This window comes from Aegilops tauschii, chromosome 1 (assembly GCF_002575655.3).
Source record: "Aegilops tauschii subsp. strangulata cultivar AL8/78 chromosome 1, Aet v6.0, whole genome shotgun sequence".
NCBI lineage: Eukaryota > Viridiplantae > Streptophyta > Magnoliopsida > Poales > Poaceae > Aegilops > Aegilops tauschii.
Genome location: NC_053035.3, coordinates 127,920,226 through 127,992,314, shown reverse-complemented (window position 1 = coordinate 127,992,314; position 72,089 = coordinate 127,920,226). Strand labels below are relative to the sequence as shown.

Sequence of the window (72,089 nt, the reverse complement as noted above, 5' to 3'; positions counted from 1 at the left end):
TTAGTAAAAAGGAGGTGATTTTGCCGCACCGATGGCGGGGGAGGTTTCTTATTTTTAGAGCACATTGGCCTGGTGGTTTGCTAACATGCGGTCCCAAGTGTCAATGCTTTACCAAGCTGATCCGTGTCCCACATGAGGCAAAACAATGGCAGAAGCAACACGTGGTTAACTTGAAGAAGATGAGGGAGAAGCGGATTCAGCAACGAGTGAAATGATGATTGCTTCCTCCCTCCAACTTCTTTTTTTAGCATTATTACTTCGTCCCTCCAACTTAACTGTGGGAAAGGTGCAGCTTTGTGATTTGACGCCTCATTGCTCATTACTATGCCGGCGCCATGACTGGGGTGCTTCACCCCTGCTGCTCTGCACTGTATTTCGGTATGGCACGTGGACCCGGTAGCATGATGTCCCACATGTCGGCGAATGGGACTAGAAGATTTATGAAAGCGAGCGCTCCACTCTTACGACGGAGGAGTACACAACATGGCGGCCCCGTGAACTGTCACTTGTACTGTATAGGAGTACTATAGTTTTGCTGTTTCGCACGATCCATCAATACGAACCCGATTAAATAAGAAAGGGCGGGATTTTTCCCGCCCGGTAGATGATACTGGCCATACATTTCAAAGGCAATTTTAATGTATGCAAACTGAATAATTAAGTAACAATATGATATCTAGTAAAACTAAAAACACATATGATTTATTGTGTTAGAGTGTAGTAGTAGTGATGTATTGCATAGCTGTTAGATGTAACATGCGAGAACGTGTAGATATGTAGTTTTGGAGGGCCTACAGTGAGAAAAGGGTAATACGGTCACCGAACTTCAGAATACGCTCATTACGGTCACTATATACGTTTTGCGGTGATTATACGGTCACTTGCTCACCGTTCAGCATCGGATTGCACTCTGTTGACCGACCAAATAGTCTGCGTGGCACCATGTTGACTAGTTAAATTGAGCAAGTACCTTGTGGGTCCCACATGTCAGTTCACATAGGAAAAAGGTCAGATAAACACAAATTTACGCAGGCGCGACAAGACTCCAACCCGTGAGCGGGAATCACCTGGTTGTGTATGTGTCTGTCAGGGCCTAATGTGTGCGCATGCACGTGTAGGTTGAGCACTTGAGCATGAGAGTGTGTGTTGGTTGTGTGGTGTGTGCATGCATGCGTGCGTGTGTGCATGTGAGTGTTGCGTGCGTGCGTGGCTGCGTTTGTACATGTGAGTGTTGCGTGCGTGCGTGGTTGCATGTGTTCGTGTGAGTGTTGCATGCATGCAGTTCGTGTGCATGTGTGCGTGTGTGTATAATCACCACACCAGCTCCTGTGAGTTAAAACAGACGGCTCAACATACCAATACAAGGCCACCTTGTTCGTTGTGCCCGCGGTCATGACTTCGAACCACCGTCCAATATTTTTTGTCGTTTGTTTTAATTCTTACTAGCACGATGCCGTGCGTTGCACGTAACATCAAGATGCATTTGTATGACTAGTTTATCTTGTGAGAGAAAATGATGAACGAGGGAAGGCCTTATTTGCAAATGTGGAGAGGTGTGTGGGTACCTTTTTGCAAAATTGCCATAGTTTCCTTCCTATCGGTCAGATATAAATCAGACGGCCTATATTGCAGGATGGCAGGCACACCATCATCATCAACTCTGTTTTTTATATGAGTGTAGAAGAGTAGATACAAGCCGACAGGTGGGCCCGATGGTAGTGAGATAATGTGATGCAACACTAGAGGTGCCACATGGAGCGTTTAACTGGTCAACTAGTCGTGTCTTGAGCAAATACAGAGTTGTACGGTGAGCCCGTGACTGTATAATAACCACAAAACGTAAATGGTGACCGTAATGAGTGGATTCTGAAGTCCAATGTACGTACCGTGCTTTCGCTCCAAATACAATGATCGTCACTGTATATATCACGAGAGAAAGATGAAACATGCGTGAATGTGCTGGGGGCTTACTTTTAGAGGACCTAGAGATAGTTTGTGTGCGTACGTGAAAGGGGCGTAGAGGGGGTGTATGCGATGGGGAGAGAGATGCTCTTCGTTTCTCTTTATTATGACTCACTTTATATGTAGTATAAAAATATAAAAATTCACAGTGCGGAATAAATATCATTGTGGGCACCATGCAATGCAAATTAACGTTCATACTCCTCCATATAACTTTGTAATGTTGTATATATGTAGAAATTATAAAACAATTTTTTGGCCACACTTTATTCAAAAGGAATGTTGTATGCGAAATAAACGTGAAGAGAAGGCTTTTTAGATCAATGGGGTATGTGATGTAACACATGTGAATGTGTAGTTGATGTATTTGGCAGGGCCTAGAGAGGTATGTGTGTGTATTATGTATTCGAGAGAGGCATGGATAGAGGGGCCGACGGGGGGAGGGGGCGTGGGAGAGATAGCATGAGAAATGAGAGAGGTCTAGAGAGAGAGACTAATATGATGTCATGGCGAGAGATTCCCTTGAGTGTGTATATGCAAGGGGGGATAGAGGCACGAGGATATTTTTTTGTGTGTGGTGTCTATGTTGGTATGTGTGGGTGTGAGAAGATAATGAGACCTGGGGGCAGAGGGTGTGTCACCACGTGATGTCCGATGGGTCAAGGTGAGGCCCTTGGTTCGGTTCCGTCCTGCGCCACATTGGTCGGCCCGTGACGCATTTAGGGAGACCCATGGATGACTTGTCGTACAAGACAATGATAGCAGAACTGTGAAGGACTCTGTGTCCACTGACAAAGTCGGCTAGGATTTGTAACCCTGGGTTCTCGGACTAAGGTAACCCCTTATCTCTGATATTACTATTCATCCAACCTAACTTTAAGGGGCATCCTACAGAATGCTCTACTAGAATCATACTCGTCGATTAGGAGGACAGGTGTGAGAAAATGCGTGAGAGACAGACCTAAAGATAATGTGCGTACAGGAGACACGTAGGCAGGTCTATGTATATAGAAAGGGTCGATCGGGATTGTGTGTGTGTATGCTTGTGAGAGGAAGAGTGCTTGTGATAAAGGTTAGTGAAAATAGTCGTAAATGGTTACGAGAGGGAGGGAGGGTTATATCGAGAGCATGTCTGTGAGAAAGACACCTCGGGAGAGAGTGTGTGAGCATGTGTGAGAGACCACCGATGGAGAGTGAAACTACACGTAAAAGACTGATGTACACATTGATTAAAGATATAAATTGTATCCAAATATTAGGATGGGATGATGATATTGGCAATTCGCGTAAGGAACGGTCATTGATCCATCAGACATCTAGATTCTATTGAATTTGAGCATGTCTATGTTATTATTCGACATAATTGATCCACATAGTTAGTATTTTGAACTGCTGACAATGCATCGCTTTAGCAATCGAATATAAACGTGAGTATAGTTCATGTTGTGTGTGTAAAGCACATTATACATACGAAAGTTACACAATGAACATTATAAATAGCTAGCTATGAACTAGCATACAATTGAATTCAACTTAAGGTGGTTTAAAAAATCGAATCCAACAGGAAGTCCATTCAATTATTTGAATTTGATATCATGGCATTTGTAAATCATACCTAAATTATGGGGGCACCAATCTTTGCTCTGATTTTGTAACTAATAGCATATATAGTCGTGTACAAAATAGATTCAAATTTAGCTCCTCCATTCCAAAATAATCATAGTTATAGGATTTTCAAGTGTCAAAATTTCAAAAAGAAGCGGATAATTTAATGAGGTTTTCAAACATACAGGGTCAAATTTAGCGTTGTCTATTTAGGTCAATCCTCAAAGTTCAAGAGTACTCTAAACGTGAATGCTTCTGTTTCAAAATTACAAACGAAGGGCCAAAAGAGCCCCTACTCGCCCGAAAACGCGTGAGACCAATGTTTGGTAGTAGAAGGAAATTACTTTTCTAACTCCGACCCGTGAAACATACTGCCCGACGTCCAAAGGTCTAAACTGGGGTAGGTTTGTAGCTTCATCTAGACGCCACGCAACCGCCTCCGAAAAACATTCATACACAATGGCCGCCTAAGCACACATGCGCGCGGCCGAAATCGCTCCCGCCCACTATTTGGGACACCTGGGATTACCATCCTACCCCCGACCCGCAGTAGGTCTGAAATTTAAGAGGGGGTAAAGTTTGTACTTTCCCCAAATTTCAAACAAGCGTGTCCCATCTGTTCAATGAAGCCAAAAACAAGTGCATCCCAGTCCGAGATCTCCCTTAGCTCCCCCGCACCCCCCCCCCCCCCGTCCGATTCCCCATTCGTACTCCGTGGGCGCCAAAACTACCTCTCCACCAGCCGCGAAACCCCGGTGTCCTCCGTCCACCACCCCATCCCACCCATCAACCGCCGCCCTCCTCCATCACGCCGGAGCCGATACCCCGACGTCGTCGTCCACCCCAACCTCAACCGCAACACCCTCCACGGCTAGTAGTTGAAGCCGAGGCCGAGCCGTCCATACCCGAGCCAGTTCAACCACGCCGTCCTGCGCCTCACCGCTGCCGCTCCAACTTCGCCACCGTCCACCGCACCGGAGCCGTTCCTGCTACGCCATCCTTCACCGCCTCGGATCTGCTTCCCTCCGCCGACATACGACCATGACAACACAGTCAACAATTTGGCCATGGGTTCGTCCAAGCCTGCACCCTCCTCCGAAACATCGGTTCCCCTGGCAAAAAGAAGAAGATCGCCGCGACATGTGGAGGAGATCACGCCGGCAACCGAAAATGGTACTCCTCTTCCCTTATTTGTGCAAATCTTACGTGTCTGCTTGCACGGTATTCATCCCACAGAAGACACTAGTTGACCGCTTCTTCTTGATACTAGATGTTCCTAGTAACTCGTGATGCACAAGGTTTCTCCTCATATACTATTTCACCTTAGCTAGAGGTACGTCGCCCCCCTGGATTTCAATTCCTGGTCAGTTCATTTCCAATTAATGGTATCATTCCCCGGCGTAACAGGCGCTAGTCCGCCTATTACGCCGGGGAAGCAGCGCCTTGGTGTTTATCTTAGGGGCGTGTGGGGCCTAGAGCTGCTGGCGCCCGATCTGGAGGTCGGTCGGGATTAAAGGGATGGCTTGGGGGCGCTGCCAAGCACGGCGATGGTGTGAGGCCGAGGGGAGGGCGGGGCGGCGGAGGCAGGGGTCTGGGCCGGTGGTCGCTGGCGGTTCGAGAAAGATCGTCAACAGTGACTGGCGGGAGGTAGACGAAGGCCATCTGCCCATTCCTTATAGATCGGACGGTTCATAAAAAAATCGACTGACCTATTTATTTTCAGTCGACTATTATCTGATAGGACCACATGTGGTGGTGTGCTGGAGGAGTACCTGCATTTCCTGTGCTCATATATTACAAAATCATACGGAGTAGAATCTAATTTTGTTTGCCATGCAATGTCGTAGAGCTATCATATGTCTCCTGTCATTTATTTTTCAGCCACCTGCTATCTGCTACTTTTACAGTGCACTAGTTCTGCACACACTTCACCCATACTCTCACTATTGTGTTTTTATGCAAGGGTATTTCAGACCCTGCCTTGACAGAAGCAGAAAAGAGAAGAGAGAAGTCGCTCCAGCGTGGTACGTGGCTAGGCCAGACACGTTTCAAGACTTTAAAGGGTGTAGTGTCAGCAGATGGAGACGGGGAACGTAGATCTAGAGTGGATGATCTCTCTCGTCGTGAACCACCATCCCAGGTGCTTGCTTTAACTTCACGGCGTCATATGTGGTTGCATGTTGCATATGGTGTCTAGTTTGTATTCGAAAGGCCGAAGTCGGTCTTTATCAAGATAAGGAAAGATATTTTTTACATGAACCACCATCCCGGGAGCACCAGAAGACAAATAGCTAGTCAGGGCACTGGTCGAGCCAGTGACAAGCTCAGCACAAACATGCATCACCTGGAAGCCAACTAAAAAGCCACGATGGTGGCGAAGCAGACCACCTCCCACTAGTCTCAGGTCCTAGATGATCATGCTCACCACTCCAGCCAGATGTCTAGCTTGTATTGCTTCCAATTTGGTTAAATTGCATCTGCTTAGCTTACACACTATACCTTTGAATATGACATGCCTTCCTGTTTTTGGTACATACTAGTACATCTGTCTATTAACCATGTTCTTACATCAAACTAATGTTCTTGTGTATCCCTCATCAATCACTTATGATGAGGCAGTCAGGCCAGTTGACTACTGTGATAAAAGATCCTCATTTAAAGAATGCAACATCAGCCTCCCCACATGATTCTCAAGAAACAGCAAGGCTAGATGAAGATAGTGAACATAGCTCTATAGTTGATTAACACATTTCCCCTACACTAGCATCGCAGGTGCTTGCTGAACTTGGCAGCGTGATATGTGTTTGCATGTTGCATATGGTGTCTAGATTGTAATTCTTCCAATCTGGTTAAATTGCATGTGCTATTCTGCTTAGTTTATACATTATACCTGTTAATGTGACATGCCTTCCTGTTTTTAGTACATAGTACATCTGTCTATTAAGCATGTCCTTACATAAAACTATTGTTTTTTGTATCCCGCATAAATCAATATGATGAGACACCTTTAGTATATGCAGTGTGATATTAGTTGCATCTTTCATATGATTTATAGCATGCGTTGCTTCTAATTTGTTGAAATGCCATTTATGATGGGACGCTTTTTACTTGGCAAAGTCATATTGGTTGCATCTTTCATGTGGTGTCTAGCTTGCATTGCTTCTTATTTGTTGAAATGGTTTATGCTTAGTTTACACAAACAATTGTGAATATGCCATGCCGTCCTGTTTTTCATATTATTCCATCCTGGAATCATGTGTTTGCCTTACATCAAAGTAGTGATTGTCACTATCATGCACGAATGAGTTCTGAAGAGTGAATTTTATTGCTTTTTCTTGTCGGTTTTACTTGACAATTCAAAATCAATAAAGCGGAAGGAAGTTAGCAAGGCAGCGGATGAAGGTGCTCCTTCCAAACGGAGGGCCTCTACAGATTCTACTCCTCCATCCCCCCAAGATGATTCCCAAGACAACACATGCATAGACACTCAACGTAGCTATGTTGGTGATGAGCATGTCTCCCCTAGTGCACCATCATAGGTGCTCCCTCTAACTTGGCACTGTTATATGTGGTTGCATGTTATGTATGATGTCTAGCTTGTATTGCTTCTAATTTTGTTGAATTTCATCTGCTTACTTTACACATTATACTTGTGACTAAGACACGTGTTCCTGTTTCTAGAACATACAATATCTATCTATCACACCATGTTCTTACATCAAAGTACTACTGTTGTGTAACCTGCAACAATCACTTATCATAAGACACGTTTGACTTGGGAGTGTGATATAGGTTACATCTCGCATTCTTTTCTAGCTTGTACTACTTCTAATTTGTTGAAATGGCACTTATGACGAGATAGTTTTAACTTGGTAGAGTGATATTCATTGATCTTTCATATGGTGTCTAGCTTTCATTGCTTCTAATTTGTTGAAACGCCTTCGCCTTAGTTTACACATCATGAGATGTGAATATGCAATGGCACTAATGACGAGAGACCTTTAACTTGGTAGTGTGATGTTGTTTGCATATTGAATATGATTTATTTCTTGTACTGCTTCACATTTGTTTAAATGGCATTTATGATGAGACATTGTTAACTTGGTAGAGCGATATTTTTAGCATCTTTCATATGGTGTCTACCTTCCATTGCATTGCTTCTAATTTAGTGAAATGTCTTCTGCTTAGTTTACACATCATAGTTCTGGTTATCTCATGCCGTCCTGTTTTTCATACATATTACATCCTCCTATCATGTGGTTGTCTAACATCAAAGTTCAGTTCGTCTGTATCACGCATCAATTTGTTCTGAAGAACTAAATTGTTATTCGTTTTTCTTGTCGGCTTGACTTAACATGGCACGGAAAAAGAGGAAGCAACACAGAACGACAGGGAGAGTGAAGCGGAAGAATCCTGCAGATTCTGCTGGTAATGATGGTGCAATAGAAGGTCAAAGTCCAGCGGAAAATTGTACCGATAGGGTATCCCGTGCTACACGAGCTGCAGAACAAGCCAAACAGAAACAAATAGCTGCCACCAAACAAGCAGAGACAGCCCTAGTTGTTGCAACACTTTCCACAGTACCACCAGCTGCATGATTAACTCGTTGATCAACTCAGCTAGCAGCACATTCCCAAGCTCCCTTGCCACCTGACACTACTTCCGAAGCACTCTTGACACAAGATGAGTTGGCAAGATCAGATGAACTTTGTGAGCTTCAACAGCAAAAAGGTAGTTGCTGGAGTCAAGTTACTGTTGCATGCTTCTTTATATGTAGTCTCACAGTTTGATGTACACTAACACTTCCTATGTTCGTTGTTGGACTAGCACCTAGGTGCAAGAGGAAACAAACATCAGGGATAATGCTCGATAGGTTAACTAAATCTAGAGGTGGAGATCTGTTTTGAGGCAGGTTTAAAAAGGCCACCTGATGCTACAGAGTTAGCCAAGTTAGTACCAGAGGCAGTGGTTGCCGTTAGGTGTCATGTACGTATCCTCCCAACATGGGTTCAGTACAGGAATGACAAAGACGAAACCCAGTTCAATACCTTCCTCGACCATTTATCTGTAAGTATGGTTATGTATGGAAACTAGTAATATCGTCTTGCTCTATCCAATACTTTCTAGGTTGCTGATAATGAGACTCCCATAATTTTCAACAGATGAGGTTCAAGTTGGATAGCCAAGATGATGCAACCAGACAAGCTTGCACCCATGTTTTCAAGTCTGCTCTGCGACAGTATCTGTATAACTTGAGGAAAACTCACTTTGAAGGCAAGGCTAACAGTGAACTTGCCCAAACATCTCCAGTGGAAAATATATCGGATGAAGACTGGAGAGGCCTCGTTAAACACTGGTCTGATCCGAAGTATCAGGTACATTATATATATATATATATATATATATATATATATATATGTGTGTGTGTGTGTGTGATCGGATCACATGTTGAAGTCCTATTTACGCATGTACCACACAAATCTATCTTCTTGTAGGTGAACTATTCAAAGAACAAGGCCAACCGTATGAAAGTGAAATTCCAACAGACGACAGGATCTCGTAGCTATATTGCACACTGTGAGGCTCTTATAATTAGTTGTTGTTTCACTCTTTTCGTTGTACCATATTATCAGATCTATATTGACTTGTTCCAAATGCAGAGGAAAGCCCGCAAGGACCAAAAAGTACCTGAACCAAATGCTGTGGAAATCTTCAAGGACTGTCACACCAGCAAGACGAAGGGCATGACTACACCAGTCAAAGCCGCTGTTGTAAGTCCTTAATCCTCATGCCTTTTAACTACTACTTACTATGACTTGTGCCTTGAACTGCATGGTTTGCAGCCAATGTCTATTACTCTTTTCAATTTTATACACAATTGTCTTAGCGTATCATTGCACCTTACAAGGTTTAAAAGAGAGGAGTGATGTTCCTTTGATCTTGACCTGTAATCTAGTTCCGTGCTGGACTTGCCCACACAACGTTACAATTCTCTATTTGTCTGTTCTTAGTTGTTTTCTGATATGAATGATGTCATACTATGCTTACCGTATTATAAACTTTGTCTCTTTATCCTTAGCTGTCAATACAATGTGAAGAAATAGACAATACATTAGCCATGGTACATGTTCATATGTTTGGAACCTGGTTTTATTATGTACTTTGCACTAAAATACAACTAATATTTTACATGGGTTCACCAGAATAAGTTCTGTAAATAGACCAAAGCTATTTTGTTTGGCTTTGCTGCCTCCTTAATATCTTATGTTCTGGTACTACTAATGTAAAAACTGAACTTTTCAGCAAGCTTTGGAAAAATGGTGGAACCGCCACTTTTTGAAGGTGGCGAGGCAACTATAACCGCAATGTCAGCTCTTACTGCAGTGGGTCAGTACCTGTCCACTAATAGTGCCAAAAGCATGCTCCTGCGTAATACTGGGTTGGTTGTTAAGGCAATCTCGTCCAAACTGCCTCATGATCAAGATATGCAAGCTCAAAACAATGTTATATCTGCGCTCCAGACACAAGTTCGTTCCCTAACAGAGACCCTTTGTGAAACAAGGACAGACATTGTTCGATGTCGTCAAGATATGCATGGTTTTGAAACCAGACTATCAGACATTCGCTATGTTGTTCAGGAGCCTAGGAGAAATGAAGGCGAAGGTTCTGGTGCTCCATTGGACAATACAGCATGAAAACGTAAGAGTCAGGTCAAATGAACTGAGCTTCTGAAGTTCTGGTGGTGCATTTATCTGCCAGACTGTTAACTTTTAGGCCAACCTTCCTTTTATTTTATAGTTGTAATTTGTTTTGTTGCGATACAAAATTTGTTATGCAGCCACCGGCTGAAGAAAACAGCAAGCCACTTTTGTATAGTGTAGGGTGTTCCCTATATTTGCACTGGTGGCGATCTTTGATGCCCAGTGGATGTAATCTGTGCAATCGCCTTAATAGCCTAGCGTTAGTTTCGGGCTTATTTATTTCCTAGTCTTCTTTTTTCCTGGTTTGCTAGTGGCCGCAACAACCATGGGCCATATACGGACCGTGGTAACCTTGACCCTGCTACGGGCCGAAGGATCCACGGGCCTCCTACGGGCCGTCTTTAAATGGGCCTCCAACATGGCCGTAGAATCAATGGGCCTCGAGCATAAACGGGCGTAATTGGTATCGGCCCAGCACGGTAACGGGCCGTTAACAGGCCCGAGGTCAGCAAAGGCTTAATTCTCAAAGGCATAATGGGTCGTTAATGAGCCAGAATATAGGACGGGCCGGAAACGGCGCAACGGGTTAACAGGCCAGAAACGGGCCGACTCTTGCCACGGGCCGAATTTGGCCCATTAGGGGAACAGGCCAGTAACGGGTCGGAAGTAATCGAGGGCCGGAAAGGAGCCCAAGAATGTATGGGCCATCAGTAGGCCGAAAGCTAACACGGGGTGGAAACGGCCCATGTGAATCATGGGCCATTAACGGGTACAAATAAATTTACTATTCATTATGGGATAGAATCACCATGGGCCTCTAAAGGGCCTAAAGATACGAAGGACTCATATGGGCCGAAAGACGTCGTGGGCCATACATGGGCCGAAAGTGAAACGGGCTGGTGTTATATTCGACGGCCCACATGACGTTGTTGGGCCGATTTCGGGTAGGCCCTAACGGGTTGTGAGTTACCGGGCCGTAAAATGGGCTATTTGCGAAGAGACCATTAACAGGATTTTCATGTGCCAGCCCGCTAACTTTTGACCAAGGCAAACGGGCCGGCCTTTGTAAGCTAAATGGGCCGATGGTGTGCCGTCACACATGTCAACATATCATAGGCCCCTATTTGACCCACTAACGAGCTGACATGTGTTTTCTCCGGCCAATCAGAATTTTACACGTGGAAATTTCCCACTGGTCCGGGCTGTTAACGGTTATCAGATCCAAAACCGGAGCCGATAGCTTAACGACGACCCGTTACGGTGGATGCCACATGTCGGTCACCCTTGACGAAAGCACTTCTGTGACGCGCGATTTATCGTCATGGAAGTGGACACTTCTGTGATGATAATCTTGCTAATGTCATGGAACACTTCTACGACAGCACAGGTATGACTATCTTGATTCTATCATAAAATTGTCATGGATGTACATGCATGACAGAAAACGTGACCTACTGTGACAAACACGTATCATCAAGGAAGTGTCTTTTTTGTAGTGAGAACTAGAGCTTACCGGCACATTTCAAGGAGTTAATCCCGGCATGAGCCATCCTAAGGGAAAGATCACGTTGTCGGTAACGTTTGGGGGAGATCTGAACTACCGGACTGAGAAGATTGTGTTTGATGTGGTTGACCACCCCCTACCGTACAATGGGATCGTTGGACGCCCAGCCCGGCTAAATTCATGGCGGCATTCCACTATGCCTACAACACCCTGAAGATGCCTAGGGCACTGGAGGTCATCACCATCCCATCAGATGAGAAGGATGCAATCATTTGTGTGGACAAGATGTACCGCGACGCAGTCGCGGCAGAGGCAGCGGCAGTTCCCGCCAAGGAGGACATAGGAAAGAAGAAAGGTTGTAGGGACTCCGGCAAAGAGTCCGGGAAGTGTGCCCCACCGAGTGCACGGCACCCGTTGATGACGTGCCAGAGTGTTCTAACAGCAAAGAGACCCAAGGTCGCTACACCCCAAGTGAAGAAGGTCCCGGCAGGGCCGGCTAGCGTTGATGGTACTTTCACTCTCAGTGCCACCCTCGATGTCAAATAGGAAAGCGCGCTCATTGCCTTCCTGCGGGGTAATATCAATGTTTTTGCCTGGCAGCCATCTAATATCCCCAGTGTTCCCAAGAGGTAATCGAGCACCACCTTGTTATCTGCCCACATGCCCGACCTGTCAAACAGAAAGTCCGGAAGCAGGCCTTGGAGAGGCAGCAGTTCATCACAGAGGAGATCAAGAAGCATGAAGCAGCTGGTTTAGTCAGAGGAGTGCTACACCCCATGTGGTTGGCAAATCCAGTGGTAGTCTGGAAGGCTAACGGGAAGTGGAGTCTTTGCATAGATTTCACAGATCTCAAGAAAGCATGCCGGAAGGACCTGTTCCCCTTGCCGCGTATTGATCAGATTGTGGATTCCACTTCAGGTTGTGATTTGCTCTCCTTTCTGGATGCATACTCTGGGTATCATCAGATCTTCATGTCCAAGGAAGATGAAGAGAAGACATTGTTCATCACTCCATGTGGTATGTACTGTTTTGTTCGCATGCCGTTCGGATTAAAGAGTGTCGGATCCACTTTTGCAAGGGCAGTCCAAATTGGTTTTGAGCCATAGCTGCACAGAAACATAGAAGCTTATATGGATGCTATTGAGGTCAAGACCAAGGATAGAGCCACCTTATTCAGGATTTGGAGGAAACATTTGCTAATCTACGCAAGATTAACTTGAAGCTCAACCCGGAGAAGTGTGTGTTTGGCATCCCCTCTGGCAAGCTGCTTGGGTTCTTTGTGTCCCATCGAGGGATCGAAGCCAACCCCAACAAGATCAAAGCTATTGAGCATATCCAAGCACCAAGGACAGTTAAGGACATGAGGCGTCTAATAGGGTGTGTTGCCGCGCTAAGCAGATTCATCTCCAAGTCTGCCGAGCGCGCCCTGTCGTTCTTCAAAATATTGAAGAAGGCAGGGCCCATGAAGTGGACTCCAAAAGTAGATGCAGCTCTGCAAGAGTTGAAGGCTTACTTGTCCTCTGTGCCTACCCTGGTTTTTTATAGAAAGACTGTAAGGGAACCCCCTATAGTATAATTGGTGCAACAAACCCAAATTGCAAGTACAATGCCTTGAACCTGGGTGGGTGGGAAGGCATCAACCCCTCCCCACCACTAGGCTATGCCTACCCTGGTTGCTCCCAAACCATAGGAACTGTTGTTGCTATACTTAGAGGCAACCAACCATGTGGTTAGTGCAGCCTTGGTGGCGCAGCAGGAAGTGGATGAAGCAGAAAGTGAGCAAGTGCCGGCAGAGTCAGAAAGGGATCGAGACAGCAATGAGCACGGCAGCGAGAACAACCCCAACGACACGGCAAGGAAGAAAGTGGTGCAGCGCCCAGTGTACTTCGTCAGCTCCTTGTTACAGGGAGCTAGATCGAGGTACTCTGGCGTGCAAAAGTTGATCTTTGGTCTCATCATGGCCTCAAGGAAACTGTGCCACTACTTCCAAGCCCATGAGATCACGGTTGTCACTCGCTTCCTGTTGCAAAGGATACTCCGAAACCCTGAGGCTACCGGCAGAATAGTGGAGTGGGCTTCGGAGTTATCCAGTTTTGGTTTGAAGTTTGAGAGCACATCAACTATCCAGAGCAGGGCATTGGCAGAGTTTATTGCAGAATGGACGCCAACCCCAGATGAGGAAGTGCCAGAGACAGCTATCCCCGGCAAGGAATCACCCCAAGAATGGATTTTGTATTTTGATGGTGCCTTTTCCCTGCAAGGTGCAGGGGCTGGCGTGCTTCTTGTCGCCCCCTCCGGGGAGCACTTGAAGTATGCCGTCCAGATGCATTTTGCCCGGGAACAGGCAACCAACAATACAGCAGAGTATGAAGGGCTCCTTGCTGGGCTCAGGTTTGCAGCAGAATTGGGAATTAAGAAGTTGATCATTCGAGGAGACTCACAGCTTGTGGTGAGACAAGTCAACAAGGATTACCAAAGTCCAATGATGGAGGCATACGTCGAGGAAGTGAGGAGGTTGGAGGAACGCTTTGACGGATTGCAAACAGAGCACGTACCCCGTGTAGAAAGCAGCATAGCTGATCATCTGTCAAAGTGTGCTGCGCAGAAGCTTCCTGTGGAACCATGGACTTTTGTTGTCCATCTCACTCAGCCCTCCGTATCCCCAGCAACAATGGCCCGGAAAAGTAGAAAGTTGGGCACCGGTAAGCCTCTCCCGGTAGAGCCGTCCGCTCCTGGCAGAGACCCTGCCGGAAACAACTCCTCACAGCCTGACCACACCCTCCAGCCGGGCCCAGGGACCCCGTGAACGAGGCATGTGCTCCCACAGCAGAGGAGGTGCCGCTAGTCCTCGTTGCCGAGCCCCATGCTCCAACTTGGGCAAGGCACATTGTCCAGTTCCTCCAAACCGGAGAGCTTCCCAGCGACCAAGATGAAGCTGAAAGAGTAGCCCGGAGGGCCAGTATGTATCAGTTTGTCGATGACACCCTGTACAGAAGGAGGCCTAACGGTGTGAAATTGAAGTGCATCTGCCGGGAAGAAGGAAAGGAACTACTGGCTGAGATACACAAAGGCATGTGCGGCTCCCACATTGGATCAAGGGTTGGGGAAGCATTCCGGCAAGGATTCTATTGGCCCATAGCCCTCCAAGATGCGGTCGAGCTAATCACCAAGTGTGAAGCCTGCTAGTTCCATTCCAAGAAAACCCACCTGCCTGCCCAAGCTCTTCAAGCAATCCCTCTATCATGGACATTTTCGGTCTGGGGGCTCGATATCCTCGACCCCTTCGCTCGAGCAATCAGGGGCTTTGAATTCTTGTTCGTTGATATCGACAAGTTTACAAAGTGGCCGGAAGTGACTGTCGTGAGAAAGGTGACTTCTCAGTCAGCTATCAGGTTCTTGAAAGAACTGGTGTGTCATTTCGGAGTTCTGGCAAGGATTATTACCGACAATGGCACCCAGTTCACGAGCCGCGCCTTCATGCAATATGTTCATGCCCTCGGATGCAAGATCTCATTCGCCTCTGTGGCACACCCCCGGAGTAATGGACAAGATGAGAGGGCGAACGCTGAAGTGCCGCGAGGACTCAAGACAAGAACCTTTGATACGCTGCAGAAGCACGGTAGTCGGTGGATCGAGGAGCTGCCGGTAGTTCTCTAGTCCCTCAAAACGACACCAAACTGAGCTACCGGGCAGACTCCCTTCTCCCTGGTCTATGGGGCAGAAGCAGTTATCCCCATGGACCTCATTTACGGGTCGCCTGAGTGCTTGCCTATGATGAAGTAGTGCAAGATCAGCACCGGCGTGACGATGCTGTGCTACTCGAGGAGAACCGTCTCCGGGCTGCTACGCGTGTTGCATGCTATCAGCAAACCCTGCATCACTATCATAGCTGCAGGGTTCATGTCCGGTGTTTTGAGGAAGGTGACCTTGTCTTTAGGCACGTTCAGTCCGCCAAGGGTACAAACAAGCTGTCGCCGAAGTGGGAAGGCCCTTACTGGGTAGTACGAGTCACCAGACCTGGAGTAGTCCGTCTAGAGACAGGAGATGGCATTCAATTGCAAAACTCATGGAATATTGAGCATCTCCGCAAGTTTTACCCGTAAGGCGCGGCTGTCGGGCCCTACCCGACAGCCACCCTTTTGTACATGCCTTGCCTCAGCTGCATGTAACCCATTTTACAAAGCCAGGGCAATGACCCTATGCAAGAGAAAATAAAGAAGCGCTGTGGGGGCCCCAACCAAGTTGCATGCATGCACAAGCATTCCAAGATCACTGCATCAGCATTTCATGAGCATTTGCATATGCATATAGATAGGATCGCATCCTGCATTCATTCTCATCTGCATGGAGTTGCAGGTTCCTGTCGTGAACTTGGCTTCAACAAGGAGTTGAGAAGATAGCCCGGCACCGTGATCCTCGGCAAGCCAAAACAGGTAAGTTCTACCTCTTGTCCATTAGTGTTATGTAATCTATAACTTGTGCATAAGGAGACCTTGCCACTCTTTTGAGACTTAGGTGCTCCCATCCTTGACTCGAACGTTGCTTCGGTCAGGATGGTCGCAGTGGCCTTTGGTAAAAGGAAGTTGGCGGGGGGCTGGACCCTTCATATTTTTTCCGGCAGACGCAGTTCTCCGGCAAGAAAAAGGGTACCGGCAGGGTGACCTGCCGAGGAAAACTCATTTATTTACATAAAAGAGGCATTCCTCCTCTGCATGGACGTATACATGCATGGGTTCCCGACAAGGTTTATCTTTTTCATTAAGATGCTGATACAAGTACAAGCATTACAGGACACAAACATGGACTCGAGAGGTTACATTATTTGAATTAAAATTTGGCAAGTGCCTGTAGATTTAAGATTGAAAAAAGATAAGTGCCCTGTGATGCCTTTGCCCCTGTCCATCTCCTACAGGAAGAGGTCGAAGAGGCCGGAGGCGAACCCAGCTGGGATTCGGCGCCTCCCCAGGATCAGGGTGGCGCCGCTCCCCAGCAAGGAGGAAGAAACCAAAGGGCAGGCATGGATGGTGACGCCGCCGGAGGACCAGATGGGGGACACGGAGTCACCGGCAAACATGACTCGTCAGAATGGTCGTCCCCGTTCTTGACACGTCGTGGGTTGCCACTGTCGTCTATATCACTACCACCCGAAGGCCTCGGCGCGGCAGTCACGTCAGACACCATGCTCTCTGGGTCTTCCCATAGAGAGCATGGTCGTCCCCAGGAGCCCTGACATTAGAAGTCATCGCACGCCCCGAAGACGTGTATGGGAGCAAAGAGCCCTCCTGCGCGGCAAGACGACGGCGCCCAGGAGGAGCCAGGGTCGCCTTTGCTAACGGCGACTCCCTTCTGTGGCCCCTCCCCTGCGCCGCGAAGGGAAGAAGAATGGGGAGCGATTGACTACCATGCGCCACGCTCGCTCCGAGCCTCGACATGGTGTCATTCGCATCCCCTTCCACTGAAGTCAAGGCCACGGGCGGCCCGGCGGCGAGCATGCCGGAGTTGCCACCTCCCATGTTGTTGCCGTGCCGCCTGAGTCCCCCTTTCAGATCCAGCAGAAGCTTCAAGATGAAGCCCAGGGCCTGGCCCCAGGCTCTCTTCCTCAACATAGCCAACAAGAAGCAGAAAACAGGGGAGGAGGAGCGCAAGGATGGATGACTCCGCCCTCTCCTCGCCCCTCCTTTTATAGGCGGGACAGGAAGGGGAGCCGCTCCCTCAACGGGCGGCCGCCGTCCTCCTCCGCCAATTCAAGATGACCCGCGCCCTCGCCTTGATGCTCTCTTGCACCAGGCACCTCCATTACCTACCCCGCACGATGCATGCCGCATACATGGCTAAGGATAAGGGCGTGGTGGGAAGAGTGAATTGGCAGTTTCTACCCCATGCGTTAAAGTCATTCACGTGCCATTACCAGGGCGGCCCCACCACTATTGGATTTACGCGATGCGCGGGGAACCGGAAACTGGCCTGAAATCAAGATCAATGAAGAAGCAAAGAAGACCTCAAGAGACCAGCCTCTTTAGCACCCCCGCCTATGCACTTATTAGGCCCTACCCCGACGACGCTCGGCAGCGCGTTCGGGGCAGGCCCGGGGGCTTCTGTCGGTGCGACAAACCCTAGGTCTGTTGCCCAGACTGTGCACACGCACGAGAACAAGATTGAGGCTCCAACCTAAGTCAGAGTACAAGAGACCAAGAGCACCGAAGGACCAGCGTGCAGATCAAGAGGACCAAAGTCAAGCCAGAGAAGCAAGATACCACCAGGAGAAAAGCCTCCCTTGCCAGGCAGGCGAGCTCGACAAGGACGGGGGCACCCCGGAAGAAGGCATCCGAAATGTCCCGGCAGAGCCTGCTGGGACTCACAGAGGCAAAACCACCTCACCAACTACTTAGCCACGACCCACGTCGTCAATCAGTGCGGGATCAAGCCGCAAAGTGACTAAGTGGCAGCCACTCGCCACATGGCAGCCTCTCTCTACAGGGAATGCCTACAGATGACACCCGTCCTGCAACGTGTCAAGCGAGCAGGCGTGTAGCTGGCAAGACAGCCCGGCAAGGCTTGCCGGGCAACCAATGATGTAACATTGAGCGGTGCATTTAATGCGCCCTGTCAACCTGCAGGATTAGGTATGATAGCACTGTTTTCTATCTTATAAGTGCATAATGACTACTTTGCCATTGTGGTGACCCCTTAACCTATCAAAGGAGGCCCCTGGCAACCGTAGAAAGGGTGAGAAGGTTGGATAACTCACACCCCCATACACGCGTAGCCACGGCCGCCCTTGCCGGGCAAGTGTACTACGCTCCACCACCACCTTTCCACCATCAATCCACCAAAGTAGGAGTAGGGTTTTACGCCTCGCGGCGGCCCGAACCTGGGTAAAACTGCCTGTGTGATCTCTGTCGTGCTGCCCCATGCTTGTCTGCTTTTTGTGCAACGCGACCTCCCCCTGCCGAACCAGCAAGGGGCCATCCGGTCCCATAGGTGGTCGTGGTTTCCCACGACACACCATGCCAGGCGTCATGTTTTTCAAACATGTATTTCATTTTTATATAGTTGAAAAACCAATAAACGAACGTTTGTGGTTGACTATTGCCAAACATTTCCTTGAAATCTCTGCTCATTCGTTGTAAAAGGCATAAGAATTTACTAAATAGCATGAGCATGGTTTTCTAGAACGTTCTTGTGCACCTTTTCATGCACCGATTGTTTGAATTTGAATTATGTGCATTAATGCATAGAAAATGCACATAATCCCCTAAATATGGTAAATGAACCCGAAAAAGTGCCAAATTTGAACATGGTGATTTGCAGGGTGTATGTTCATCGTAGAAAAAAACTCATGGACAAGGGACGAAGGAAATTTGGATTCCCCTTCAATCTTGGTGATCCCCCCTTTGAACCCATGAAACTTCCTGGGTGATGGTTTGATTTATGAAGGGCGTGCATGACGACATAAGCCAAACCTTCTCAAGTTTTTACCAGGGCACGGTGAGGCCATACCATGGCACCCAGGGGCGGAGCCAGGATTTGGGCATGAGGGGGCGAACGAGATAATGACAGTACATGCAAAAAAAATCTTGAATACACACCTAAATGTGTGTTGTTTTATATTAGAAGAAAATTTTGAGAATAAAGTATCATAATGTATCACACTGACTTATCAAAACATAGTAATACATTTTTGGCAATTCACAAAAGGGCTTCCTTTCTAAAGGATTAAATTTAGGCCTACAACTAGCAAGATCATGGAACAATAATATAATCTCGTCCGATTGAACTTTGGAGCTATTTATTTTTCAGTGAAACACCAATATCATAAATTGACTAATGCAGTCAGCCCTGCTTCCATCGAAATAGAAGAACAGGGTGCAGACGACGTTCAATAAAAATGAAAATGCCAAAAGGCAGCGTGAGGAGGAAACAACAGCTAAGATGTACTATAAGAAAATACCAGGAATCATCTCCCATATGACTGAAAAACACATCTCTAGTAATTTGAACTACTTAATCAATAGTCTGAGATGCAATCGCTGCCATACCTTTATACTTCAGCGTTTGCGACAGGATCATCACCGTGGATTAGACTTCAGTGTTTGCGGACTAGATCATCGCCGTTGTAGGATCTGCAAAGGTAGAGACGGGGGCTTGCCGGCTAGCACGGCACCGCGGCGGTGTCGTCCGTCGATCGGCTAGGGCGGCCGGTGGCGGCTAGCAGAAAATCGTGATCGATCTGGATTGTGGACGACTTGGAAGACAGGAAAGATGGGTCAAGATTCTCCACGGTGGACTAAAGATGAGACAAGAGACATGGGCTATGTTTGGGCTCGGGTACGTACACGCAGGGCTTGGGAAATCAGTTCACCGATTGGGCCTTCATATCAGACTAGTTGAACGGTACTTAAGGAACAAATCTACGACCATTAGTACGTAATATATAATAGGATCTGTATTAGTATCTACTCCGATATATTGAGGGGGGCCGATCGTTGGGGGGGACTAGCCCCTGCTCGCTCCCCTGTCTCCGCCCCTGATGGCACCATGCTAGGTGTCATGTTTTCCAAGCATGTATTTCATTTTTCTATAGTTGAAAAAACAATAAATGACGCGTTTGTGGTTGACTATTGCTACACATTTCCTTGAAATCTCTTCCCATTCCTAGTTAAAGGCATGCAAATTTACTAAATAGCACGAGCATTGTTTTCCAGACCGTTCTTGTGCACCTTTTCATGCATCGCTTGTTCGAATTTGAATTATGTGCATTAATGCCTAGAAAATGCACATAATCCCCTAAATATGGTAAATGAGCCCGGAAAAATGCCAAATTTGAACATGTTGCTTTGGAGGGGGTATGTTGATCATAGAGAAAAATTGAATGACAAACTAGGAGGGAAATTTGGATTCCCCTTCAATCTTGGTGATTTCCCCCTCGAAACCATGAAACTTCCTCGGTGATGGTTAGATTTATGAAGGGCATGCATGACGACATAAGCCAAACCTTCTCAACTTTTTACCAGGGTGTGGTGAGGCCATACCATGGCACCATGCCAGGCGTCATGTTTCTCAAGCATGTATTTCATTTTTCTATAGTTGAAAAACCAATAAACGATGCGTTTGTGGTTGAGTGTTGCCACACATTTCCTTGAAATCTCTACTCATTCCTTGTAAAAGGCATGCGAATTTACTAAATAGCATGAGCATGGTTTTCCAGACCGTTCTTGTGCACCTTTTCATGCACCGATTGTTTGAATTTGAATTGTGTGCATTAATGCCTACAAAATGCACATAATCCCCTAAATATTGTGTGCAACCGATGTAGAGCAAGATGCAGAGCCATACGAAGAGGTGCCTTGAAATGATGATGAGGATGAGAATATGTTCCCTGATCTTGTAGATAATGTCGCTAAACAAGCAATGGAAGATGAATATCAAGAGCAACCTATCAGCCGTGCTAGATTTGATGACACTGATGATGAAGAGAGGCAGGAGAACATCGACAACCTAGTTTTAGATGAATATGATGGTGATGACATGCCAACAATTGAGTGGAACAAGGAAGACCTCAGCTAGTTGTCGGCACCATATTCCAGTCGATGGTGGACTGTCGTAATGCAGTGACTACATATTGCCTTCTCACTGAAAATACATATGTGGTTGATAGGAGTGAGCCAACAAGGTTCACTGTTCATTGCCCATATGATAGGTGTAGATGGAGGTTGCATGCATCACATATGTTGAGGAGCAAGTTCATCCAGGTTTGTGTATTTCAGTTTATATTGATTCATTTTATTTTCAGATCATTGTGTAATGTTTTCTAACAATATTTTGTTCGGGTCCCATTTTGTTTTAGATAAAAAAGAACCCACGCCAGCACACTTTTCCACCTGGAGGGGGAGGAGGGAAGGCTAAAACAAAGCTAGCAAAGACTAGGTGGGTGGCAGATGCAATTCTGGATTGGTTGAGAGAAACACCAACACTTGGTCCAACAACACTCCATGGGGAGCTATTTGAGAAGTACAAGATTGATATACCTTACATGAGGATTTTCTATGCTAAGGAAAGGTTCTTGACATGATTAATGGTCCTTGGAGTGAGAGCTTTCAGTTGCTCTACACATTTAAATCTGAAGTGGAAGCTGCTAGTCCAGGGAGTGTTGTCGAGATTGACAAGCATACAGTTACATACAAAATAAAAGGGAAGTCATTTAAGGAGTGCTACAGGAGGGCTTTTGTTTGTTTCAAGGCTTGTTGGCAGGGGTTTCTTGATGGTTGCAGGCCCTATTTGGCTGTTGATGCAACTGCTTTGAGTGGAAGGTGGAGAGGATAGCTTCTGTAGTTGATGGACACAACTGGCTATTCCCAGTTGCATTTGGTGTGGTGGAGGTAGAGTATGAGGAAAGTTGGGTCTGGTTTCTGCAACCGTTGCGCAACCTTATAGGTACACCCCCAGGTTTAGCTATACACACAGATGCTCGCAAGGGTTTGGAGAGTGCAGTGGAAATTGTATTCCCTAGAGTGGAGCATAGGGAATGTATGCGACACCTAGCGCAGAATTTCAGAAACAAATTCAAAGGTAAAGTTTATGATGAGAACTTATGGCCAGCATCATACACATGCAGTGAGAGGAAGCATGAGCATCATTTGAGAGTGTTGTATGCTCACAATCCTGTGGTGAAGGAGTACCTAGATGCACATCATGGAAAGTTGTGGTCAAGAAGAAAATTCAATGAAATCTGCAAAGTAGACTATGGGACCAGTAACCTGGCAGAGTGTTTCAATGCAAAGATCAAGTCATTGAAAGGGCTTCTGATATGGAAAATATTTGATAATATTCCGTAGATGATCATGATAAAGATGGCTCTTCGCAAAGAATTGCAGAAACAAAATATGTTGGCCATCTTATGCTCCCATCTCTTATTAAGTCATTGCATGCCAAGGCAAGAGGACTGAAAATGAAATGCATTCGAGCGGCGACACACAAAGTTGAGGTAACATATACTGATAGTAAAAACAGGGAATTAAGATATCCAGTTAACCTAGCAACTAGGGAATGCAGTTGTACGCAATGGCAGCTCCGTGGGAAGCTATGCATACATGCCCTACATCCAATGACTATTATAGGTGGTGAAGATGGTGAAGTTGATCAATACATCTCTGAATATTTTTCTCTGGTCAAATTCAAGGCTGCTTATGCTTCCAATGTGCGTGCACTCTTGGGAAAAGACCAATGGAACATAGTAAATCCAGGGTTCAAACTACATTCTCCTGTACTGACTAGACCACCAGGAAGACCAAGGAAGAACAGGATCAGAAGAGGTGAAGAGGGTCATGTAAAAAGGCAGCGTAAGTGCAAAAAATGTGGAACCCTAGGGCGCATTTCTAGGATATGTACCAGTCCTGTGGATGCTTCATTTGGAGAAGAGGAACAAAGGGCAGCAACAAATGCAGAGGAGAATGCAACATTAGAGCGGATTGAAGCTACTACAGAGGAGAATGCAGCATTAGAGCAGATTGAAGCTAATACAGAGGAGAATGAAGTAGCAAAGTAGATTGCAGCTAATTAAGAGAATGAAGCAACCGAATTAGCACTACCGGCAGCTTGGTATGGGTGCAACAACCTTCCATTTTTTTTGCATTTCTTCTCTTTTTATCGATGGTTTATAATCTTTTTTGTGTTTGGCCTAGCTCTAGGAACATTAGAGGAAAAGGATAGAAAAGGCCAAGAGAGAAAGAATTAGAAGAATATTGTGGCACCCCTGCTCAGAGAAACCAGAACGGGCCATATTCTAGCCCAGAGATCGAGGTGAAGTCTTCTGGAATACGGCACTGCTTAGCATAGAACAAACCAGCTCTCTATTACAACACGAATACGAATACAAGGTCTCCGATATTACAATGAATAACATCGGCACGGCGGCGCTACGCCAACCACAGTTGTTCTATGCAAGCAACATAACAACTTGAGGCAGCGGGACAGCGAACGACGGTGATGAACTCCAATCCGCAGGGACTCTGGCTAGAACTTTTAACCTAGATCGTGAACACAGGAACCACACCAAACAAGCAAGCAACCAGGCATGACCTGCAAACGGGCATGACATGCCAGGTCAGTACAATGAATGTACTTGCAAGCTCACAATTAACCAAAAGCAGTCAAGACAAACAACAACGTGGCAGTAGCAGGTTAAAGCAATCATGAACATGATACATGGCATGCACAAACTGAACATGATACGGCTAGAATAACATTACCATGGCATGAGCATACGAACATTATAGCTAGCAGTTGGCTAGGGAATTGGGGATTTTACAATTCACCCCGGTGGAGTGCGGGAAGCCTTCACTGGAGCGCGGGAAGACTAAGTGGAGCACGCAACCCGACAACCGTATGCGGTGTCACGTGTTATCGCACACGTGTTACCATAAGGAAACATATGTGTAACTTACTAATCATCGCACATGAGTACTCGCACACGCATCATGTGTGATACTCCTAGCCATCGCAAGCAACTAGTTTGCAATTTTCAAAGTTTTTTCTACACACAGAATGACACACGAATTAACTCTAGTAACTGTCTGTGTTTTATATTCTCATTGCAAACAGTTCTTCCGAGTGGGCTATTTGCCGTGTATCACACACATCTTGTTTACACGGATCATTTGTGTTCTTTTGGCTCATCGCAAACAGTTCATCTATGTGAACTGTATGCCGCATATCACACACATCTTGTTAAGTTGAACCGTTTCTGTTGTGTTCCCTAATCGAAAGTAGTTCGTCCGAGTGAACTGTATGACGTATATCACACACACCTTGATATAGCTAACCATTTCTGTTGCATTGCCTAATAGCAAACAGTTCATCAAAGCAAAATGTATGCTGTATATCCCACACACCTTTATATAGCAGCCCATTTCTGTTGTTCTGCCTCATCACAAACAATTCTTATGGATTAATCGTATGTCATGCATCGCACACGCAACTGTAATATGAACCGTGTTTGACGTATGCACCATCGCAAATGTTTTGCATCTTTTTGACTTTTTTTACATCACCGTTTGCGATTAATGCATCGCACACAGTTTCGTCAAAGGGTCTCTGATCATAGTGTCGCGTTAGCAGCATCCTGCAGTAGTGGGTCTTCATGACCAAGCAAGCTGGATGCACACCCACTTAGTTTTCTTTTGAGCTTTCATACACTTATAGCTCTAGTGCATCCGTTGCATGGCAATCCCTACTCCTTGCATTGATATCAATTGATGGGCATCTCCATAACCCATTGATTAGCCTCGTCAATGTTAGACTTCCTTCCTTTTTTCTTCTCCACACAACCTCCCACATTATACTCTATTCCACCCATACTGCTATATCCATGGCTCACGCTCATCTATTGCGTGAGAATTAAAAAGTTGAAGTGTATTAAAAAGTATGAACCAATTGCTCGGCTTGTCATCGGGGTTGTGCATGATAAATAATTTGTGTTAAGAAGATGGAGCATGACAAGAGTATATGATTTTATAGGGATAACTTTCTTTAGCCATGATATTTTGAAAAAAACATGATTGCTTTTTAGTATACTTGAAATATTATTGTTTTTATGTCAATATTAAACTTTTGTTTTGAATCTTATGGATCTGAATATTCATGCCACGTAAAGAAAGATTACATGATAAACATGTTAGGTAGCATTCCACATTTTTTTGTTTTTATCATTTACCTACTCGAGGACGAACGTGAATTAAGCTTGGGGATGCTTGATACATCTCCAATGTATCTATAATTTTTTATTGTTCCATGCTATTATATTATCAATCTTGGATGTTTTATATGCATTATTATGCTATTTTATATCATTTTTTGGGACTAACTTATTAACCTAGTTCCAGTGCCAGTTGTTGCTTTTCCCTTATTTTTGTCTTTACAGAAAATCAATACCAAACGGAGTCCAAATGGAACGAAACTTTTTGACAATTTTCCTTGGACCACAAGACACCCTGGTAGTTTCAAGAGGAGGCCAGAAGAGCCACGACATGGCCACAAGCTAAGGGGGCGCCCGTGGGGGCATGGCACTTCCAACCCTAATCTTTCTTCTATAAATCCCCAGATATTCCCCGAAGACGAGAGGGTACACCAAAATACTTTTCCGCCGCCGCAAGTTTCTGTGTTTGTGAGATCCCATCTGGGGACCTTTTTCGGTACTCTGCCAGAGGGGGATTTGATCATGGAGGGCTTCTACATCAACCTTGTTGCCCTTTCGATGATGTGTGAGTAGTTTACCATAGACCTACGGGTCCAGAGCTAGTAGCTAGATGGCTTCTTCTCTCTCTTTACCTCAAGAGTTGCTATTTTTTTATTTGTCCACATGGCCAAAGCATTTGTTGCTACACGACAATCACAGGAAAGTACTTTTGGCGGAGTTGGGCATGACCAAATAAGTTTGCAAACTTCTCTTCTTTTGTCAGGGGCGCAACTGGAGGAAGCTAACGAAGGAGTAGAGAGCTCTTCCGCAGCTAGCCAGTATGCGCTCTGGACGGTCAATTGGCCATTCTTCTCCGGTTCCCAAGCAAAAAAATCTTCACCAAAGCGGGGAGATGGTCGTATACTACATATTGCTCAGAAATCCACACGCAAGAAGTATTGGTTCAAACACATTAAGTCCCATCACCATTATCGTCAAGAAGTTCTGACACCCATTTATCCCTCTTTGATAATAGTGAGCATGTAGCACCACGAACCAACCATCGGTCATGCCAGATCCGTATATTCTGTCCATTAGCTACTCTCCAAACCAAATCCTTCTTGAAAAGATCAAGTCCATGACACACAGCTTGCCAGGTTTGAGACAGATTTCCGGTGAAAACGGTATCATTGATTCTCCCATACATGGCCTTCAACAATCTCGCACATAGACTATTTGGGGAAACAAGCAGGTGCCAAGCTTGTTGAGCCAACAATGCTTGGTTAAATAGACAGATGTCCCTAAAATAGAGGGCCCCTTGAGATTTTGACCGGGTCATTTTATGCCAAGCATACCAATGAATTTTCCTTTTAACTTTCCCCAGTCCCTAATAATAATTCCTCACCATGCAGTTCAGATCATCACATACTCCGAGAGGGACCTGATGTCTACTACACAACTTGTTCTTGTAGACTCGTGTTGGGCCTCCAAGCACAGAGTTTTGTAGGATAGTAGCAAATTTCCCTCAAGTCGATGACCTAAGGCTTATCAACCCGTGGGAGGCGTAGGATGAAGATGGTCTCTCTCAAACAACCCTGCAACCAAATAACAAAGAGTCTATTGTGTCCCCAACACACCAAATACAATGGTAAATTGTATAGGTGCACTAGTTCGGCGAAAAGGCGGTGATACAAGTGTAGTAATGATAGTAGATATTGATTTTTGTAATAGGAACAATAAAAACAACAAGGTAGCAAGTAACAAAAGTGAGCACAAACGGTATTGCAATGCTTGAAAATGAGACCTAGGGTTCATACTTTCCCTAGTGCAATCTCTCAACAATGCTAATATAATTGGATCATATAACCATCCCTCAACGTGCGAGGAAGAATCACTCCAAAGTTCTTATCTAGCGAAGAACATAAGACGAGATTATTTGTGGGGTACGAAACCACCTCAAAGTTATCCTTTCTGATCGATCTATCCAAGGTTTGTACTAAAATAACACCAAGTTATCCTTTTTGATCAATCTATCTAAGATTTCGTACTAAAATAACACCATATGATACACATCAACCAACTCTAATGTCACCTAGATACTCCAATGTCACCACGAGTATCCGTGAGATGATTATACGATATGCATCAAACAATTTCGAATTCATAATACTCAATCCAACACAAAGAACCTCAAAGAGTGCCCCAAGATTTCAACCGGAGAAACAAGGACGAGAACGTGCATCAACCCCTATGCATAGATTACCCCAATGTCACCTCGGGAATCTGCAAGTTGTGTGCCAAAACACATATCAAGTGAATCAATATGATACCCAATTATCACCACGGGTATTCATAGCAATACATACATCAAGTGCTCTCAAATCCATAAAAGTATTCAATACGATAACAACAAAATCTCAAAGGAAAACTCAATTCATCACAACAAGATAGAGAGGGAGAAATACCATATGATCCAACTATATTAACAAAGCTCGCGATACATCAAGATCGTGCCAAATCAAGAACACGAGAGAGAGACAGAGAGAGAGAGAGAGAGAGAGAGAGAGAGAGAGAGAGATTAAACACAGAGCTACTAGTACAAACCCTCAGCCCCGAGGGTGGACTACTCCCTCCTCATCATGGTGGCCGCCGGGATGATGAAGATGGCCACCGGTGATGATTTCCCCCTCCGGCAGGGTGCCGAAACAGGGTCTAGATTGGTTTTTCATGGCTACAGAGGCTTGTGGCAGCGGAACTTCTGATCTAGGTCAACTTTCGGGGGTTTCTTTATATATATATATATATAGGATTTTTCAGCATTGGAATCACACGAAGATGGGCCTCAGGGGGCCCACCACCCAACAGGGTGCGCCAGGGGGCTGGCGCGCCCTGGTGTCTTGTGGGCAGCAGGGGCCCCCCTCTGGTGGTTCTTTGCTCCATTATTTCTCTTTTCTTCCAAAAAAATCGTCAAAAAGTTTCATCCAATTCCAAGAACTTTTATTTCTGCACAAAAAACAACACCAGGGTAGTTCTGCTAAAGACAGCGTCAGTCCGGGTTGGTTCCATTCAAATCATACCAAAACCATATAAAATTGTTGTAAACATGGCATCAATACTTCATAAATTATAGATACGTTGGAGACGTATCAGGACCTTAAATACACTCATAATAAAAGTGGGGATTAACTATGAAACAGAGTTTATTAAAACTTCTTTCCCAGCTTGAGTAGGGTGTCCATCGAAAGAGAACATTCGCTTTGTCATCTTAAGTTGCAGGTTCTGAAATTTTCCCTTCGACATCCTACCATCAAGGGTGTTCAAAACCAGAAGTTGGGACACCCAGTTCAGCTTTAAGCAAACCTATGATAGTCTCCGAACAGGAGTTACCGAGGAGAATGGAGGATTCTGAGGGGTTAAGTAGCTGATCGATAGCTGGACCATAAACCTGAAGAACTTGCTTGACATACCTGCATGCTGCCTATTTGCCTTAAAGAACAAAAGTGTGTCATTTGCAAACAGGAGGTGTGACATACTAGGAGCTCTTGTAATTTTCAGGGGTGATAAATCACCAGAAACAATGCCCTTGTTGAAAAGAGCAAAGAGACCATCAACCACAAAAATAAATAAGTATGAGGATAATGAATTGCCTTGCTGAAGCCCACGCGAACGGTTCAAAGAATCGAAGATGGCTTCATTAAATTTTATGGAGTATCTCACCGAGGTCACGCAAGACATAATCCTATCAACCCAACGGTGAGTGAAGCCAAGCTTTTGCATCATTTGCTTAATGTAATTCCAGTCCACTCTACCATAAGAGTTTTATTTGCAGGCGCAAAAACTTTTAGTGGGGTCCTTTTCTGCCTAGTGTGATGAATACACTCAAACACAATTAGGGAGTTATCAGTGATCATGCGCCCAGGATAAATACACTCTGCGTCGGTGAGATAATATCATCAAGCGTTGGCCTAAGCTGGTTAACCATGCACTTAGACCACCTCATAAACGACATTGCACAAACTAATAGACCTGAAATCAGTTACCTTAGTTAGGTTAGGAATTTTCAAAATCACAACGATAGTAGTGTTATTCACCTTAGGTGGCATGATTCCGGACCAGAAGAATTATTTAACCGCATAAATGATACTACGCTTTAAATTACCCCAGTTACGTTGAAAAAAGCAGGCGGGTAGACTGTTGGGTCCAAGGGTGTCAGTGCAACAAACCCCTGGGTCTGTTGCCCATACTGTGCACAGGCACGAGAACAAGATTACAGCACCAAGATCAGAGTGGAGCACAAGGAATCAGTTCTTCAAAGGACCAACGTGCAGCACAAGAAGACCAAGACTAGCTAGGAGAACAGGATATTGATAAGGGAAAAGCCTCCCTTGCCGGGCAGGCGAGCCCGGCAAGGACGGGGTCACCCCCGGAAGCAAGCCTCCAGCTCGTCCCAGCAAGGCCTGTCAGGGCCTATGGAGGCAGAACCACCTCACCACGATACACGTCGTCGATCGATGCGGTGTCAAGCTCCAAAGTGACTAAGTGGCTGCTATTCACCACATGGCAGCCACTTTCTACAGGAAATACCTCCAGGCGACACCCGCCCTGCGGCGTGTCGAGCGAGCAGATGCGAAGCAGGCAAAATAGCCCGGCAGGGCCTGCCGGGCAAGCTATGATGTGACATTGAGCGGCGCATTTAATGCGCTCTGTCGGCCTGCAGAGTTAGGTATGATATCACTGTTCGCTATCTTATCAGTACATAATGACTGATTTGCCACTGTGGTGACCCCTTTGTCTATAAAAGGAGGCCCAAGGGAACCATAGAAAGGGTTAGCGAATCCACCCCCTCACACATTCATACGCGCGTAGCCGTTTGGCCCCGAGGCAATCCTATCGGGCAAGCATGTTGCGTTCACCACCATTTTTCCACCATCAATCCACCAAAGCAGGAGTAGGGTTTTACGCCTCACGGCGGCCCGAACCTGGGTAAAGATTGCCTGTGTGATCTATGCCGTGTTGTTCGACGCCCCTCTGCTCTTTGTGCAACATGCCTCCCCCCACCGAACCAGCAATGGACTCTTGGTCCCATAGGTGGCCATGGTTTCCCATGACATCTTTGGCGCGCCAGGTAAGGGGATCACTTGCGCGAACCTGAAGGCGTGAACAGCGCGTCATCTTCATCATCTTGCCGCTCCATCGACTATGGCGCCCAAGAAGAAACTCGGTGCTTCAGCTCACCCGTCCACCTCGAAGGCTCCGCCGCCCGCAGTCACCAACACCGCGGGGGCCGCGGAGGCGAGGATGTGGGCGCTGTAGGGGACGCGGTCGTCGCAGGTGGCGTCGTCACCACCTCCCCCGCGGCTGAAACAGGAGCGGGAGGCACAGAAGGAGAGCAGCATCAGCAACATCCCGGTGGCCATGCTCCGCAAGGTACGAGCGAAGGGGTTATTCCATCCGTACCTCTTCCCCTCGCCGAAGGGCACAGCCACAGTGGTGGCACCAGGACTGGGACGAATCACCACCCTCCGGCCGCCCCCACCACGGGCGTGACCGCAGGGCGCGCGCCACCCCCTGGACGGGTTGACCCATCCACTGTGCCCAACGGAGCCCCTGCCCCTCAATCGCCTTCTCCACGTCACCGTGCCATCCAAGTGGCTATCTCGCAATAGCGAGGGCGCGACGCAGTCGCCACCAGCACCATCAAAAGCCGGGAGACGGTACGATCTACATCATCATCGCTGATGCCAAGCTCCGCTACGGAGGCCATGGCACGTGCCCAGCTACTGTTGAGGTTTTCGCCGGCGGTCGATCAGATGGATGAATGGAGAGCCACCATTCAGAGTCTGATTGGCTTCGCCAAGGCTGGGGGCTCGCAGCGGGCTGGTCAGTCACGGCCTCCCCAAGCGATGACAATGGCCCGCGCTGCTGGTCATACAGAAGGGGCCACCCCCACGGTGCAGTCCCCACCGCGGCAACCAGCGCGGGCGCGGCAGAATCCAAAACCTGACGATGTCTCGATGGTCTCTTCCGACCCTCGAGCATGTCCAGGCCAACGGCGAGCACCAGAGGACAGGCGGAGGGGAGACGCGCGCATCATCGAGCGACGCCGCGACGACCACCGCCGTACCAATGGGTGTGATGGTCTCAACGTCAATGAGCCTGTGCTCGAGGACGACGGGTGCCTGGCTTTCGAGGTTGGGTGCCCCGCCTTTACTCGTGAGCTACGGCAAGTCCGTTGGCCATCTGCTCGTACGTTCAAGCCAGAGATACCAGAGAAGTATGATGGAAGGTTGAACCCACAGAGTTCTTAAGCATCTACACCATCGTTGTTCAGGCTGCCGGAGGAAGAGATGAGAAGGTGTTTGCCAACTACTTCCCTTTGGCACTCAAGTCCAATGTGAGGTCTTGGCTGATGCACCTGCCAGAGAACTCTATTTCGTCATGGGCTGACCTGTGCCATGAGTTCATTGGCGCCTTCATAGGCAGCCATCAAGAACCAGGACGGCCCAGCGACTTGCAACTTCTCCAACAGAAAGAAGGAGAGACCCTCCGCAAGTATTTACAAAGATTCAGCAAAGTCCACAGGAATATCCCAAATATCCATCCAGTGGCTGTGATAGCTGCCTTCCAGTCCAATGTGCGCAACGGCAGGATACGTTCCAAGATGAATGTACGGTTGCCCAAGACTGTGAAGGAGCTTTACACCTTAGTGGACAAGTGTGCGCGGATGGAGGAGGGAAGGAAACTCCCTGGAGAGGAAGATTGCATCAACATCGACTCAGAGGACGACGATGAATCCACCAGTCAGAAGAAGAAGAGCAAGAAGTGCAATAAGAGGCGCAAGGATAAGGCAGTGATGACCGTAGAGGGATCGGGCACGCTCAGTACCGGGAAGAAGGCTAAGGCCGAAGATCCCGGCAAGGAGGCTGTCGCGTGCGCTGACTGCCGGGAGGCTGCGGCTGCCGAGAAGGCTGGGGAAGGCGATGGGCCGTACTGCAAGATCCATCGGACCAAAGGGCCACGATATCCAAGAGTGTCATCAGGTCGAGCAGCTTGTCAAGAGGCAGAGAGCTGAGTATGAGAAGCGTGATAAGGAGAAAGGTCAGAATGCTACTGGCGGTAAGGCCCGTGGCGGTGAAGCAAATCGTCCCGGCAAGGCTTTTCGGAACCAAGGAAAACCCACCAGGGGCCAAGAGAAGGAGGTTTGCAATGATGAGAGTGATGGAGGGGATGAAGAGGGAACCAGCGAGCGGGAATTCCAGAAGGCCACTGACGCCCTGTGCATTGACAGGGGTGCATCTTTGCACTCCTCTCACCGCCAACTTAAATGGTGGGTGCATGAGGTTAATGCCGTGGAGCCAGCGGCAGAGACTCGGAAGCTGCTCAGATGGTCATGCACGCCCATCATCTTTGACGAAGAGGACCATCTTGACCGCACCACTGCGGTAGGATGTTTGCCATTGTTGGTCTCTCCAACAATTCGCAACCTCAAGGTCACAAAGATGTTGGTTGACGGCGGGGCCGAGTTAAATCTGATTTCCCCAAAGGTTATCAGCAAACTTTAGATAGCAGAGGAAGAACTAAAGGTCACGGGCATGTTTCAAGGAGTTAATCCCGGCAGGAGTCATCCTAAGGGAAAGATCACATTGCCAGTGACATTTGGGGGGGGGACTAAACTATCGGACTGAGAAGGTTGTGTTTGATGTGGTCGACCTCCCCCTGCCATACAATGGGATTCTTGGACGCCCAGCTCTGGCAAAATTCATGGCGGCATCCCACTATGCCTACAACACCTTGAAGATGCCAGGGCCAGTAGGGGTCATTTCTATCCCGTCAGATGAGAAGGATGTAATCATTTGCGTGGATAAGATGTATCGGGACACAGTCGTGGCAGAGACCACAGCAGCGGCAGTTCCTGCCAAGGAAAACAAAGGAAAGAAGAAGGATAGCAGGGGCACCAGCAAGGAATTCGGGAAGCGTACCTCTTCGGAGTGCGTTGCGCCTGTTGATGACTTGCCGGAGAGTTCCAACAACAAGAGATCCAAGGTTGCCGCACCACATGTGAAGAAGGTCCCGGCAAGGCTGGCTGGCGTTGATGGTACCTTCACCATCAGCGCCACCCTTGATGACAAATAGGAAAGCGCGCTCGTTGCCTTCCTACGGGCGAATATCGATGTGTTTGCCTGGCAACCATCTGATATCCCCAGTATTCCCAGGGAGGTAATCAAGTACCACCTTGTTGTCTACCCACATGCCCGACCTATCAAGCAGAAGGTTCGAAAGCAGGCCTTGGAGAGGCAGCAGTTCATTGCAGAGGAGATTAAGAAGCTTGAAGCAACTGGTCTGGTCAAAGGAGTATTGCATCCGACATGGTTGGCAAACCGAGTGGTCATGCGCAAGGCTAACGGGAAATGGAGGCTTTGCATAGATTTCACAGATCTCAACAAGGCTTGCCCGAAGGACCCATTTCCCTTGCCGCGCATCGACCAGATTGTGGACTCTACTTCAGGTTGTGATTTGCTTTCCATTTTGGATGCATACTCTAGGTATCATCAGATCTTCATGTCCAAGGAAGACGAAGAGAAGACCTCGTTCATCACCCCGTGTGGTATGTACTGCTTTGTGCGCATGCCTTTCGGGTTAAAGAGTGTCAGGTCCACTTTTGCAAGAGCAGTCCAGATTGGTTTTGAACCACACTTGCACAGAAACATTGAGGCTTATATGGATGATATTGTGGTCAAGACCAAGGACAGATCAACCCTCATCCAGGATTTGGAGGAGACATTTGCTAATCTGCGCAAGATCAACTTGAAGCTAAATCCGGAGAAGTGTGTGTTTGGCGTTCCCTCCGGCAAGCTGGGGTTCTTTGTGTCCCATTAGGGGGTCGAAGCCAACCCCGACAAGATCAAGGCTATCGAGCAGATACAGGCACCCAGGACAGTCAAGGATGTGAGGCGTCTGACAGGGTGCGTTGCCGCGCTTAGCAGATTTATCTCCAAATTGGCCGAGCGCGCCCTACCGTTCATCAAGATTTTGAAGAAGGCAGGGCCCATGAAGTGGACCCCGGAAGCAGATGCGGCTTTACAAGACTTGAAACCTACTTGTCCTCTGTGCCCACTTTGGTTGCCCCCAAACGACAAGAGCCGTTGCTGCTGTACTTAGCGGCAACCAATCAAGTGGTTAGTGCAGCCTTGGTGGCACAGCGGGAAGTAGAGAAAACGGAGATTGGACAAGGCCCGGCAGGGCCGGATAAGAATCAGGACAGAGAAGAACACGGCAGTAGGGACAACCCCAAGGACGTGGCAAAGAAGAAAGTGGTGCAGCGCCCAGTGTACTTTGTTAGCTCACTGTTATAGGGGGTAGGACGAGGTACTCTGGTGTGCAAAAGTTGATTTTTGGCCTCATCATGGCCTCAAGGAAACTGCGCCACTACTTCCAAGCCCATGAGATCACGGTTGTCACCCGCTTCCCATTGCAAAGGATACTCCGAAAACTTGAGGCTACCGGCAGAATAGTGGAGTGGGCTTTGGAGTTATCCAGCTTTGGCCAAAAGTTTGAGAGCACGTCAACAATCGAGAGCAGGGCATTGGCAGAGTTTATTTCAGAATGGACGCCAACCCCTGATGAAGAAGTGCCGGAAACAGTTATCCCCGACAAGGAAGCACCCCAAGAACGGATCTTGTATTTCGATGGTGCCTTCCCCCTGCAAGGTGCAGGGGCTGGCGTGCTTCTTGTTTCTCCCACCAGGGAGCACTTGAAGTACGTCGTCCAGATGCACTTTCCTTGGGAGGAGGCAACCAACAATACAACAAAGTATGAAGGGCTCCTTGCCGGGCTCAAGATTGCAACAGAATTGGGAATCAAGAAGCTGATCATTCGAGGAGATTCACAGCTTGTGATGAGACAAGTCAACAAGGATTACCAAAGTCCATTGATGGAGGCATATGTTGAGGAAGTCAGAAGATTGGAGGAGCACTTTGACGGATTGCAAACAGAGCACGTACCCCGTGCGAAAAATAGCATAGCTGATCATCTGTCAAAGTGTGCTGCGCAAAAACTTCCCGTGGAACCAGGAACTTTTGTTCTCCATCTTACTCAGCCCTCGGTATCCCCGGCAACAATGGCTAGAAAGAGGAGGAAGTGGGACTCTGGTAAGCCTCTCCCAGTAGAGCCTCCCAGGGCTCCTGGTAGGGACCCTACCGGAAACTCCTCATCGCCTGCCGGGCTGCGCTCTCTTGCCGGGCCGCTGGTCCCCGCGGACGAGGTACGCGCTCCCGCAGATGAGGCGGTGCCGCTAGTCCTTGTTGCCGAGCCGCGGGCTCCAACTTAGGCAATGCACATAGTCCATTTCCTCCAAACTGGAGAACTTTCCTATGAGCAAGAGGAAGCTGAAAGAGTAGCCCGGAGGGCCAGTATGTATCAGTTTGTCGATAACACTTTGTATAGAAGAAGGCCCAACGGTGTGAAATTGAAGTGCATCTGCCAGGAAGAAGGAAAGGAACTGCTGGCGGAAATACACAAAGGCATGTGCGGCTCCCACATTGGATCAAGGGCATTAGTTGGGAAAGCATTCCGACAAGGATTCTATTGGCCCACGACCCTCCAAGATGCGGTCGAGCTAGTCACCAAGTGTGAAGCCTGCCAGTTCCATTCCAAGAACATCCATCTGCCTGCACAAGCACTTCAGACAATCCCTTTGTCATGGTCGTTTTCGGTCTGGGGGCTCGATATCCTCGGCCCTTTCCCCCGAGCTACCGGGGGCTTTGAATTCTTGTTCGTTGCCATCGACAAGTTTACAAAGTGGACGGAAGTAGATGCCATGAGAAAGGTGACTTCTCAGTCAGCTATCAAGTTCTTGAAAGGATTGGCGTGCCGCTTCGGGGTCCCTGCCCGGATCATCACTGACAACGGCACCCAGTTCACGAGTCGCGCCTTCATGCAATATGTTCATGCCTTCGGAAGCAAGATCTCATTTGCCTCTGTTGCACATCCCAAAAGCAATGGACTAGATGAGAGGGCGAACGCTGAAGTGCTGCGAGGACTCAACACGAGAAACTTTGATACGCTGCGACAGTGTGGTAGGCGATGGATCGATGAGCTTCTGGTAGTCCTCTGGTCCCTCAGAACGACACCAAACCGGGCTACCGGGCAGACTCCCTTCTCCCTAGTCTATGGGGCAGAAGTAGTTATCCCCATGGAACTCATTTACGGGTCACCTCGAGTGCTTGCCTATGATGAAGTAGCGCAGGATCAGCACCGGCATGACGACGTTGTGCTTCTCGAGGTGAACCGTCTCCGGGCTGCTACGCATGCTGCACGATATCATCAAGCCCTGCGTCGCTATCACAGCCGCAGGGTTCATGCCTGGTGTTTTGAGGAAGGCGACCTTGTCCTTAGGCGTGTTCAGTCCGCTAAGGGTACAAACAAGTTGACGCCGAAGTGGGAAGGCCCTTACCGGGTAGTTCGAGTCACCAGACCTGGCGCAGTCCGTCTGGAGACCGGAGGTGGCATTCAATTGCAAAACTCATGGAATATTAAGAATCTCCGCAAGTTCTACCCGTAAGGCGCGGCTGTTGGGCCCTGCCCGGCAGCCACCCTTTTGTACAGGCCTTGCCTCAGTTGCCTTGTACAAAGCCAGGCGCAGAACCTGAGCAACTGAGAAATAAATGAAGCGCGGGGGCCCCCCCGACAAGTTGCATGCATGCATAAGCATTTCATGAGCATTGCATATGCATATAGATAAGATCACATCTTGCATCATTTCCATTTGCATAAAATTGCATGTTCCTGCCGTGAGCTTGGCCTCTACAGGAAGCTGGAAAGATGAACCAACACTGCGGTCTCCGGTGAGCCAAACAGATAAGTTCTATCTCTTGTCCATACGTGTTCTGTAAGCAAATACTTGTGCATAGGAAAACCTCGCGCTCCCATCCCTTGACACGAACATTACTTCGGTCAGGATGGTCGCAGTGGCCTTAGATTAAAAAGATTGGCGGGGGGCTGGTTCTTCTCCACAATATTTGTCCGGTAGGCTTAGTTCCCCGGCAAGAAAAATGGAGGGTACTGGCAGGATAGCCTGCCGGGGGAAACTCGTTTATTTAAAATATGGAGGCATTCCACCTCTGCATGGACATATACATGCACGAATCCCCGGCAAGGTTCATCTTTTTCATTAATATGCAGATCAAACAAGTACAGAACTTACAGGATACAAACATGGATACAACAGATTACATTATTTGAACTAAAGTTTGACAATTGCCTACAGATTTAAGATTGAAAAAAGATAAGTGCCCCGTAATCTCCTCTTTTCATTTTCCCTCTGCCAGGTATTGCGGCGGGAAGAGGGGAGGACTGAAAGAGCACCCAAGCAGGGGCCCATCCCGGTCTCGCCACGACCTGCCGGGCACGACCTGACAAGATCGGGAGTGGCGAGGCTGCGAAGGAGGGGCACGAAGGGCAGCACGGAGGTCCCCTGATCACCACCTCCGGGACCAGCAAGAAGCCCCGGCTTGAGCACCGGTGGAGTCATCCACCAAAGCTCAGCCGAAAAACTGCTGGAGGAGGCGAAGAAACCAAGGGAACATCCCTCCTCGGCTATCACCCAAAGAGACTGGTGATGATGGTGCCAGGAGGGAGGGGAAGAGCAGAAAGACGAGGTGGCGGGTCGCCAGTCAGAGGCGAAGGCATCCACGCCATCGTACTCCGACCTGACGCCCTGCCACCCGCCTTCTCCGTCTTCCCTCGTTTTCTCTCCATCACCGCCACTCTAGAGAAGCGCCAGGACCCCAACCTGACGCCTTCCCTAGAGGAACAGCCGAAGCCCAAGACGGCCAGGGGGCTCGAGGCGCGCCGCTCCCCATCTTGGTGGGCAGGAAGGCGCGCCTCCCTTCGACATCAGCCATGGATCCACCGGAGGGGGGAGTGCTGGGATTACCAACGATCCCTAGCCCTTCCTCCCGGGCGAGCATCGAAGGCGCCAAGAACCTAGTCACCGAGGCAACAAGCGACAGCAGCACCTGGCAAGATACCGCCTTACCCGACGGACGACCGACCGAGGTAGAAGAGACAAGCATTTTTCCGCAATGGGGAAGCTTGATATCTCCCGCACCACGGGCGACCCGTCCGCGGCGTCTCCTCCGAGCATGGACCAAACTCACCCCCCCAAGCATCGGCATGAGCATTCGGTGTCGCCGACCTCAAGCTACTGCCTGGGACCGGGCCCCAGGCTCTTCTCCTTAGCATAACCCACAGGGAGCAGAAGATGGAGGAGAAAGGATGTGAGGATGAATGCCTTCGCTCTTCTCCCGCCCCTCCTTTTATAGGCAGGTCGGAGGAGAGAGCCGCTTCCTCAACAGGCGACCGCCGCCCTCCTCCACAAATTCAAGAAGACCGGGCCCCCACCTTGATGCTCTTCCGCGCCATGCGCCTCCGTTACCTACCCCGAGCGATGCATGCCACATAGTGGCTGAGGATAAAGCCGTGGTGGGAAGAGTGAATTGGTGTTTACTTCCCCGTGCGTTAAAGTCATTCACAGGCCATTACAAGGATGGCCCCACCACGATTGGCTTTACGCGACGCGCGGGAAAACCAGAAACTGGCCCGGACTCAAGATTAATGAAGAAGCAAAGAAGATCTCAAGGGGACCAGCCACTTCCACGCCCATGCCAGTGCACTTATTAGGGCCTGCCCCGACGACGCCCGGCAGCGCGTTCGGGCCAGGCCCGGGGGCTTCTGTCGGTGCAACAAACCCCTGGGTCCGTTGCCAAGACTGTGCACAGGCACGAGAACAAGATTACAACACCAAGATCAGAGTGGAGCACAAGGAATCAGTTCTTCAAAGGACCAACGTGCAGCACAAGAAAACCAAGACTAGTCAGGAGAACAAGATATTGATAAGGGAAAAGCCTCCCTTGCCGGGCAGGCGAGCCCGGCAAGGACGGGGTCACCCCCGAAAGCAAGCCTCCAGCTCGTCCCGGCAAGGCCTGCCGGGCCCTAGGAGGCAGAACTACCTCACCACCACACCTCACCACGACGCACGTCATCGATCGGTGCGGTGTCAAGCTCCAAAGTGACTAAGTGGCTGCTATTCGCCACATGGCAGCCACTTTCTATAGGAAATACCTACAGGCGACACCCGTCCTGCGACGTGTCGGCGAGCAGATGTGAAGCTGGCAAAACAGCCCGGCAGGGCCTGCCAGGCAAGCTACGATGTGACGTTGAGCGGGGCATTTAATGCGCTCTGTCAGCCTGCAAAGTTAGGTATGATAGCACTGTTTGCTATCTTATCAGTGCATAATGACTGATTTGCCACTGTGGTGACACCTTTGTCTATAAAAGGAGGCCCAAGGCAACCATAGAAAGGGTTAGAGAATCCACCCCCCACACATTCATACGCGCGTAGCCGTTTGGCCCGAGGCATCCCTGCCGGGCAAGCGTGTTGCGTTCACCACCATTTTTCCACCATCAATCCACCAAAGCAGGAGTAGGGTTTTACGCCTCACGGCGGCCCGAACCTGGGTAAAGATTGCCTGTGTGATCTCTGTCGTGCTGTTCGACGCCCCTCTGCTCTTTGTGTAACGTGCCATCCCCCCGCCGAACCAGCAAGGGACTCTTGGTCCCATAGGTAGCCGTGGTTCCCCACAACAAAGGGCCTTCAACGAAGCAATCTGAAATAAAGCGTTTGAGATCTTCTTATCAGAAAATTCTGCACATAATGAAGCATTAGTGTCATCATTAATTACAAGATCAATGAGATCAACAATAGGCGAGGCATCCAACGATTGATCAACAATGAAAATATGTTGGAAGTATTCTGTAGCTGCATGCCCTATCTCGCCACTGTCAGAAAGAATATTGCCACTAGCATCTTCCAACTTCTTTATCCTATTTTTCCTCACCCTCCTAAAAGATTTTGACTAAAGAATTTTGTGTTGCGGTCGCCATCTTTGAGCCACACAACATGTGAGTGCTGCATCCACATGTGTTCCTTTCTATAGAGCAACTCGTTCATCCTATCCGTCACTCTACGGATTTCACATTTATCTACATTCATCAACATAAGCTCTTCAAGTTGAGTGCGAGATTTATCAATTTCCAGAGCAACATTGCCAAATTTATCCTTGCTCCGGCAACATAATGTTCGCATGGTACCTCTCTGAAAGAACATGCGGTGCCCCCATGTTTGTTTTGGTAATTGATGACAATATCTATGGACTAATGGTTGCCTTGAGTTATATTTGAAGGATTTGTCCATAGGCATTTCTTGAAGTTCATGTGTTGGTTTCAAGGAGTTTATGTGGTGACCAAGGTGTTATTAAGGAATTATCCAAAGATTGGTCATGTGAGAGTTGAGCTTATTGCAAGCATGTCTTGGAGAAGAAGATTGTGTGATCATTCATGTATATCTTCAAGACATCATCCAAATGAAGAGAGTTGGTTGATCAAGACTAAGTCAAGAGTGAATTAACTTGATCAACTCACAAAGCGTAGAAGATGTACCGAGAGGGATCAAGCGATCCCATGGTGTGGTAAGCATTGTCAATTACGCTTTGTGTACTAACCCATGATCTTCGTGAGAGTTCTTTGTGGGGTTAGGTTGCGGTGTGCAAGTTCAAGTGAAGCATCATGAAGAGATCAAATGCTTGAAGCTTGTCGTCCATTGTGGTGACAATGGACTTGTGAAGATGTTGCGGTGTGCAAGTTCAAGTGAAGCATCATGAAGAGATCAAATGCTTGAAGCTTGCCGTCCATTGTGGTGACAATGGACTTGTGAAGATGTGCGGAAGAGTGGCTCACCCATAGTGGAGCATGGGGAGCAATCAACTAGTGTTCATCGAGCCAACGCAACCAAGAAAGGTGGTCCAACTTGAGGGAGTCAAGATCGTCATCATCTAGCTCAAGTGGACCATGTGCAAGGCAAAGGTTTTCTCTTGATAGGTTTTCTATTTTACCGGTCTCATGATGGTAGTTGGGAGACCGGGTTATAGGATCGATTGTCGTACTATCAAGGGGGGCTCTCGATGAGTAGCTTGATCGTATCGTTCATAGAGATCTCAAACCATTGCATCCTTGCATCATCTTTATTGGTTCTTGTTTGGTTCTTCTCTTTGTGAGTTTTGGAGCTTATGGTCATCTTGATGACAAGCTCGAGTTCATCGAAAACGGAGTTCACTCGCATCTTCTATGATGTTTTCGATGTTGGAGGTTATGCCGGTTCTTCTCGGTTGGAGGTTTCACTCCTCTATTTGTTGGCATACCTCCCCTGCCTCTTCTTACTATAACCACTCGATGTTTTGATGCTACTCGTCTTCCTCTATCCAACAAGCTTGAGTTTGCTCAATTCGGAGCTCATATGCAGAAGTTATGGCAGTTTTGGTTTCCTAGCGGTAGTACCGCGGGCCGGAGCGGTAGTACCGCTTGGGTGCTACAAGCGGTAGTACCGCTCCAGAGCGGTAGTACCGCTGGTAGCCCTCAGCCGTAGTACCGCTGCGGTCTCGTGCTAGTACCGCCTCGATTCGAGGGGTCTTTTTTCGTGTCGGGTTTTACGGTACTAGCCGCGGTAGTGGGGGCCGTAGTACCGCTCATATGCGGTAGTACCGCCCTGACCACCGCGGTAGTGCCGCTCTGGGCCCAACAGCAGTACCGCGAGGGGGAGCGGTAGTACCGCTGGCCAAGCGGTAGTACCGCTCTTTGCGGGGCTGGTGTGGGGGGTAACGGTTGGATTGTTCCCCCCACTATATAAGGAGGTCTTCTTCCCCAATGAACTTTATCTCTTGAGCTCGTGTTCTTTCCCCATTGTTGACCTTCTTCGAGCTTGCTAACTCTCAATCCCTCCATGGATTCTTGCTAGTTTTTGAGGGAAAAGAGAGAAGAGATCTAGATCCACATTTCCACCAATCACTTTCTCCTCTATGTGAGGGGAACCCCTTGGATCTAGATCTTGGAGTTCTTGGTGTTCTCCTTCTTGTTCTTCTTCTCATTTTCCTCCCTAGCATTAGTTGCTTCGGTGGGATTTGAGAGAGAAGGACTTGGGCACTCCGTGTGCCCTTGCCATTGCATTTGGTGCATCGGTTTGAGTTCTCCACGGTGATACGTGGAAGCTACAAGTTGAGAAGCTTATTTCTCTTGGGTGCTTGGTACCCTTGAGCTTGTTCCTCTTGGGTGCTTGGGTGCCCTAGACGGTTGGTGGTGTTCGGAGCTCAATCATTGTGGTGTAAAGCTCCGGGCAAGCGTCGGGGTCTGCAATTAGGTTGTGGAGATCGCCCCGGGCAATTTGACGGGTACCGGTGACCGCCCCCAAGGGTTGCCAAAGTGTACGGGTTCGGTGACCGCCCCCAAGGGTTGCCATTTGTACGGGTTCGGTGACCGCCCTCAAGGGTCCCTTAGTGGAATCACGGCATCTTGCATTGTGCGAGGGCGTGAGGAGATTACGGTGGCCCTAGTGGCTTCTTGGGGAGCATTGTGCCTCCACACCGCTCCAAACGGAGATTAGCATCCGCAAGGGTGTGAACTTCGGGATACATCATCGTCTCCACGTGCCTCGGTTATCTCTTACCCGAGCCCTTTACTTATGCACTTTACTTTGTGATAGCCATATTGTTTCTTGTTATATATCTTGCTATCACCTAGTTGTTTATCTTGCTTAGCATAAGTTGTTGGTGCACATAGGTGAGCCTAGTTGTTGTAGGTTTTGTGCTTGACAAATTAACCGCTAGGTTTATTCCGCATTTGTTCAAGCCTAAACCGTAATTATTTTAAAGCGCCTATTCACCCCCCCCCCCCCCCCTCTAGGCGACATCCACGATCTTTCACTCTCAGAACAGCATGAACATCACCAAGGGTGTTCTTTTCTCCCGCTTCTCTCCAAGCATTAGCAATCACCTCCTGGAGAGCAGGCTCGCATTCCCCATAACCTCGTATTGCAATATCCTCAGCTTGACAGGATGGTCCACAAAATATCAGAAGCAACATGGAGTGGGACGTGGTCCGAGCAAGCAGAGGTTAGATGCCGAACAAATACATTATCAAACAAATTCCTCCACGCCGGAGTTGCAGCTGCTCTATCAAGCCTCACTTCAACATTAGAATTACCACTCCGCATATTATCATATGTGTACGGAATTCCACTGAAACCAAGGTCTGCCAAATCACATGTTTCTAGTACATCCTGGAAGGCTTGCATCTGTCCAGGCGCCCTTGTATTCAAAGAAAAATGCTCAAAGTCCCACATGCATTCACTGAAATCACCCGCAACAATCCATGTAAGATCAGAATATGTGCACATGTTCTGAAGAAAAGACCACATTAGATGACAATCTTCCACTCACGGTTCACCGTATACACAACTTAGGCTCCAAGGCGCTTCATCCGGCCCGATCCAATATGTGTGTGAATGCAACGGTCATTAGAGAACACCACATCAACTACTAAAATCTCATGCCAAAACAAAGTGAGCCCACCACTGTTACCATTACAATCAACACCATCAGAACCTTGTAAACCAAGCCTCCCTTTGTATCTTTTTATCCTACTTGCCTTTTGTCGTGTTTCACATAAAAATACAATAGGGGGGAATTTGCACTCCCAACATTCATCATGGTTCTCTTGGATCCCTCTTTGGAGTAGTAGCAAGAGACTCCCCCCAATCGCTGCTACCGGGAGCCCCTCCTGTCCAACAACAGGTGGTGTAGCGCTGCTACCGGAAGGGCCATGAGCTCCCTCTTTTCTGCTCATTCGCATCAAGCATGTCTTGATCATAAACTGAGGAGGGATTAGGCCTCCCCCTGGTTGGTTTTTACTTCAGAAAAAAATTGCTCTTTCTTACGTATCATCGCCAAGCAGCGAAGAAGCTCGTCTTCATCTAGATCATGTTCCTCTCCAACTACGGCAAAGTCGTCATACTCCTACTCAGAAAAAATCATCTTGATGTTGGTTGTTGTTACCTCCACCTCCGTTGGTGCCTCGTCCATGGCCCCCACGGCCATGGCCTCCCAACCACAAGAAACGAGTAGCCCTTAGGTCCTTGAAATAGAGCTTCGACGGCAAATGAACACCATCCCCACAGTTAGTGTACAGGTGCCCCAGCATGCCACATACGGTGCACCAGTCAGGTAAACGTTCATACTTCACCACATAATTTGACGCTTGTTTTCTTTTACCATAGACACCACATTCTTCAGTGGTTTGCGAACATCCAACTTTACTCTGGCTCTGTAAAAAATTCTCCGACGCAACAAAAACATATTCCCCAACTTTAGATGCAAAGGGTTTCACCATAGAACTAAACCCATTAGGCATATCATGGATTTGGATCCAAATCTTGAAAGGATCCAGGTCAATGGATGATGGTTTGGAGAAGCTGCCGTATTCAGCAAGAAGAACCGAGTTACCAATGAAAGTCCAAGGTCCACCAGGCATGACCTTGTTCCAATCTCTGAGGCAATAAAATGGGTTGTAAAAAGATTATTCCCTAACGATCTGAACTTCAGGGGGTGAGCGAGATCCCAAGTAGTGCACATGTTCTTAAAGAACCAAAACTCGTTGTATTCCTTCACCATGCAAAACCCTAATGATGGCTAGACAACGAATTGAATCAAGAGGAGGCAGATCCTCCTTTTCAAAAATCACATCATCAAGGTATTCCTTAGAAAGCCCTAACATGTTCATCATATCCTCCAGATCATCCTTCTCACGTGAGCTTGATCCAGAAGCCATCACTTCCTTTGTAAGCCCTAGCAACAGACGGGAGCAAAAACTTTTTGAAACCACACACACACACGCCCACGAGAGAGAACCAACATTACTCCAAGGCCGGGTAGTGGTGCGAGGGTCACCCCTGAATCATCTCGAGAGAAACTACCGGCGTTCTCGTGGTGGGACAAGGTCTCCACGTCGAGGGGGAAATTTCCTACCCATGGTGTTGGCATGCTATTTATTAGTTTACTTTGTTTTTTTGTTATCTGAAAAATAGAATAATGGCTTTGTATACAAAAAGGGAGGGAGTACTCATGTGGAAGTTGGTCCCTATTTTGTTTCCGTTTCTTTTGTTGAGAAAAAAAGCAATGGGATATTTTATTAGAAAAAAGGTGATGGGATTTGTATGGAAACTCAGGTTATGTTTGGATCCGAAGGAATTGATCTTGTTTGGATTTGTATGGATTGGCGTTTGATAACCACAGGTTGGTTCGCTACAAGTCGAATGTTGGATTTTTAAGCCGTCCTAGATGGGCAAATTATGTTGTCATGAGGATGACAATTTCATTTAGCAAGTGTGGCAACTTATAGCTAAAAAATGTTCAATTTTCCATGCTTAAAAATCTGACATCAGATTTTTGGAAGCTGCCTAGCCTGAGAGCCGAACTGGCTCTCGTCCGACTCTGCCTACATTATTCGAAATGACTAACCCGAAGGCAAGTCACAAGAACTGTTCAGCAAACATAGAACTTCATTCCAGTACTTCAATTGTTTGCCTCCTTTTCTTTTTGTTTGTAATGCTTTGCATCTTTCCACACCCAGAGAAGCTCAAGCTCGGGTTCTTAAGCAGCACTCACATTGACCATCTACCCGGCTTAGACAAACGAACTGAAGGCGCTATTTTCTCAACACCTACCGCAATAGTCTCAAGAAATAAACTCTAGTAAAGCAGTCGCGGTTTCCACAACGTAAGAGAAGGTGCCCGCGCCTCTTGGCTGCCATGTTTGGAAGATCAAATGATGTTACTCTGACTGAGGCTCTGAGCAATTCCTCTGGTAGCTAAAAAGAGACTTCCTTGAAAGAACTTATGCTCAGCAGTGTCATTCAGTACAACAGAGCTAACATATAGCAAATCCATATTGTGCTCGATCTGATTCAAAGGCAGCATGGTATGTTATATGTAGACTGGATACAATAATCTCCATCCTGAGCGTCTAAAAATGTCACTCCCAACAACATACACGACAACAAGCATGATGTAACATTTTAATTACCTTGCAAGCAGTTCAGTACATAGGACTCAAGGCGCTAACGGGCAATTAGCTGGCATCACAACTGGATGCAGCGACTTTAGTCTGCAGTCCAGCTTTGCTCCACGACCTCACGTACTTTACGGTTGTACTCCCGCTTGTTCTCGCTGAATAGGCGGGCCGCTTCTGAGTTGGCAGGTGAATTTGGGTTTGGGTCGCAAAGCAGTGACTGTAATTATTCAATGCCAGGTCAGATACACAACAACTTTGCCAATATAGCAAGATACACTGGATTGCTTGACAGATAAAAATGACTAGTGATTTTCACATTTGTTGTTTAGTATCTGCTGCATCTAAGTCACTCTCACTGAAGCAACAAAAGCAGGTACAAGGACTGGTACGTATGGTTAAGTTCTTTTTCAGATACTTATATTTCACCATCATGGCTGTACATTGTACAGCAAGCCTATAAGCAGACGGTCAGATAAATTTTGATATGAATTGTTTACCATCTCCATTCACTGTTCATAACCAGCTACGTCAACAGGGAATGGGTAGCGATCTACTATTGGTAACTGTTTTCTGGATTATTTCCCTGATATGTACTGTTCCCTAAATCAAGACTTAAAACATACTCCCTCAGGTCCGGTGTGTAGGGCTCATAGTGAAAATCTATTTGTTCCGAAACTGCTCAGGAGTAAGGCCCCACAATCATTAATTAGCCTAATTAATCAGCATAGCTGGCGCTCTCTCTCCCCCTAGAATACTCCTGGGCGCACTCGAGTCATTTTTTTTCCGGTGGTGTAAAACGGGTTCACGCATGCACATGTGAAAATGAATCTGCCTGGATCGCTCACCTCTTCCTGGTTGAATTCTCATGGATCGCTCGCCTCTTGTTCCCAAAAGCTAAAACGCTCGCATCCTCTACATATAAAAGCGACACCGGCGGTGATGGAAGGAGAAGGAGAGGGATGGACTTGACCGGGTGATGCAAAATGGATCGAGAAAGTCACTGTTGTTGAGAATTGGGTGGAGTCTATGGAGATTGGAGATGCCGTGTTGGAGGAGGGCCAAGCCGTGGCCGAAGAGGAGGTTCATGCCGTTGTGGAGATGGAGGGTCATGCCATGGTGGAAGTCCATGCTGTGGTGGATGTGGAGGTAGATGCCGTGGTGGACGAGGACGGCCAAGGCGTGGTGGAAGAGGAGGTCCAAGTCATGGGGGAAGAGGTTGGCCATGTCGTGGTGGAGGAGGGCCAAGCCAAGGTTGATGATGCCAATGTCATCGAGCGTCGTCGTGCACGATGTTGGCTGATTATGATCGTCGTCGTGCACGCATGGACGAGTTGTTTGCCCGAATTGAAGTCATCCGCACCACTCGCTTGGTGCCCTCCGAACCCATCCCCGTGCTCTCTTCTACTCCCTCCGTTCCTAAATATATAAGTCTTTGTAGAGATTCCACTATGGACCACATACGGATGTATATAGATACATTTTAGAGTGTAGATTCACTCATTTTGCTCCGTATGTGGTCTATAGTGAAATCTCTCCAAAGACTTATATTTAGGAACGGAGGGAGTACATGTGAGGCTCGCATATTCGCCCCGTTGCGCAACAAGTGTGGTGTGCGGGGAGCACTCGATTTTTCTTTGCTATGGATGCAGGCTCTCGGCGTCAAAGGACTTGCATCGTTGAGACGTGTGCGACAACCCTCTTCTTCCTCTCAACTATTGGCGCAAGGATTGTTCAACTGCGGTGGGGCTTGATAAAGATGGCATATGCATTGCTTGCGGTCGCAACCCCTGCAATTATGTAGATGATGAAGAGGATGTGAAGTTTGTGCCAGATACCGAGGCTAATTAGGTTATGTATGCATGAAAATGGGTAATTCTATCTAAGTTTGAGATTGTGTTTTGATCATGGCATAGCCCTCCATCTCCACCACGGCATGAACCTCCTCTTCAACCATGGCTTGGCCCTCCTCCAACACGGCATCTCCAATCTCCATAAGACTTCACCCAATTCTCAACAACAGTATCGACTTTCTTGATCCATCTTGCACCACCCGGCCAACTCCATCCCTCTGCTTCTCCTTCCATCACCGCCGGTGTTGTTGGCCATGGCCACCGGCATTGCTTTTATACGTAGAGGATGCGAGCGTTTCAGCTTTTGGGAAGAAGAGGCGAGCGATCCATGCGAATGCAATCAGGAAGAGGAGGCAAGAGATACATATAGATTCCTTTTCACATGTGCATGAGTGAAACTGTTTTACATCACCGGAAAAAATGGACTCGGGTGCGCCCAGGAGTTATTCTAGGGGAAGAGAGAGTGCCAGCTCTGCCTATTAATTAGTCTAATTAATGATTGCGGGCTAAATTCCTGAGTAGTTTCGGAACAAATAAATTTTCAATAGGAGCCCTACACACCAGACAGGAGGGAGTAGTAGTTTCTACACGGAACAATTCACATGAATATCAAAGAAGTATCAGTCAAGTTGGTGAGAATTAAAGAATCCTTGTTGGGTGGGTTTACTCGTCATATTTCACGATAAAACTTCAAGTTGTAAGCAGCATGTTGCGAGAACTAGCGCTAGCAAGAATTGACTAAACTAATGATAGGGTGACATCTACCTGAATGGATGTCAATATAGCAGCTACATCATATATCGGGCTCCACTGGTTTTGGAGAATATCTAAACATATGCTTCCATCTGCATAAACTGCTTGCAATAAAACAATATTTAGGAAATAAAATGAATGGGAGCGAAAACATAATGCCACTATAAGGTTCTTGCAACAAGAGAATAATTACAAAAGACGCAAAAAAAAGGGTCACTTTAAACACTATGTACTCTCAAATATGCTGTAAAGGCTGCACGGCAATTGGTCACCATCTAGAATTCTAATTATAGTAAACTAATCGTCACTAATACCGACACAAGAAAAGAGAAAGGCAAATTTATCAACTCAAAGAAGCATTACTTGAATCTGTACAATCGCTATCACATTCAGTGTTCTGAAACCACTACAATGCAGCATATAGAACCACAATTGAAGATTTCAGCAAGTAGCAGGTAGGAACAGACCTTAAAATAGGAGAACGAAAACTTAAATCTCAGCAACTAGATCAACTTTGGATGAAAGTGATGCTAGCTTTTGGTGTTTAATGTAAATCATTTCGATCAAATTAAAAGGCTAGGATTAGTAGTTCCTGTTAACCTATTTTGTTGCAAGTTCACATTTCATATGTTCTCTTTATTGACTTTGGAGTGCTACATCAATACTTTGGTAAGATCATAGACTTAAAGAAGGAGATAACCCACACAATCAGTATTAAACAAGGGCACAAAAGGCTTACTATTGGGATGAAACATTCGAGAAACAAACCGCACTGTAGGTGGCTTATTAGGATAATCTTCAGTAAACTGAAGTGTCAGCTTGAACGTACCTGACATAGTAAGCACAAAAGGCTTTACTGGTAACATGAAACCAATACATATTTCGTTTCAAAAAACTACAAAATCCATGAACAAATATCATATATGACTAGATGACTCGACCTGAGAATTCAATACTGGTTCAGTTATAAACAAAAGGCTCAAAATTTAGTGAAAAAACATTAGAAATATGACAAGCAAGGACCAGAAAAGGAACATAAATAACAAACCCTAAATAACAGATGAGTTTAACATTTAAATAATTAATCCATCAGTTAGAAAACTTAGAATGCACTGTCATTTACAAGTATTTAAAACATTATCAAACTACTTTATCAAATGTTTACACCCCAAACTGTGACATCGAGAGAAATTTGGAATGGCATTGCTTCAGTGAACTAGTAGACGTAAAACATATAAAGAGTTTGAATGTAAATTTGACATGAAAAATAACTAAAGATATCTGGTAAAGATGTAAAATGTTTGCTACAAGTTCCTAGGCTGAACATCAACAAGAGAAAATAACATGCAGATGAACCAGATGTTTTGAAGAGCTCAATAGAGCAGCATGAAGAAATAAGTGAAGCGTAGCCACGTCGATTTTGGGTTCTTATTGGCACAGGCAGTAAATGGTAAGGTTCTTATTGGCACAGGCAGTAAATGGTAAGGTTCTTATTGGCACAGTAAGTAAATGGTAAGGTTCTTATTGGCACAGGAAGTAGAATGCATGATAACATGCTCATGAGTTTGTGATTATTCTCCCAACCGCAATCTCTAACAAACTTAAAGGCTATTAAATAAACTTACCACCATCCCAGGGAGTATCATCAGGACTGAAAAACAAGACAAACACAACATAAGGAGATGATACACAACATAAGGAGATGATACTTCAGTGTGACTAACCTATATAAAGTAGGTATAAAATATAGAATCATGAAGTCCGGTGTCTTACCCAAAAATTACAGCATTCCACAGCATTATATTGTTATCCTGAGGTGTGCCACTTATGCCCGCAGGAGGATCCTGCATCAGTCGTTTGAAATCCCTCATCAGCCTCTTCCTTGCAGGGGTTGACATCGTCGCCTTCTGCAGAAACCATATCACCAGATGACTTGAAAGGCAACGAAAGAAAAATCGCAAATTATATCCAATAGTGCTGCAGCATTAACAATTTTTTTTTGCAAACCCACAGCTCGTTTTCCACAATTTTTCTCTGCCTTCTATAAAAATATGGTACGCAATTTGCATACTCTTGAAGAAAAAAAACACTATTATTACCAACAAAGTTATGAGCTACTTTGACTACTCGTACGAATTATTCCAAAATTGTGCAATGTCTAAATAAACAATAATCGTTAGTAATGATACATGAACTTATGGGCAAAACTCATGCCAGCCATTACCCTTGGGCAAAAATTAATATGCTTGTCAAGTATCGTGTTGACTTCTGCATATTATTGTTTTATACTAGTAATTAATTAAGAACTATTTTTTTAGATTTACACTGCGTTAGGATGTCTGAATTAGGCCCTTTGAATTGGATATGGTATTGACTAGCTGCCAATTCAGACATTCGGATGTATATCGAATCGAGCGAACCGAAACGGACATAATACAGAGCCGAATTAGCCTCCGCGCGCGCAGTCCTCCCGCGATACAGAGGTGTGAGCCTCCGATTTGGGTCGAATTGACCAGTCCCGCAAAACATACCACTTTGGAGACAGGTCTCGCTCGGAACCGGATCCTCTAACATTGAGAAGGAAAGTTAGAGAAGCTACAATACTCTAACTTTCCTTCTTTCTACCCATATGATTATGGCTAAAACGACTTAAATTAGTTTGGAAATTGATGAGCTACTGCATACATTTATAGTAATTGCATACAAACAAATTGATGGTGAAATAAAATTAATTTTAAATTATTTATATCTACAGTAAATACCAACAGAAACAATCTACTATCCGCCCACTAACAGTCCCTAACTTCCCTCCTTCATTTTAAATTATTTACAAGCCCTCGCGGCCGCCGCCCCTTTCCCTCCCCCGCAGAGCTCCTTCCTCTGCCGCGAGAGGCGGCGCAGCTCCTACATCTGACCTGTGTCGATGGCCGGCGCGACCTCCACCCCTTCCATCTCGCTGGCCAGCGCGACCTCCGCCAGTTCCATCTTGCTGGCCGGCTCAACCGCCTCCATCCCGGTCATCTTGCTGCCCGGCGGCGCGCCCTACATCTCGACCACCTTGCTGGTCGGCGCAGCCCCTCCACCACTTATCTTCTTCCCCTTCTCCTCTGCCCTCTTCTCCTCTGCCCTCTTCTTTCCCTTCCTCTTCCATCTTCTTATTCCCCTCCCTGGATCCCCTTCTTTCTCTTCCCTTGTTTTGTTCTTCCCCTGCTGTCCATGTTCAACATGTTCTGTTCTTCCCTTGTTCCGTTCCCATGATTTAGTAACCACATGTTCATTTTTTGCAGGTGTTGTTGATAAGGGGAACCCTAGGAGGCTAACTTAAGGTGTTCACAAATTGTTCAGATTTTGATTTGATGCATAAAACACAAAGCATATGCAATTCCATAGCATGTCAACCGAACAGGATTTAGTATTGAGATTCCATGGCCCAATTCGGTGAGCATCCAAACATGTGAATTTGTATTCATGTCCATTACAGCTTCCGCTCCAAATTGGAAATGAAACCAATTCAATATGGAGGTCTCCAATACAGGCATCCGAACACAGCTTAGTAATTAAGAACTAAATGAAACGGACAAAACAAATAAGATATAAAACTGGGTCGTCATGTTCTTGGCTGTAAATTTGACCCATAATAAATGGAGGTGAGCTGCAACAGAGTGCAAACAGGTGAAACAATTGCATCCAAAATAATCTTCCCAGTGAACATCAGAACCATCTCAATCCTACCCCTTCGATCGACAATTCCACGTGTCTTCTAGGAGAATTCCCGTCGCCAGGCAATCTCAGGCAAGCACCACGTTGTATGTGCTCAGATGATTACATTTTCTCCTGACTGGAGTCAAGCTAATGCAAAAGCAACTTCGTCAGGCAAAACGGATCGATCAAGCTACGTCTACAGCGCAGCGCAACCGCTCGCGTCATCTTACGCAATCACGAGTTAACGGCCAGACGAACGAAAGAATCAGCGCAATTGCAACCGATCGATCCACCAGATGGTAGACCAAGACCAATCGAGCAGAGCAGATTCTGCGGATCATACCTCCGGCTCCGGGCGCCCCGGCAGATCCCGCGGGAATCTACTGCCGTACAACCAACGCCCCAGGCTCCACGGGCTATAGCATATTGCAGTGGAGTCGATCGGGTGGAGACGCCAGCGAACTAAACCGAACCGGATCGGGGTGCAGAAGGTTTGTTCGGCAACGGAAAGGGGGCGGAGGGGAATGGATTTGGGGCGAAGCGAGGAAGATGACAGGAGTGGACGACAAATCACGATCAAACCTGGACATATGGGCCGTGCCTCGCGGGCCGACTGACGGGCACGCGAAACAAAAGAACCGGGTTGGCCTTCAGCCCACCACGAAACAAGGCCGATCCCCAATGCTAGGCCTTACAATATGGCACAACACGGTTCTTTTTGTATTTTTTAGCTTTTCTTTTTTGCTTTTTCTTAATTTTTTGGAAATGATAACAGCGGAACTATGTCCAGCGTTGAACGGTCGTTTCACTGTTGGATTTCAAGCACACATCCTAAAGCAGAGGCCCATAGCCACGTCAGCGAGGGTGATGCCCGGATAATTAAGCTACAGTAACCAATGTTGAGGATATAGCTACTGGTGTGACCCGCCGTAGATGGATCGGGTTACGTTGCGACAGCTCTTCATTCAGAATCCCAAGGACAGGTTAAGGATGGCGGTTTAGTGATAGGTCTAAGGCCCAGAGGCGGCTTAAGGCCCGTAGTGATAAACCGCCGTTGTGGCATGACTTGTAGTGTAAGGCAAGAATAATTAAGAGTCCGAGCCGGACACAGTTTATGAGCCGGCCGAGACTCTGAGAGCCGCTGGGCGTTAATCTTTCTATATAAAGGGACGACCCGGCGGCGGTTCAGGACAAGTAAGATCAGATCGGTAACTAGGCGCAGCGATTTAGCTCCCTGGTCATCAAAACCCTAAGTAATCCAACCTCAACTGGAGTAGGCTTTTACCTTCACCGTAAGGGGCCGAACCAGTATAATCCTCGTGTCCTTTGTCCCGTTTAACCCCTTTAAGCTTCCTAGTTGCGATGGCTCCACAACTAAGTCCTTGCACAAGGACATCTGCCGTGACAATTCCACGACAGTTGGCGCCCACCGTAGGGCCAGCGCACGGTGGATTTGAGTTCTTGAAGGGCAGCTTCGAAGGGCTCAAGGGATACGCTGTGGGCCGGATGACCAAGAGTCGTCGCGGCAAGCTCTACATCGACGATGCAAGCTGGGGCCCCGACGCCGGCTCAATCGAGTATGGGTACCGGGTCCCCTTCGGCGGAATCCACGTTTTCATTGGCAAGATTGGCGAGCCGGGCCCTAAGCCGGACCTCTGCGCCGACCTCATCGAGACAGCTCAGCGTGCGAGACCCGCCCGGACTCTGCCTGCCTTGAGGCGTGCTTTCGTGGGATGCGTCCATGGAGGACTCTCTGAAGGATCCGGATCTGGCGATGAGATGGCCGCTCGCTCTGGCGGCGAGTCGTCCACAGATGAGACCAACTCGTTATATCAACTTCAAGATGGCAGGCTCAAGGGTTGTTCCGATGGCGACAGTATTCCGGACCCCTTTGAGCCGCCCAGCCGGGTTGGAATCTTCATGGCCGGCGCACAACCTGTTCAAAACCCCGCTGTTGGGGCAGGGGGCCCTGCGCACTCGCCGGCTCAGGTGCTAATGGATCTCACAGATAAGATGACTGCCCTGTTAACCGCTACGGTCGTCCCAGCGGATCAAGTTCAACATGATGCGGAGGTGGCATAGTTAAAGCTGGATATAGCAAGAGCCAAGGAAGATCTGGCAGCGGAAGGGATCAGGATGGCTGCAGAGCGGGCGGCTCTCGACGCCTAGACTCAGCTGATTCAGGCACAGTCTTTCCGGCTCACGATGGATCAGAACGCATCCAATGAGATCATGAGAAGGAGGCATCAGAAGGCTCAATCTCGACTCCCTCCGGTTTACGATCCTCGAAACCTCTTCAACACGCCTGGTGCAGGGCCCAGTAACCCGCCAGAGATCACGGCACCCGGGGCTGGGACGCCGATTCAGCCGCAAGTGATGGGGCCTCCCCGTGTGAACACTACCACGCCTCAGTACGTGCCAATACCACCAGGTCATTATGCCAACCCGTTGGAAAACATGGTCGCCGCGGCGGCGCGACTGGCGGCTCTCCCAATCGAGGGTGACTCTCCAACGGCGGTCGAAACCCGCCGGGTCAGAGAACTTCTTCAGATGGCTCTGGCGCAACAGGAGGCATATTCATATAGCTGGGACAGGATTCATTCAACCCCTCGTCCAGGCCGGAGCCCAAGTTATAGCAGACACATGGTTTCAGCGACCGGCTCAAGCAACGTCCGGCGCCGTGACTTGCCAGCTGGCCACGGCCCGGCACATAATGGAGCCTTTAACGCGGTAGACCAAGACAGAGCACGGCAAGAGGCGGAGCAGGCGCCTCAGTTGACGGCTTACCAGCCCCTCCCGGTTTATCCGACGGCTTCTATCGAGGCGGGTATATCTACGAGGACCAGAGGTGTCCCTTGTCTGGTGCCAGCTCTCCGTAATGAACGTTTTCCCAAGGATTTCAAAGGACCTAGGAAGGTGCCTAATTATACGGCTGATTTACAACCCGGAGCATGGATCGAGAGCTACGAGATGGCTATGGAGTTGCTAGAGGTCAGCGAAGCGGCAATGGCCAAATACTTCACGATGATGTTGGATGGGACCGCCCGCACTTGGTTGAAAGGACTGCCGCCTAATTCTATCGGGTCATGGGCAGAGCTAAAAGCCCGGTTCATCCAAAACTTCAAAGATACATGTAGGCAATCTATGTCAATTGTGGATTTGACTAACTCCAAGCAACAAGAGGGCGAGTCTACAACCCATTGGGTTCACCGGGTCAAAGAGATAATACATTCGTCTGATAAGATGGATGCCGGCTCTGCAGTCTTAATGTTGGAGCAAAATTGTCGTTTTGCGCCCCTGAAGATGAAGCTCGGGCGGCTCAAGCGCGATTGCAATGATATGGGTATGCTGATGGCGGCTCTGGTCAAGTACGCCGACTCTGATAGTACCAAGGATCCCGCGTCTGACGATGAAAGGACAGGGAAGGGAAACAAGAATGGCAATGGCAAGGGCCCTCAGCATAACCCGGTGAACCAGGGAGGTAACAAACGTAAGGCTGATGGCAGTATGGAGTTTGTGGCCAATGCCAATGCATAGGGTAACAACCACCGCCGTAAGGGGAGACCACCTCCCCGAGCCGGCGGGTCAGGCCCGACGCTTGAGCAGTTGTTGAATGAGCCCTGTCCAAGGCATGGCTCTAGGGAGAAGCCGGCCACTCATCTATGGAAAGACTACGCAATCATGAAAGCCTTCAAGAATTCCAACGCTTTTAATGGCAACAATGGGCAGGGCGGCGGCTCAGGCGGCGGCGGCTTTCATGGCCCGGGCGGTGGCTCAAATTCCAATTCTCAGAACTTTCAAAGTAATCAAGGAGGTTTTAATCGGCAATCTGGCCAGGGTAATCAGCAGCAGCAGCAGGGGGATACCAGACCAATCCAAAGCAGCTCAATGGTGGACAGTATCATGTGTTTACTACCAGTCTGTGCAAGTGAGATCAGAAGCTTCATAAAAGGGCTGTGAATGCTGTTGAGCCGGCGGTTCCACACTATTTAAGATGGTCTGAGCAGCCTATTGTGTGGAGTAGGGAGGATCATCCTCCCCGGGTTGATAATCCGGGTCACCTGGCCTTGGTGGTGGCTCCTCAGGTCGGGGGGTATAAATTCACTAAGGTGCTCATGGACGGAGGCAGTAGCATCAACATCCTCTATTATGAGACCTTCCGTCGTATGGGGTTAACTGATAAAAACCTCAGCCAGTCCAACACTGTTTTCCATGGGGTGGTGCAGACGGGATGCCGGGTCGGTAAGATCGAGCTGAGTAGCCTTTGGAGATGAGTACAACTACAGGGCGGAAAAACTGACTTTTGAGGTGGTTAAAATAAGAAGTCCGTACCATGCTTTATTTGGGCGGCCGGCTTACGGCAAGTTCATGGCACGGCCGTGTTACGTGTATTTGCAGCTCAAGATGCCGGGTCACAATGGGACCATTACGGTTCATGGCAGCCGAAAGATAGCCTTGGAGTGTGAGGAAGGTGACGCTGCTTACGCTGAATCTGTTTGTGCGACAGAGGAATTGAAGTTTTACAAGGATAATGTTGACCCGGCAGATATGACGTCTTTGAAAAAGCCAACCACGGAGCATGAGCCGGTAATGAAATTTAAGTCAGCTGATGAGACTAAACTTGTTGACTTTGTTCCAGGTGACTCATCTAAGCAGTTCAGCATTAGCGCCAATCTGGATCCGAAATAGGAAGGCTCGCTCATCGAGTTCATCCGTGAGAACAGGGACATCTTTGCATGGAAACCTTCTGACATGCCGGGTGTACCAAGAGAACTTGCTGAGCACACTCTTAATATTGATCCGAAATTTAAGCCAGTCAGGCAATTCCTCCGGCGGTTTAATGAGGAGAGGCGGAAAGCCATTGATGAGGAGGTAGCCCGGCTCTTGGCGGCCGGGTTTATCGTTGAAGTCTTTCATCCAGAGTGGTTAGCTAACCCGGTGCTTGTGCTCAAGAAGAACGGCACCTGGCGTATGTGCGTGGATTATACAGATTTAAACAAGGCTTGTCCGGCTGATCCTTTCGCTCTCCCTCGTATTGATCAAATTATTGATGCTACGGCGGGTTGTGAGCGTTTGAGTTTTTTGGATGCGTACTCTGGTTACCATCAGATCAAAATGGTTGTTAAGGACCAAGAGAAGACGGCGTTCATTACTCCTTTTGGAGCCTTCTGTTATGTGTCTATGCCTTTTGGGCTCAAGAGTGCACAGGTGACTTACCAGCGTTGCGTGCAGAATTGTCTTCATAATCAGATTGGGCGCAACGTTCATGCCTATGTGGATGATATCGTGGTTAAATCCAGAGAGAAGGAGACCTTGATAGATGATCTGAGAGAGACCTTTGATAATCTCCGGGTCTACAAGATGATGCTTAACCCGGCCAAGTGTATTTTTGGTGTTCCTGCAGGCAAGCTCTTGGGTTTTCTGGTTTCTCACAGAGGCATTGAAGCTAACCCGGAGAAGATCAAGGCAATCACCTCTCTGGCTAAGCCGGCATGCATAAATGACGTCCAGCATCTGGCGGGTCACATCGCTGCTTTGAGTCGGTTTATAAGCCGGTTGGGTGAAAAGGCCATGCCACTTTATCAGATGATGAAGAAAACAGATGACTTTGTCTGGAATGATGCTGCTAATGCTGCTTTTGAGGATTTGAAAAGACAGCTAGCTGAGCCGCCAGTCCTTGCTGCTCATGTCAACAAGGAGCCTTTATTGTTGTATGTAGCCGCTAACACACGAGCCGTCAGTGTGGCTGTGGTGGTGGAGCGTAAGGAAGCGGGTAAGGAACATCTGGTTCAGCGGCCGGTTTACTACGTCAGCGAAGTACTCATTGAGTCCAAACAACGGTATCCACATTGGCAGAAGCTTGTTTATGGGGTGTTCATGGCAAGCCGGAAGCTTAAGCATTATTTCCAGGGCCACCCTATTACTGTGGTCAGTTCTGAACCCCTAGGAGATATCATCCAAAACAGAGAGGCCACAGGAAGAGTTGCTAAGTGGGCTATAGAACTTGGGCCTCATGGTCTAAAATACGTGCCACACACTGCTATCAAATCTCAAGCATTGGTGGATTTCATCAACGATTGGACAGAGCTGCAGGTGCCTGAAGAGAAACCGGATAATACATACTGGACTATTCACTTCGACGGGTCCAGGCAATTGGAGGGCTCGGGGGCTGGAGTTGTGTTAGCTTCCCCTCGAGGTGACAAGTTTTGTTATGTACTACGGTTGATGTTTCCCTGTACTAACAATGCGGCTGAGTACGAGGCCTTGCTCCATGGTCTTCGGATGGCTAAGGAGATGAGCTTAAGCCGGGTGAGGTGCTTTGGCGACTCAGATTTGGTGGCCCAACAAGTATCAGGCAAGTGGGATTCCAAGGACCCCCTCACGGCGGCTTATCGCCGCGAAGTTGATGCCATTGCTGGACATTTTCAGGGTTACCAAGTAGAGCACATCGATCGCAGAAAGAACGAGGCGGCTGACGCATTAAGCCGGTTAGGCTCTCAGCGAAAGCCGGTGCCGCCTAATACTTTCTTGGATATTCTGCATAACCCTTCTGTCAAGTTGCCTACAGAGGAAGACTTGGCTGTTCCTGACCCAGAAGCACAGTCTGTGGCGGCTCTCCACGTTATCCCAGATTGGACAGTGCCATACTTGGCTTACATGACCCGGGGAGAATTGCCTGAGGATGAAACTTTGGCCAGACAAATAACCCGGCGGTCTAAGTCAATGATAATTATCAATGGCGAGCTGCATCATCGCAGTGTCACTGGAGCTTTTCAGCGTTGTGTGTCCTCTGAGGAAGGTCAAGAAATTTTACGTGAGATTCACGGGGGGGATTGTGGCCATCATGCCGGCTCAAAGTCCCTTGTGGCCAAGGCTTTTCGTCATGGTTTTTATTGGCTGACGGCTCATGCTGACGCAAAGGACTTAGTCAGTAAATGTGACGGTTGTCAGAAATTCTCAAGACGTGCTCACGTGCCGGCTCAAGAGTTGAGGATGATTCCAATCACTTGGCCGTTTGCAGTCTGGGGGCTTGATATGGTTGGGCCTTTCAAAAGGTCCAAAGATAAGAAGACCCACCTCTTGGTGGCGGTTGACAAGTTCACAAAGTGGGTTGAGGCAGAGCCGGTTAGTAAGTGTGACGCAGCCACGGCGGTTCAGTTCATGAAAAGGGTGATATTTCGCTTTGGTTTTCCACACAGCATTATAACTGACAATGGTACCAATCTGTCTAAAGGCGCCATGGAGGCATTTTGTCAACGAGAGCATATTCGGCTTGATGTTTCATCAGTGGCTCACCCTCAATCCAATGGTCAAGCTGAGAGAGCCAATCAGGAAATCTTGAAGGGCATCAAGCCCCGGCTTTTGGTCCCTTTGCAACAGACGCCGGGTTGTTGGGTGGAGGAGTTACCCTCCGTATTATGGAGCATCAATACTACTCCTAACAGGTCTACGGGTTACAGGCCTTTCTTCATGGTTTATGGAGCTGAGGCGGTCCTCCCTAGCGACATCCGTCATGATTCGCCTCGAGTGGCGGCTTACGTCGAGGCGGATAATGAGCAAGCGCGTCAAGATGCTCTTGACTTGTTGGATGAACAGCGTGACATAGCAGCAACTCGCTCGGCGATTTACCAACAAGACCTGCGCCGCTATCACAGCCGTCGGGTTAAGTCCAAGGTCTTTCAGGAAGGTGATTTTGTGCTCCGGCTCATCCAGGATCAAACAGACACACACAAGTTATCCCCGCCTTGGGAAGGGCCCTTTGTGGTCAGCAAGAACTTGCACAACGGGTCATATTACCTTATCGATGTTCGGGAGCACAAAGATTCACGTAAGTCGGATGAGGAGACCCGCCGGCCGTGGAACATAGCTCAGCTTCGGCCTTATTACACTTGAGCCACCGGCTCTCATAATGTATATATTTCTATAGCCATGTATATATTCTGATAAATAATAAAACAGGACCTCTGTCCTTTTTTCCTCCAAAGGTAAATGTATCATTGTTATTTTCATTGTAATATTACATGGTCACTTGGAGGTTGATCCGGCTTATGATCGTATTCGAATCTAGCCATTAAAAATATGATCACTTGGGGGCTTCCTGTTCAAACATAGGTCGTATTCGAACCAAAGAGAACATAGCTGTCGATACCCACTTGATTGGCATATTGCCGAGCTCATTGGGGAGTTTTTCTTGATCATATTTGAATCATAGCTCAACCCCCTTTGGGAACCGACGTGGATCGTATTCGAATCAGCGTCGTTAAACAACTCTCAAGGTCATTTGGGGGCTTCCTGTTCAAACATAGGTCGTATTCGAACCAAAGAGAACATAGCTGTCAGTACCCTCTTGATCGGCAACGCCAAAGCCACTGGGGGCTATATGACCGCATTCGAATCTTAGCTTAACCCCTTTGGGACGGTTCTCTGGTCGTATTCGAATCAGAAGCCCCTAAATTTTGGGATCTCTTGGTTTGCAAACCAGTTCTTTGATGACATCAAAAGCATTCAAGGGTGGTTCCTATTCCACCGGCTTAACCTTGATTAATAATGTTGATGGCACATAATAAGCATTATATGTGCTGGTGAACCGGAGTTGAGTTCTCAACCTCATTATTCGGGTTACATAAACCGGAAATGTACTTGAATGCTCGCAGGTATGCTGTTATGGTTATCTCGAAGATATAATTGAGAGCCGGTTTATTATGACTTTGATTCATATTTCGGGTTATATGTAAAATATGTGTCTCCATGCAGTAAGCTGCCTAGAGACTTGTGATTTGTTTTCCTATGCAGGACAATTAAGGACAGCTCTTTAAACATAAGGAAAACAGAGGATCAAGCATAACCCGGAAGAATATAAAAGGGCATCTTAAACAATGTTGAGCGTTACACACGTGCGCGATGGCACGACAAAATTAGGTGTTTGTCCTACTGTATTACATGACTCCCCGAGTCCGAAAGGTGAGGCATCGTCTTTTAAGACATCACATGAGCCGCCTGCGAGATCAAGGGCGTTGTTGGCCTAAGGTTTCCGGGTCATCCCTCTCCGCTCCTCCGGCTGTGTCCATGACCTGGAAGGTTGATAATTTCCAGTCAATGCCACTCAAGGCTTCAAATTGAGCCTCATCATCAATTAACCCGGCCGGGTCAACTTCAGGGGCGAAGATATGCTTACGAGTCGGAGGAATCAGGCTGATTGCTTCATAGCGTGGTGTTGGGATCCTCTGATTCTCCGCGTCATAGCCCGGTTGATACTTGGTAAGGTCTGTATCATTACCAATCAAAGTGGCCACCGGGCGTACGCTCTTCACACAGGCGGCGAAGTCTTTCTGGTCAAAGGGAGTGCCATCTTCCTGTTGGGGAACGTAGCAGAAATTCAAAATTTTCTACGCATCACCAAGATCAATCTATGGAGATTACTAGCAACGAGAGGGAAGGAGTGCATCTACATACCCTTGTAGATCGCGAGCGGAAGCGTTCAAGAGAACGGGGTTGATGGAGTCGTACTCGTCATGATCCAAATCGCCGATGATCCTAGCGCTGAAAGGACGGCACCTCCGCGTTCAACACACGTACGGAGCAGCGACGTCTCCTCCTTCTTGATCCAGCAAGGGGGGAGGAGAGGTTGATGGAGATCCAGCAGCACGACGGCGTGGTGGTGGAAGTAGCGGGATCCCGGCAGGGCTTCGCCAAGCGCAAGCGGGGAGGAAGAGGTGTCACGGGAGGGAGAGGGAGGCGCCAGGGCTTAGGTTTTGCTGCCCTCCCTCCCCCCCACTATATATAGGGCCAAGGGAGAGGGGGGGCGCAGCCTTGGCCCTTCCTCCAAGGAAGGGTGCGGCCAGGGAGGAGTCCTTCCTCCCCAAGGCACCTTGGAGGTGCCTTCCCCCTTTAGGACTCTCCCTTTTTTCTTATCTCTTGGCGCATGGGCCTCTTGGGGCTGGTGCCCTTGGCCCATATAGGCCAAGGCGCACCCCCTACAGCCCATGTGGCCCCCCGGGGCTGGTGGACCCCCTTGGTGGACCCCCGGACCCCTTTCGGCACTCCCGGTACAATACCGATAAAGTGCGAAACTTTTCCGGCGACCAAAATAAGACTTCCCATATATAAATCTTTACCTCCGGACCATTCCGGAACTCCTCGTGACGTCCGGGATCTCATCTGAGACTCCGAACAACTTTCGGGTTACCGCATACTAATATCTCTGTAACCCTAGCGTCACCGAACCTTAAGTGTGTAGACCCTACGGGTTCGGGAGACATGCAGACATGACCGAGACGACTCTCCGGTCAATAACCAACAGCGGGATCTGGATACCCATGTTGGCTCCCACATGCTCCTCGATGATCTCATCGGATGAACCACGATGTCGAGGATTCAATCAATCCCGTATTCAATTCCCTTTGTCTATCGATATGTTACTTGCCCGAGATTCGATCGTCGGTATCCCTATACCTTGTTCAATCTCGTTACCGGCAAGTCTCTTTACTCGTTCCGTAACTCACATCATCCCGTGATCAACTCCTTAGTCACATTGTGCACATTATGATGATGTCCTACCGAGTGGGCCCAGAGATACCTCTCCGTTTACACGGAGTGACAAATCCCAGTCTCGATTCGTGCCAACCCAACAGACTCTTTCGGAGATACCTGTAGTGCACCTTTATAGCCACCCAGTTACGTTGTGACGTTTGGTACACCCAAAGCATTCCTACGGTATCCGGGAGTTGCACAATCTCATGGTCTAAGGAAATGATACTTGACATTAGAAAAGCTCTTAGCAAACAGACTACACGATCTTGTGCTAGGCTTAGGATTGGGTCTTGTCCATCACATCATTCTCCTAATGATGTGATCCCGTTATCAACGACATCCAATGTCCATGGTCAGGAAACCGTAACCATCTATTGATCAACGAGCTAGTCAACTAGAGGCTTACTAGGGACATGGTGTTGTCTATGTATCCACACATGTATCTGAGTTTCCAATCAATACAATTCTAGCATGGATAATAAACGATTATCATGAACAAGGAAATATAATAATAACCAATTTATTATTGCCTCTAGGGCATATTTCCAACACTTCCTTCAAGCTAGGATACCCAAGGGCGATGTCGGCCGGGTCTAGCTCCGGTAGAAACGCCATAGCCCGGCTTAGAGCGGCTATGGCTCCGGCTCTTGCAGAAGCTCGTCTTAACTCTTGGAAGCGTTGAGGAAGCACGGCAAGCCGCCTGAGTACATCCGCCAGGTGGGTGGGAACTTCATTTGACAGAGCCACAACGGCTAAGGCACGTTGTGACCCGGTGTAAAGTTGCTCTACCAAGGTGTAAACCGCCTTCAGCTTGGTCAGCGCGTTCTGGTTGAGATTGGAACTCCTGGGACCTGCATTACAAAGTCAGGTGAGCTGATGGCAATTGAGATACTTATGAGAAATGAACGATGTAAACTAGTTAGAAACTTACAGAGTAACTTACCAAAGATTGCGGAGACCATCTGAGATACATGGCGTTTTAAGCCGGATAGCTCGGCGGTTCTTTCAGTAAGAGTGGCCTCCGCTTGTTCGGCCCGGCTGAGCAAAGCAGCTTTTTCATCCGCCCAGGTTTTTCTTTCTGCTTCATATTTTTTCTTCAGTTTCTCTTGTGCAGATATGCTGACTTCAAATTTGGAGTTGGCCTTTTGGGTTTCACTTTCTTGAGTCTTCAGGCGGTTCTTTAGATCAGAGATTTCCGATTCAAATTTCTTACAAGCGGCCTGTACAAATTCCGGGTTACAGTTAGGGTGATTATAATGCAACATTAAGTCCCAAGCACTTTGCAAGCAAAGACACTTGGCACTTGGGGGCTAATGTATGCTGAAAAGCTCTATTTACAGTGCCGGTTCATGAAAATAAGTCCCAAGCACTTTGCAGGCAAAGGTACTTGGCACTTGGGGGCTAATGCGTAAAGTTGCTCAACTACTTGATTAAAGTAAGGAAAGGACCGGGTCAACTATGCTGTTTAAGCCGGCCCTTGAGTGTTACCAGGTCCCGGCTGTTGTGCACTTGATTAACATAGCCAGAGACAATATCTCCAATGCTCAGATTAGCATAGTCAGTGATGTCCAGCCTGGCCCTGCGGCGTTCCAGAAGTTCTTCCTTGGCAGAGCATCTAGCCAACACGGTGGGTCTTCCCGGTTCGACAAACTCGGTCCGGGTGATTACAACGTCCGGATCATCTGGATGAGCCGGGCTGGGGATCTCCGGGTTATCAGAACCTTCCATAACTTGTTCATCAGATGGAGCAGTGGTGGTTTCAGGAGCTGGTGCAGACGGCGGCTCATGAGCAGAAGCCTCAGGTTCAGTCAGGACCGGCTCTTCGGCCGGCTTATTTTTCTTCGCCCTCTTGCTGGGCTTTACTTGTACACTGAAAGTCAAAGAGTTAGTGCAAAAACATGAGTAAGATAAGCACAAAATAAGCTGATCATCATTACCCGGGTGCGGTCTTGAAGGCCGGCAAGCTAGACTGCATTGAGTCGCCGGAGGAAGGTGAAGTTCCCTGGTAGTTTGAATCAGAAGAATTGAGTGGTTGACGAGTGACGCCCGCCAAAGGATGAAAAGGATATAAGTCGGAGATAACCTTAGTCCGGCGCTTCCTTGATGCTTCGGGTAAGCCGGAGGAGAGGTCTGCATCTTTGCTGGTCCGGGTCTGCCTCCGGCTCTCATAAATCTATCGCTTCAAAAGAAATTGAGGATCTTGATAAGCTAAAGGATGTGAAAATCTACTTTCCGGGTTACTCTTCGAACTTTCCGTCTCGGCAAAGGCTCGGAGTCGGATGAAATTATAGTTACCTCTTCATTCACTTCATGACTTGTTCCAGTATCCTCCTGCTAATAATCCGTGTCAATAAGATGGTTAAAAAAGGAGCCTAAAGAGTCAAGAGCTACCTCTGACTCGGAGGTGTCTTCCAGACGAAGCAGGTCCGAGGCGCTAGGTTTACTCCCCTTCTTACGGGGAGCGGCTTTCTTGGCGGCTTTTTTAACTTTCCTGGCTTTTTTGGCAGCTTTGTGGTCATACTTGACCTTCCAGAATTTATCATTAGCCTGTAAAATACAACAAAGGTTAGTGAGTTAAGACAAAATCGTTAAAATGGAAGAAGAAGCATTCAGGTCAATGGTTTACCGCTGGAGCCGGGTTCGTCTTGCAGAAAGGGCTTAAGCCCACTCTCCCGCAATCTGCCAGGCTCTCGTTCAGAAGCGACTTGGTTGTATCATCAATGACGTCCTCAGGTAATTCATCTGGACTGTGTCGTAGAGGATCATCTTTTTGGCATGTGTAATCACACATCAAGCCGGGGCGGCGGCTTAAAGGAATCACCCGCCAGGCAACCCAGACCCGGACCAGATCAATACCATTCAAGCCGTTCCCCAGAAGAGCTTTGATTTTGTTGATGGTGGGTGTAAGTGGTTGACGTTCAGCTTGAGATAATTTTTCTGGCAAGGGGTGATTTGACTCCAGACGCAGGGCGCGAAAGCCGGGCAGAGGGTTCTCGTCAGCCGGAGAAGTGTCCTGGCAGTAGAACCATGTCTGGTTCCAATCTTTCGGGTGGCTTGGCGGCTCAGCATAAGGAAAGAGACAATCTCTCCATCATTGGATTGAAATTCCACCAAGTTCCAAGCTAGGCCCGTTGGCACATTCATTCTGGCGGTTCAGGTAAAATAACTCCCTAAAGAGCAGCAAGCTGGGTTCTTCTCCGAGGTACACCTCACAGAACACTTGGAAGTTGCAGATGTTTGACACGGAATTGGGTCCGATGTCTTGAGCTCGCAGATCAAAGAAGTGCAGGACATCTCTAAAGAATTTTGAGCCGGGAGGAGCAAAGCCCCGGTTCATGTGATCAGTAAATATGACAACTTCCCCATCCTTGGGTTGAGGCCTCTCTTCTGACGGGTCAGGAGCATGATAGGACATGACCTCTTTCTTTGGCAGATAACCCGTTTTCACGAAATCAGCTAAGGTGTTGTCGGTGACGTTGGATCTAACCCAGTTGCATGTGATGGGTGCTTTGGGAGCCTTAGGCGGGAGTGAAAGATGGAAGCCTATGACAAAATAAAGTTTCTGGTTCAAACTTAAGCCGGAGGAAAACTTCAGTTTAGTATTCAAGATGGCGGCTTATAAAAGGGCCTAATGATATATGGTTAATTGTGTCAGGTTATTTAAGCCGCCATGGATATCATGAGCAATTAAGTTATTTAACTCTATTATGAATGATCCAGAAATTTCACAAAGCATGGCCTCTTTTAAGCCGGCGATATGACTCGCCATGGTTAACAGATGCAATTTTTGCCTAAGTGTTGCACAAACAAGTTTCACAGATTACAGGGATTATTTTGGATCAAACGATCGTCCAGAAAAGAAAAATTTCTAGACCTAAAAACTGATACGGAGAAGTTCATAAGCTCTAAATGAGGTCTTTTTGCAAGCAAAAGGGGTCTGCTAATATTGAAAATGGGCGTGAAACGACTACCGCCGAAGTTATGCATTACTCTTGGATCAAAGGGGGCCATTGTGGAATAACTGCGAAGGAATCGCGAGGAACCACGAAGAACACAGAAGAACTTGCGAACCCTAATGTGGATCTAGTATACGGGACGGCGAGGACTTACTGGTGCTGATGAGCAGCGGAGATGCGTCGCGGTTCTCTGGTCAAGACAGGTCGATGCAGCGGCCTTGGTTGGTGCAGACGGGATGCGCGGCGGCGGCGGCGGAGCTCGGACTCTGGGTTGTCGAGAGGAGGAAGATGACGGAAAGGAAAGAGTGACGACGACCTAAGGGTCGGGCCTATTTATAAGGGACGGCTGTTAAGTGGGCGCGAGAAACGAGGAGGCTGAAGGCATGATTATCCAGCTGCAGAGGCGCCTCGATTTCCGGGATAGTTATTAAGATAAGGATCCGATGAGATACGTTGGACGGAATGTGCATTAATGGCGGATGATGTCACGGCGGGTTACCACGAATCCAGAAGATGACGTCATGGCGGGTTATAACCTTCACGCAAACAGAAGCCGGAAGATTTTCTCTTAAGGTATTGAAGATTGACATGAACTGGTTCAAATCAATCTGGGGCCTAATGTTGAGGATATAGCTACTGGTGTGACCCGCCGTAGATGGGCCGGGTTACGTTGCGACAACTCTTCGTTCAGAAGCCCAAGGACAGGTTAAGGATGGCGGTTTAGTGATAGGTCTAAGGCCCAGAGACGGCTTAAGGCCCGTAGTGGTAAACCGCCGTTGTGGCATGACTTGTAGTGTAAGGCAAGAATAATTAAGAGTCCAAGCCGGACACAGTTTATGAGCCGGTCGGGACTCTGAGAGCTGCTGGGCGTTAACCTTTCTATATAAAGGGACGACCCGGCGGCGGTTCAGGACAAGTAAGATCAGATCGGTAACTAGGCGCAGCGGTTTAGCTCCCTGGTCATCAAAACCCTAAGTAATCCAACCTCAACTGGAGTAGGCTTTTACCTTCATCGTAAGGGGCCGAACCAGTATAATCCTCGTATCTTGTCCCGTTTAACCCCTTTAAGCTTCCTAGTTGCGATGGCTCCACGACTAAGTCCTTGCACGAGGACATCTGCCGTGACAATTCCACGACAGTAACCCTCTACTAATGATACCACGTCACCTCCGTTATTGTTGTTAATCTCGCGTTAGATCAAAACCGATTCGAAATTTGAATTTAAAGTAAAGGCAAACAACAAAAGTTTTGAAACATTAAGACTAAAATGTTTGGTTTGTGGCAAAGAATCCATACTAAATATTGGTGAAGAAACCACACTTCTGTAAAGTATTCAAATGCACTAAAACAAATAAAACAGCAGCTAAACCTATTATAAATGCCCTTTTTGAAAATTATAAAAATGCGAACTTAATATTTTAAATACCAAAATATATTGTGGCAGTGGGCTAATTTGCAACCTAAATAATTTAGGTACTGGTCTTATAATTTTACAAAACTAAAAGCTATTAATACTAAAAAGAAAACATAAATGCAAAATTAAAACAAACAAAAATAAAAAGATAACTAAAAGGAGAACCCCCCCACTGGGCCACGGCCCAGCTGGCCCCTGGGCTAACCAGACCGGCCCAGCTAGCCCCCTCACCTCCCCAGCTTAACCCCACTCCCCCGTGACCTAAGCTACCCACGCCCCCACTCGCCCCCCACGTCTCCCTCGTCTACCACGCGCGCCGCCACCCACAGGAGGGAGACCTCCCGCGCGACCCCGCCGTGCCTCGCGCCCGAGCTCCTCCTTGCCCTTCGCCGCCACCTCGAGCCGCTCCGGTCGTGCCGCCGGCAAGCCCTAATCGCCGCCTCTGCCCCACTGTCCTCGCGACACCGCCGCATTGGAGCTCCTGCCATGGCCGCCGTCTGGTTCTCCGCGTCCATACCGCGCCAAGCCGCTCGTCGCCGGAGAGGGGCGGATCCCGGAGGCCCCGTCGCGGATCCGGCCTCCCTCCTTCCCCTCATGTTCGCGCATGCCCCTCTGCTCCGCCCGACGTCGCCCCTGCCCGACCGCCTCGTCACCGGCGGCCCACGCCTCGTCGGCCACCTCTCCAACCCGCCACGGCTTCCCCGAGCTCACGGGCCTCCCCTGCCACTCGATGTGAGGCTCCCCTTGATCCCCCTGTTCCCCCTTTCCGTTTCTCCGTCGCGTTTTTTCTGTCGTCGAAGTTCGCTGCACCACCGCGTTGAGAGCTCGTGCTCACCACCACCGGTCGCGCACACACACGCCCGCGCCGCGCCCGTGCACCACCGCGGAGCAAACCGTGGCTCCACCACCGCGGGACTCGTCGTTCCCGACGATTCCGGCAACTCCAGCGCCTGCTGCGAAGCCCCCTAGATGCGCGCGACTGTGGGGTACCTTCTGTTGCCCTTGTCCGCCGCTCCCGTGGACCTTCGGCATATCTCCGCCGCTTAGAAGGTCGCCGGCGATTAACCCCGGCCAGTTGTCGCGCCCCTGACTATTAGGGACTAAATGGACTAAATGGCTCTGTTGATTAGCCCTTGAGACGCTGACTGGTAGGATCCCAAGGCTAATTAATCCATTTAATTAAGTTAACGCAATTACAATGTATGACACATGGGTCCATCTGTTAAAATTAACTAAATAAAGAGAATCAATTAGACAATGACAGATGGGGTCCACTGCTAAGTATAAATGTTAAATCAGATATGACATGGGGGTCCCGCATGTACTATTCACACTGTTGACCAGTCAACTGTTGACTGGGTCAACCGGGTCCCCTGGCCCCACAGATCATAGGTTGTGGCTGGCCTCTGCTGTGTACGCATAGCATTTTACTATTTAAATCGAATTAACATAATTCCTAAAAATGTTTTAAAACTTTGAAATGTAATATAAAATAATCCGTAGCTCGGATGAAAATACGTTGTACATGAAAGTTGCTCAGAACGACGAGACGAATACGGATGTGTAGTCCATTCGTTCACCACACGTCCCTAGCATAGCGAACATGCAACAATCCACCTCTGTTTCATCTGTAAAAAACGTCAAACACCGGGAATACGTTCCCAGATGTTTCCCCCCTTCGCCGGTATCGCCTACTACTGCGTTAGGTCACCCCTAGCACCGCGTATTGCCATGTTATGCTTTGTGTTGCTTTGATTGCTCTATTATTTACTTGTGTCCTCCCTCCATTACTTCTTTCCGGTAGACCTCGAGACCGCCGCCGATACCCCCGTGATCGACTACATCGACGACGACCCCTCCTTCTTGCCAGAGCAACCAGGCAAGCCCCCCCTTTGATCAACCAGATATCACCCACTCTTCTCTCTTATTCTTGCATTAGGTTTGCTACTGTTGTTGATTCAATAGCTCTTATTCTGTTGCATAGCCTGTCATTGTTGCTACAGTTGTTACCCTTACCTGCAATCCTAAATGCTTATTATAGGATGCTAGTATTCCATCAGTGGCCCTACATTCTTGTCCGTCTGCTATGCTATATTATTGGGTCGTGGTCACTTCGGAAGGTGATCACGGGTATATACATACTACACTATTATACATGATACATGGTGGTGACTAAAGTCGGGTCGGCTCGTAGAGTACCCGCAAGTGATTCCGATGTGGGGGCTGAAAGGACAGGTGTTTCCATCCCGGTAGTGGTGGGCCTAGGTTCCCGACGGCCCCCGACTGTTACTTTGTGGCGGAGCGACAGAGCAGGTTGAGACCACCTAGGTGAGAGGTGGGCCTGGCCCTGGTCGACGTCCGCGGATACTTCAATTAACACGCTTAACGAGATCTTGGTATTTGATCTGAGTCTGGCCACTGGCCTATACGCACTAACCAACTACGTGGGAACAGTTATGCGCACTCGACGTCGTGGTATCAGCCGAAGCCTTCTTGATGTCAGCGACTGAGCGGCGCGCGCCGGATTGGACTAGAACGTCTGCTCTTGTATTAGGAAGGCTAGGTCTGCTTACCGGTCGCGATCGCAACGTGCAGGTGTGCAATGGGCGATGGTCCCAGACCCTTGCGCGCATAGGATTTAGACCGGCGTGCTGACCTCTCTGTTGTGCCTAGGTAGGGCTGCGACGTGTTGATCTTCCGAGGTCGGGCATGACCCAGGAAAGTGTGTCCGGCCAGAGGGATCGAGCGTGTTGGGTAATGTGGTTCACCCCTTGAGGGAAGTTTATCTATTCGAATAGCTGTGTCCCTCAGTAAAGGGACGACCCGGAGTTGTACCTTGACCTTATGACAACTAGAACCGGATACTTAATAAAACACACCCTTTCAAGTGCTAGATACAACCCGGTGATCACTCTCTCACAGGGCGACGAGGAGAGAATCGCTGGGTAGGATTATGCTATGCGATGATACTTGGTTAACTGGCCATCTACTCTCTTCTACTGCTTCAAGATGGAGGCTGCCAAAAGCGTAGTCTTCGATAGGACTAGCTATCCCCCTCTTATTCTGGCATTCTGCAGTTCAATCCATCGATATTGCCCCTTTACACAGATACCCATGCATATGTAGTGTAGATCCTTGCTTGCGAGTACTTTGGATGAGTACTCACGGTTGCTTTTCTCCCTCTTTTCCCCCTTTCCATTCTTCGGTTGTCGCAACCAGATGTTGGAGCCCAGGAGTCAGACGCCACCGTCGACGACGACTCCTACTACACCAGAGGTGCCTACTACTACGTGCAGGCCGCCGCCGACGATCAGGAGTAGTTTAGGAGGATCCCAGGCAGGAGGCATGCGCCTCTTTCGATCTGTATCCTAGTTTGTGCTAGCCATCTTATGGCAACTTGTTTAACTTATGTCTGTACTCAGATATTGTTGCTTCCACTGACTCGTCTATGATCGAGCACTTGTATTCAAGCCCTCGAGGCCCCTG

At 48.0% G+C, this 72,089-nt stretch overlaps 1 protein-coding gene across 1 annotated transcript; it reads right to left on the bottom strand.

Moving 5' to 3' along the window:
- Window positions 1-46,207: 46,207 nt before the first annotated feature.
- LOC109771649 (ubiquitin-conjugating enzyme E2 2) lies at window positions 46,208-53,258 on the bottom strand. The gene is made up of 6 exons (XM_020330348.4): window positions 53,047-53,258; window positions 50,775-50,908; window positions 50,627-50,652; window positions 49,741-49,830; window positions 49,014-49,102; window positions 46,208-46,615 (listed from the first exon to the last, which is right to left on the bottom strand). The coding sequence occupies exons 2-6, from the start codon at window positions 50,897-50,899 to the stop codon at window positions 46,487-46,489; spliced, it is 459 nt and encodes a 152-aa protein (XP_020185937.1). The 5' UTR covers window positions 50,900-50,908; window positions 53,047-53,258; the 3' UTR covers window positions 46,208-46,486.
- Between the last annotated feature and the right edge of the window lie 18,831 nt (window positions 53,259-72,089).

Coding starts and splice junctions, on each gene's coding strand:
- LOC109771649 (XM_020330348.4), bottom strand. CDS start 50,899: ATGTCAACCCCTGCAAGGAAGAGGCTGATGAGGGATTTCAAACGACTG. Junction 49,103..49,740: donor TCGAATGTTTCATCCCAATA/GTAAGCCTTTTG, acceptor TATTGCAAGCAG/TTTATGCAGATGGAAGCATA. Junction 46,616..49,013: donor CTATATTGACATCCATTCAG/GTAGATGTCACC, acceptor GAATAATTACAG/TCACTGCTTTGCGACCCAAA.